The sequence below is a fragment of the Peromyscus leucopus genome, chromosome 7, assembly GCF_004664715.2.
Source record: "Peromyscus leucopus breed LL Stock chromosome 7, UCI_PerLeu_2.1, whole genome shotgun sequence".
Lineage (NCBI taxonomy): Eukaryota > Metazoa > Chordata > Mammalia > Rodentia > Cricetidae > Peromyscus > Peromyscus leucopus.
Genome location: NC_051069.1, coordinates 34487251 through 34559339, shown reverse-complemented (window position 1 = coordinate 34559339; position 72089 = coordinate 34487251). Strand labels below are relative to the sequence as shown.

General features: G+C 36.6%; 5 protein-coding genes across 5 annotated transcripts; 3 read left to right on the top strand and 2 right to left on the bottom strand.

Moving 5' to 3' along the window:
* Positions 1–1549: 1549 nt before the first annotated feature.
* Positions 1550–2128, bottom strand: LOC114688071 (olfactory receptor 145-like). Its single transcript, XM_037208215.1, has one exon. The coding sequence runs from the start codon at positions 2126–2128 to the stop codon at positions 1550–1552; it is 579 nt and encodes a 192-aa protein (XP_037064110.1).
* A 20476-nt stretch (positions 2129–22604) lies between these two features.
* Positions 22605–23537, bottom strand: LOC114688075 (olfactory receptor 145-like). Its single transcript, XM_028862682.1, has one exon. The coding sequence runs from the start codon at positions 23535–23537 to the stop codon at positions 22605–22607; it is 933 nt and encodes a 310-aa protein (XP_028718515.1).
* A 17016-nt stretch (positions 23538–40553) lies between these two features.
* Positions 40554–41501, top strand: LOC114688069 (olfactory receptor 8B3-like). Its single transcript, XM_028862676.2, has one exon. The coding sequence runs from the start codon at positions 40566–40568 to the stop codon at positions 41499–41501; it is 936 nt and encodes a 311-aa protein (XP_028718509.1). The 5' UTR covers positions 40554–40565.
* Positions 41502–51125: 9624 nt separating this feature from the next.
* On the top strand, positions 51126–52315 carry LOC114688070 (olfactory receptor 145-like). The gene is made up of 2 exons (XM_028862677.1): positions 51126–51139; positions 51379–52315. Exons 1-2 carry the CDS (start codon positions 51126–51128, stop codon positions 52313–52315), a joined length of 951 nt encoding a protein of 316 aa, XP_028718510.1.
* A 14381-nt stretch (positions 52316–66696) lies between these two features.
* Positions 66697–67638, top strand: LOC114688072 (olfactory receptor 145-like). The gene has a single exon (XM_028862679.1). The coding sequence runs from the start codon at positions 66706–66708 to the stop codon at positions 67636–67638; it is 933 nt and encodes a 310-aa protein (XP_028718512.1). The 5' UTR covers positions 66697–66705.
* The last annotated feature ends 4451 nt before the right edge of the window (positions 67639–72089 follow it).

Genomic DNA, 72089 nt, shown 5'->3' with positions numbered 1-72089 from the left:
TCTGATCAACATGCTATTTACTTTTTATTTAACATTTTGCACACAGGGATTTCCTATGTCTTGAATTTTTGACCTTTTATCTTTAACTTCTAGTATTTCCCAGGACCTTAACAAAATGCCTCTTAAAACATTTTGAGCTTTTTTCCAAAGTAAGTCAGACCTCAGCTTGAATCAATCATCTCTAACTTCACCAGCAAGACACGCCTAATATGTTTTAAACAAGGAAAAAGCCAGCAAACAGTTTTACTGAATAAATATGGCTGCCTCAAAAAAGTGATGATTTGATTTTATAGCTCATAAGCAAAGAAAAATAATACTACATTAGAAATGTCATCATATTTCATTTTAGGTGGAAGGTATATTAAACAGGGTAATAGGCTTGAAATCAAGAGTCCAAAGGTTCACGAACTTTCTTTAAGAATCCTGTATCATTATGTAAACTATTATTCTCATGAGCTTCAATATTATGCTTGCAATAGTGTATTTTAGCAAAAAAATTGCTTGTTTATATTTACAAGGTAAACATCAAACATGTAGTGAAACAATGTTCTGTGCAACCACAAGTACACTTGCAGTAGGTCATAAACAATGGCCAATGAAGAAATATGTATTAAATACCTATTTGACTATTAATTAAATAGATACATATTTAATTAAACATCTACTTAATACCTATTAAATAAATACTGGCATTAGAAGGTAAAAACATTCTTGTCCAGTAGAGGATCGAAAGACAAGAACATACAAAGAGGATTTCATATTTCAATTCGAATGGCAAATATGACCAGTTATCCACATAGGCATGCAGACAACTTTATTTTATTTAATATGAGAAAACTTTTCAATATCTCCAATGATAATGTCTATAATAACAAACAACAAAAGAGAAGAACTACTTAATACTATTCTAAAAGAAGTACAATAATAAAAGTATCAACTTTACACACAATGAGAAAACAAAATATATATAAAAGAAAATGATGAAAACCAGATAATTTCCAATTTCAATGAATACGAAAAGTGTAGGAGCTCTAACCTGTCAAAGGGTTCTTGGGGGGAGCAGAGAGGAATGAGGAAGTATTAGATAGAAATATAGGCATAGATGGAGAGAAAGACAGAGACACAGGATAGCTTTGGGAGGCCCTGGGTCAATACCCAGTTGCCTTGAGATTTATTCTAATGGACTTTTATACACTACTAAGGGGAGAGGCAAAAGACCTTGCTCTTTCATGATCAAAGCACAAAATACAGCCAAGTGTAGACCCTTCAAAACACCTGGTAAACATGCTCCTGGCCAAATCATCCTATTATGCAAGCCCTGTTGGGTAAAGCAAGGTCAGACTTCTGACCTTGAGTAAGACCTAATTAGGGAGCCTCTGTGGGCCCCCACAGAAAATAAAAAAAAAAAACTGATGTTAATATATTTTAAACAAAACATACTAAATGTAATATACTATGATAAAATATATTAAGTACAAAAATATATCAAAAATAGCAAACATACTTTCCCCATGGTTTACCTACAGGCTCAGAGAGATTCAGTGTCTGATCAATACATTCTCCTGCTCAAGGTTTTTCTCACAGCCACTTTAACATCTTTGTTCCTCAAGCTGTAGATTAAAGGGTTCATCATGGGAACCACAATGGTATAAAAAATAGAAGAGAATTTTCCCTCATCCGTAGATACAGCTGAGGTAGGTTTGAGATACATGAATGCACCTGATCCAAAGAATAGACAAGCAGCAAGTATATAGGAACTGCAGGTGCTGAAGGCTTTGGACCTGCTTTCAGTTGATCTTATTTTGAGGATGTTGGAGAGGATGAAGCTGTAAGAGGTAAAGATATTAACTGTGGGCACAATGATGTCTTTTCCTGCTACAATGAACATCTCTATCTCATTGGCATAGGTGCTGGTGCAGGAGAGCTGCAGCAAAGGGAGGACATCACAGAAGTAGTGGTTGATGGTGTTCCCATAACAGGTCAGTCTCAGGATGAATCCAGTGTGGATCATGGCACCAGAAAACCCCATCAAATATGAACCAAGCATTAGATAGGAACACACCTTAGGAGACAAGGCAACATTATACATGAGTGGATTGTAGATAGCTACATAGCGATCATAGGCCATAGAAGTCAGAACACAACATTCAGAAATGGCCAAAAAAAAAAAAAAAGGAAGTAGATCTGGGTCATACATCCCATGTAAGAGACAACATTCCTTTTTGTTGTATAAAGTTCATCAGCATTTAGGGTGTAATCACAAAAGAAAAACAGCAATGAATGCAATACAAGTTAAACAGGAGAAAGTACATGGGTGTATGGAGGTGAGAATTCAACACAATCAGAATGATCAAGGTCAAATTCTCCAATGCAATGATCATGCATATTACCAGAAAACGGAGAAACAATGGTATTTTAAGGTCATGTTGGCCTGTTATCCCCAAAGAATGAATTTAGTTAGAAAAGAATCATTTTCAAAAGCCATTCTTCTTCCAGAGAATCTGTGGAGTTGGAAAAATAAGTGATATTTCAGGGGGAAAGAAAGGAATTTAAAAACACATCTTCCCCTTCAAATGTCAGTCTTGTTTGAATGTCAAAAAATAAACAGCTTCAAAGTCTTGAGCCCACCTTTCAAGCTACCAGAATAAGGAACAGCATTGTCTTCTTCAATTAACATCTCAGAGGTTGAATACAGTAAAGTGTTTCACTAGTGCACCTCAAAGCTTAGCCCAGTGACCTAAATATGCTAATTTGGCAACTTGAAAATAAAGGATAAAATGCAAACTGGATGCACAAGGACATAATTGTCCTTCTCTCTTCTAATCCCTTCTTCGCTTCACTCTGTTTCTTTTTCTTTTTGTTTTTTGTTTGTGTGTTTGTTTGTTTTGTTTTCTAAGACAGGGTTTCTTCTTGTAGTTTTGGTGCCTGTCCTGGATCTCACTCTATAGACCTGGCTGTCCTCAAACTCACAGAGATCCGCCTGGCTCTGCCTCCTGAGTGCTGGGATTAAAGGCTTACGCCACCACCGCTCTGTTCTTGATGTAGGGAAACATTTTAGTCATCTGATGGTAACCTATATCCAGACGGGACTTCAGTATACTTAGAGTCATAAGTGGTATTTCCAATATCAAGCAGAAGAAATTGAGTCTGTGACTGGTTATGATACAGTCAGTGTAACAAAAATTCATAAATCTAGACAAAGTGCCATATGTAATGGAAATGTGGCGTATTGAACAAGAATACTGCAACTTGCATGTCTACGGACTCTGACCATTCTCTATATATCCAGGATATTTTTCTCCAAATTTCTCTTGAAACTTAAAATTGTTTTTCATAGACAGAAAAATACATATTATTAATTGTTGGACTCATTTTGATATAAAGCCACTGTGAAAACATAAAAATAAAAATAACAACAACAGGAAAACCTCACTTTAGAAGAAAACCGCATCATCTCCTCTATTAACATATATATTCACATAAATGGACAAAGAATGTTGGTCGCTGGAGCTAGTGGGAAAGAAAAACACCCCAGGGGGAAAAAAGTTCAGTTTTGCAAAATAAAAAGTGTTTAGAAATCTAATGTTCAACATATTAACATCAGTTAAGGGTGATTTGGTAAGAAAACTCACCTTAAACTATCTTTTCATTAAAGGTATATTTACACAAACACACAAATGTGTATCAACATAGAGGATAGTAATATATGAATGAGCCTCAATGATGCACGATTTCATCTAGGATATGTGGTCAAAGTGAGTATTATACATCATAAACGCTTTTTATATAATATTTACTTCTCAGTAAATATGTTCAATACATTTGAGATTTTAGTATGGATAGATTTTTAAAACCCAATTTTAGAGAGAAATTTTATGGACCTCTTTCATTGGTATATGTCCCTGTTATTCTGGAAAGACCATATCAGGCTCCGAAGCACTAGTTCCTTTTATTCTAAAAGGATGGTGGATAAAATTAATTTCTTATATGCTCTGGACACATTTTTGAGTCCTTGATATATTTAATAATCATAGTCATAATTCACTAAAGGGAAATAAGAAAAAATAAACCACATTCATTTTATTCATCCTCAACTCCTAAAGAAATACCAGACATCTCATATAAGAGTAATTGCATAAAGAAATCAGTTATAAGCAAGATAGAGACTTTCTTAGCTTCTTCCTAGGAAACATTGCAGATATGAAAAGGAGATGAGGTGATGGCATTTAGATGCTTACCCATGATGGGCCTTTACTTCCCTGGGGACTCAATACACCATTCAGGTGTGTCCTTTTCTTTGGAGATTACACATCCTCCGGATTTGAGCCAAAATTGAACCCCCATCTTCCAACTACTGTCTCTTCAAGGAAAACTATTATTTTGGTTATTTCTCAGCTTTTTTCTTTAAAAAAAATGACTTCAATGTTAATATTTCATAGATTCTATCCCCAGAATTTCTTTTTTTTAATTTTTTATTTTTTTCCTTTTATTTTATTTTACAATACCATTCAGTTCTACATATCAGCCACAGATTCCCTTGTTCTCCCCCCTTCTGTCCCCCTCTTCTTCCCCCCAGCCCACCCCCCCCATTCCCACCTACTACAGGGCAAAACCTCCCCCAAGGACTGAGATCAACCTGGTAGACTCAGTCCAGGCAGGTCCAGTCCCCTCCTCCCAGATTGAGCCAAGCATCCCTGCATAAGCCCCAGGTTTCAAACAGCCAACTCATGCAATGAACACAGGACCTGGTACCACTGCCTAGATGCCTCCCAAACAGATCAAGCCAATCAACTGTCTCACCTATTCAGAGGGCCTGATCCAGTTGGGGTCCCCTCAGCCTTTGGTTCATCTTTAAGCCTAGTTGCAAAGATTTCCATAGTATGTCATAACATGCTTCAGGTTTTCTTACAAGAATTTTTTGCAAATATATTTTTAAATCTCTTTCTGCTTGTTTTTTGTTCATTTGTTTGTTATAGCCCTGTGATGTATGCAAGTAGGTTAGACTAATTCTGAACCACTGAGCTCCTTTCTCTAACCTTCCCTATATATTTAGCTTTCAGATGGGATAGATTAAGACACATGCTTCTAACATCTGGTGTGCATCAGAAAAACACCTAGGACACTGTCACTAAAGGTTAATGACTAAAAACCTCAGGTGGCTAGCACATCTCCAGACAGGAACATTGACTTAACTAATGACATCTGTGGGCTGGAAGGATCCAAGGAGCTTCCCTCCACAGATATCTATCATTTTGACAATGCTGGGGAAGTGTTCAACAGATGGAATCTTCCATCACAACCCCTTTCCACTGCATTAAACCATCCATGCCCAAGTGCCATGTGCCAGAAGTCACTACTCCCACAGAGAGTCTGCGGCCCCTAGGTTGCTCTTATTTAAGAAAAAATTCTTTTTCTGTATATGTTTGTTCTTTTATTTCCTATATGCTTCCAGGGATGCTGATTTAATAGTCACTGGAGATTTTCATTTTGATACTTTTGTTCTCAGTGCCTGTGCACCAAGATACTTCACTATCACATCATCTTAATATATTTTAGGGGTTGCATATGGTCACCCAGGTCCTCTCAACATTTCTGTGTGTTGGATAAAATATATTAAAGTTCCTTCATCAAATGGTGTTGGAATAACTGGATGTCAATATGTAAAAGACTACAAATAGATCCATATCTGTCACCATGCACAAAACTCAAGTCCAAGTGGATCAAAGACCTCAACATAAATCCAGTTACACTAAACTTAATAGAAGAGAAAGTAGGAAGTACTCTTGAATTCATTGGCACCAGAGACCACTTCCTAAATATAACACCAACAGCACAGACGCTGAGCACAACAATTAATAAATGGGACCTCTTGAAACTGAGAAGCTTTTGCAGGGCAAAAGACACGGTCAATAAGACAAAAAGACAGCCTACAGAATGGGGAAAGATCTTCATCAACCCCACATCTGACAGAGGATTGATCTCCACAGTATATAAAGAACTCAAGAAACTAGACATCAAAATACTAAACAATCCAATTAAAAAATGGGCTAAAGAGCTAAACAGAGAATTCACAAAACAAGAATCACAAATGGCTGAAAGACATTTAAAGAAATGCTCAACATCCTTAATGATCAGAGAAATGCAAATCAAAACGACTCTGAGATACCACCTTACACCTGTCAGAATGGCTATGATAAAACACTAATGACAGTCAATGTTGGAGAGGATGTGGAGCAAAGGGAACACTCCTCCACTCTTGGTGGGAATGTAAACTTGTACAACCACTATGGAAATCAGTATGGCGGTTTCTCAGAAAATTAGGAATTGAACTACTTCAAGACCCAACCATCCCACTCTTGGGCATATACCCAACGGACACTGATTCGAACACTGATTCATACCACAAAGATACATGCTTAACTATGTTCATAGCAGCACTATTTGTAATAGGCAGAACCTGGAAACAACCTGGAAGCCCATCAACTGAAGAATGGATTAAGAAAATGCGGTACATATACACAGTGGAGTACTACTCAGCAGAGAAAAACAATGAAAGAATGAAATTTGCAGGCAAATGGATGGAACTAGAAAAAATCATCCTGAGTGAGGTAACCCAAACCCAGAAGGACAAACACGGTATGTACTCACTCATAAGTGGATTCTAGATATAAAATAAAGAACAATCAGACTACAACCCACAGAACCATGGAGGCTATATATATGGCATGGGGGACCCTAGGACGACTGTGGTTTATAATAAGTTTTGGTTTTACTCAATTACTGAGCAAGCCTTAATGAGACTTTTCACTATTAAGATTAAAATACATACTGGATCAAGCTGGTAATAGGAAAATAAATAAATTAATTAATTTTAAAAAATAAAAGAAAAATTTTGAACTATTAAAAAACAAACAAGCAAACAAACATATTTTACTAAAGTAAAAAAGGGAGGAACTAGGGACTCATCATTCCTCTCCTCATTCAATTCTCTCCCTTGTTTTATATATTTTAAATTTTTTATCAGTGGATTCTTCTGGGGTATCCACTGCAGATAAGCACTGCAGGGTTCCTGTTGCAAATCACCCTCTGGCGCAATGGAAGAATCTTTCTACTGGCATATGGAGGAGACCCGATCTGGTGTTGGTGTGGGCCCAGGGTTCTGTTTATGTCTTTCCTCAGGACAATGAGGTTTCTCTTTGGATTCCTGAGTGCTGTGTGCACCCTGTGGCTGCTGCTGAAGCCCAACATGACAGAGACCTATCGGGCCTTCCTGAAAAACTCTCCCCTTCTGATGCCAATGGGGATTGAGAGCTCAATATGGCCAGCTTTGGCAAGCATTAATGTAAGCCTAGGAACTGTAGCCATGTGGTTGGATTCTCCAGAAGGTAATGTATGGTAACTGCTTTTTCAAGTATGTTTGAAAACATGTCACCGAGACACTTTGGAGATTAAAGATAACCCTGAAGGTCACTGACCTCCATTTGTTAACAGTAGCATGCCAGCTAAGCCTTTTCATTTTCACAATCCTCTTCAAGCTGATGTACTACCTACTTTTCAGAAGTGGCTCTGTTCAACATTTATTGGCCTCCTGAAATTCATTTAGCCCCCCTTTGAAGATACCTTAAAATTTATAAACCTGAATGTAGCCCATATAAGACCATTAGTTATGTTCCTTATGAGCTGCCTGTTTTTCTTTATGGTTCTTAGTTGTTATTTTGCAGAGCTGCCAGCTTAAGTCATGCTGGGATCAAGAAAAATGGGCCTTGGCGGTTTGTGTTCCTGGAGTTGTATCCATGCCAGTGGATGTCCACATGCTCCAGAAGAAAATTTGACATTGCTCCTGCCATTGTTGCTGTTATAGCAGTGGTAGCTACTGCTGCTAAAGTTTCTGGGATTACCATTTAATAATTGCTTACTACAGCTAGTATATTGGAGACCCTGGCAGCAAAAGTAGCTACCACAGCTAGTTAATCTTTCATTCTATTGGGCATGATAAAGTTAATTCAATAGTTATATACATTTCAATTGGCTTTGAAAATTATAAATTTATAAACTCAAGTTCCATTTGCTTTTAGGATACCATCTTAAAAGGACTCCAATTTGCAGTAAGGCTCATTAAGGAAGGGAATGGATCAGTTGCCTTTAGCCTACTGGCTATGGGTGGCTAGGACTTCTGTTGGTCTTTTCTGTGTCGAACACACAGATTGCAAGCCCAGTGCCCCTTTAGGATCTTTGGCAGCAGTTAACTCTGCAGCTTACACACGATTGAGCCTGTATGATAATGAGTATTCAGAGACGGGTAATTCCTGGGGGACACTCACCAACCTAAGACAGAGCACCTGTGTGGCCTGGGCAGCCGTCTCCATAACAGGTCACGCAACCTAAGTCTGAAGTTTAGGGACCTGTAGGGTCCTGGCCCCCATTTTGGGTAACTGTTGCCTTGCTTGCTGACCTTGACCTTGATATCCTCCCTATGCTAATTCCCTGCCAGGTCCCAACCTCCTAAATGCTTAAGGAAAGTTCCTTTTCTGTGTATCCTACATAATGGGCATTAACAGCTTAGATTCAAGATTGTAAAACATCTATGACAAACTTTCTTCCCTCCAGGGTTCTCCCATTGTGCTGTAAGCCTGTATTTAAGACCTCCTCCCACCTGCAATAAACAGCATCTGGCATTAAATAAATAAATAAATAAATAAATAAATAATAAAATAAAAAATAAAGTTCCATCAAGTGACATGATACTGTAACATTAATCTTCAAGAGGTTAGCGCTAGAAGACTGTGAGTTTCAGGTCAGCATGGCCTGTCCTGCCACTCCCAGGACAGCCTGGACTATACAATGAGAACATAATATAGTAACATCAAAACAGTATTTAAAAATAAAATAAATTAAAAATGGATTCAAATGATACTTACCATATCAAATTAAAATTTGTCAAAGTTCTATTTTTTTTGGCAAAGAATCCAGTTAATAAATATTTTGTACTTTGTGGACCAAACTTTCCATAGTCATAGAAGCTTTTATCAGTTGATCAGCTATGCAGACAGCTTATTTTGTGGGAGTTCTCCTTTAAGGAATGGCCCATCACCAATGGTCTTGAAGCTGCTTATGCCTGTCTAGCTACCTTAAAATCTCAAAAGCTAGCTTACAATTTCAAAATCAGATCTGTTGTGGAATATCTAACTATGTAAAGATGTGTTACATTTGTTTATGCTACAGAATATTAATATAACAGTGTAAAAATGTGTTACATTTGTTTCTGCTGACTTTGTTAACAATTTAATGTGTTACTTTTGTTTATGCTGCATTTGTTTAATTATGTAAAGATATGTTGCATTTGTTTCACCTTGTCTGCCTAAGGCACCTGATTGTTCTGATAAAAAGCTGAAGGTCAATAGCTAGGCAGGAAGAGGGATAAGAGGGGCTAGTAGGCAGAGAGAATATGTAGAAGAAGAGAGAAGGAAGAGATGAGGGAGAAATAGAGGGAGATGCCCCAGGGTCAGCCAGCCAGCCGACACAGTATGGCGTTTAGAGAAAAGGGTAAAAAGCCCCAAGGCAAAATTTACATAAGAGAAACATATTAAAATAAGAGTTAAGATAAGGCCTAGCATTCATAACTACTAAGTCTCCATGTCTTGAATTGAGAGCTGGTTAGTGGCCCAAGAGAAAAAGCCTGTTACACAGGTCTGTAGCTAGCTCAAGGGTCCATAGCTTACCTAACTAGAAAAATCAAGCATTTATGTATTCTGTACACTTTCTAACATGAGGGAGGGAGAGAGATTGCCATGCAAATTATGAATGAAAAATCAGGAGTGCAGAAGAGACTGAAGTATATTTTTATCAATAAGTGATAAAATTCTCATTAAATTTTATTTGTAGGCAGATAAGGACATACATCAGTGTTATCATGTTTTAGCAATAAAAGGTCCTGAGAAGAAGGTCCAGCAGAAAGTGAGAGGGCATAGAGAGGGGGGAGAAAGGGAGGAAAAAAGGAGAGAGAGGGAGAGAGAGAGAGAGAGAGAGACAGACAGACAGACAGACAGACTTTAGACTCAGACTCTGTAGGTCCCAGGTATTCATGTGATAATTCTTATATAAAGACCAAGGTCTAATGACTACAACATTCTTTTTATGCATACATCATTGTGAAACATATTCTCCTAGAAGGAAACTGTGGTTTCAAAGCTTGACTGAGGCCAGGCGGTGGTCGCACACGCCTTTAATCCCAGCACTCAGGAGGCAGAGGCAGGTGGATCTCTGTGAGTTCGAGGCCAGCTTGGTCTCCAAAGCGAGTTCCAGGAAAGGCACAAAGCTACACAGAGAAACCCTGTCTCGAAAAACCAAAAAAAAAAAAAAAAAAAAAAAAAAAAAAAAAAAAAAAAAAAAAAAAAAAACTTGACTGGGTAAAACTGCAATGACTGGTCAGCTTTGAAATTTGTAAGCCCAGATGTTAATTATCTTGAGCTAGCATTAGCCTCACCGTCCAATAGATATTTCTTGCCCAGCTCTGTGTCAGAATTAACATGGCTTGAATAATAGACCAAAACAATGGAGTTGATTCATTTACCAGACTACAAGCTTCCACCACCCTAAAAGCTAAGAATATCATCAGATAACTTCTTGGGCCTATAGCTCCTCCATCTTGATATAATTGCCTTTCTGATGTACCCACCAACTGTTTCACCTTGATGTATGACTTCATTGGTTCTATAAAACTATAAAACTTCAAGAAACTCTTTTCACACTGAAAAATGGGATTTGAGGTAACCTAAATCTGTTTTTTGCCAGACCATGTTCAATCAAAATGGCTCAAGAATGAACTTTTTTTTCCATTTTAGGTAAGAGCTGTGTTCTATTGCATCAACATTGTCTTTATCACATATTACTTTGAAATACTATATTTCAGTAGGCACTGCATCATACAGAACCATAGTGATCTCACATGCAATTTGGAAAAGTTCAATTTATAAAATGAAATCATTTTACTATCTTAGCATCTTCATCTCTTACCTAACAGTTGGATATCACAAGGATAAGACAACTCTAAAACATAAGTTTTTGTCTTATTAAGACATATTGGTAAGATATTTTCTTTGAGTTTTATAGTAATCATAAAATGCAAATCTATTGCAACTGTCAAAAAAAATGGAAAAGATTCAAATGGAATCATCCCTGAAAAGTAAAATATTACCAGAACATATCAATCCTCAAAAGAATATAGCAAGTTGAGAAAAAAAAAACTATCATAAGACTACATAATAAAGTAGTAAAATATTGTAAAGCTCTTCAACCATCAATGGTTGTGTAGGAAAAAAAAAACAACTAATTCTTTTATAAAAGACTTAGGGTGATTCAGTGAAGCAAAACAAGATGTGAACATATTCTGTCTATGTGAGACCCACTTTAATTTTAAGGAAACAGAATGAAAGTGAGGAGATAGAAAAAGAAATCCTGTGTAAACCTAATATGAATGAGAGTACGAATAACAAAGATGATATCTTTCAAAATGGATGTTAGGTCAGAAGATGTGAGTTGAAACAAAGAAAACATTGCATAGTGAAAATCTGGCAATTCATTAGGGTTTTACATTTTAAAATAGAAACTAATTTGAAAGGAAGATGGTGGTAGGTTGGGGGCATTTGTTCAGTGGCAGCTGTGGCAAGTAAAGGGAATGCATATTACCAAGATACATTCTATACATGTATAAATGTTTCAAAACATTTTATTTTAATGTTTAGAATTTCAGACATAAGTACTTTATTTAAATTATTTCCACCCATCTCCTTTCCTTTTTTTTTTATCTCTCAAGTTCATGACCTCTTACATACATACACAGGCATATACATACACACATATTTTAGTGAATTCAATTATGGTACTCTTATGTTAAGGTATTTGGGGATGGCCATGTAGGATAGACTATCAACTGCAATCTCTGTCCTTCTGTCTCTGTCTCTATCTCTCTCTGTTTCTCTCTGTCTCTGTTTCTCTGTCTTACTTTTTACTTGATCACTCTCATTTACCTCATGTAAGGCTATTTTAAATTTTATTTTATATATTTAAGTTCTATATGAATGGTTTTCATCAAGAAATCAAATATCAAATGCTATGGAGAATGCTTATCCAACAATTGTGTAGTAGAAAAGTAGTGTGGAATTTCCTCCCAAATACAACTACTCTGTGATCCCCAATACCATACTTTCATTGGCTTCTCTTTTAGGACACCTCTTCTACCCAGTCTTTGGGACCTCCATCAGAATAATTAAGATGAGTTGGACAGAGCTTATCATAGACACTTTCAAGCATAAACAAGAAAATTGATTCATGTGAAGGAGGATGCATAGAACAGAAGATTTTCTGGTTAATAAAATAAACCAGGCTCAGAAAAATAAACACAGGTATTCTGTTCTGTAGTACCAAAAAACACAAGAGGAAGAGGTCTAATGTGACCTAAAAGATGGGAAAAGAAAATGCAATAGGGATAAATGTTAGCAAATTACAGTGATCTCTTATTGTTTTGTAGGCTAAATAGAAAGGTCCCCAGAAATCCATAAAGATGCCTCCACAATAGACTGCTGGCAATGGTTGAGAGAAATCCCAAACTGACCTACTCTGGTGATAGGATGGCCAAACACCCTAACTGTCTTGCTAGAAATCTCAACCAATGACTGATGGAAGCAGATGCAGAGATCCACAGCCAGGCCCCAGGTGGAGCTCCAGGAGTCCAATTGGCAAAACAGAGGAGGGTTTGTATGAGCGAGAATTGTTGAGACCAAGGTTGGACAAAGCACAGGGACAAATAGCCAAACTAGTGTAAACACATGAACTATGAACCAATAGATGAGGAGCCCCCAACTGGTTCAGGCCCTCTGGATATGTGAGACAGCTGATTAGATTGAACTGTTTGGGAGGCACCCAGGCAGTGGGACCGGGACCTGTCCTTAGTGCATGAGCTGGCTATTTGGAACCTGGGGCCTATGGAGGGACACTTTGCGCAGCCTGGGAGGAGGGGACTGGACCTGCCTGGACTGAATCTACCAGGTTGAGCTGAATCCCTAGAGGAGTCTTTGCCCTGGAGGAGATGGGAATGGGGGGTGGTGAGGGGAGGGTGGAGGGGGCAGGAGTAGGGAGGACAGTGTTATCCTTGGCTGATATGTAATATTAAGTATTTAAATATATATATAAAAGAGACGCTAAGACTATTTGGAACCACTACAGTACAGTTCCAGGAAATATACTGATGATGTGTTCATCAATTGCTGTCTCCTCTCTCTACATCCTTTCTCCCATTTCCTTAATTTAGGATGAACTTGAATGGTTCTCTTGGAGAAAAAAATAAATAAATAAAATGAAATGTAAGTTATTATGAATAAATGTATAACTATGTAGTATGAAAACCTTTGAAACAGATTTATCCTCACTAAAAAAGTTATTTATAAGTAGTACATGTTAATGAGTCCATTTACTCTTGCTCTTGTTCACATATTTGGAGATGTACATGGACTATCATTTGCTATTTTTTATTATAATGTGTGTATGAATGTTTAAAAAATAGGTAATTCAAGTTGACTTGTGTGCGAGGAATTCAATTTTCAGTTAAATATCTAATATTAAAGGAAACCCCAGACATGGATAAGCTAATTGTACATTTTAACATGATTTCAGTTTTCAAAATGTCATCGAACAATAAATATCAACAAAAATATCATAGTTGTTGTGAAAGAGAAGCATTGTCTTGATTCTAAAGTCCTACAGAGTAATTTTAAGAAGAAGTTGTAGATCAACACACTTTGTACATGTAGATTTTTTTTTGAAATTTTAGCAAAACTTAGAAATGTAATAATCAGGAATATTACTTGAAATTTAAAAGAATAGCATCATTTTTGCTGGATCTTTTTTATTTTATTTTTTGCTTTTTCTTTTTTTAATTTTATTTTATAATTTAATTTAATTTTACATATCAGCCATGGATTCCCTTGTTCTCCCCCCTCCCGCACCTCCCTACTTTTATCCTAGCCCACCCAACCCCCATTCCCATCTCCTCCAGGGCAAAGACTCCCCTGAGGATTGAGTTCAAACTGGTAGATTCAGTCCAGGCAGGTCCAATCCCCTCCTCCCAGGCTGAGCCACGTGAACCTGTATAAGCCTCAGGTTCCAAACAGCCACCTAAGACCCTCATCCAGTTGGGGGCTCCTCATCTATTGGTTCATAGTTCATGTGTTTACACTAGTTTGGCTATTTGTCCCTGTGATTTTTCCAATCTTGGTCTCAACAATTCTCACTCATACAATCCCTCCTCTTTCTCGCCAACTGGACTCCTGGAGCTCCACCTGGGGCCTGGTCGTGGATCTTTGCTTCTGCTTCCCTTAGTCATTGATTGAGATTTCTAGCACAATTAGGGTGTTTGGCCATCCTATCACCAGAGTAGGTCAGTTCGGGGTTTCTCTCACCCATTGCCAGTAGTCTATTATGGAGGTATCTTTGTGGATTTCTGGGGACCTCTCTAGCACTTTGCTTCTTCCTATTCTCATGTGGTCTTCATTTATCATGGTCTCGTATTCCTTGTTCTCCCTCTCTGTTCTTGATCCAGCTGGGATCTCCCGCTCCCCTAAGCTCTCTTTCCCTCGAACCTTGCTCTTCATTACCTCCACTCACCTCCAGGTTGTTCATGTAGATCTAAGAATAGCATCTTGATTAGTGCTCTATGAAACTCCCAAAGGATAGCTAAGTGATTGATTTAAATTAAATGAATAAAAATTCAGGTTATTCATAGAATGATTGTGACAAGGGTACAAATCATTCAGACATCAGATTAATATCTCATTATTTTTACATTCTAACCATGTTAGTCAATATCTATAACCATGTACACATTTGAATATGCTTTATGTCTGCTCCTAATCTACAAAATCTGGATAGAAGTTACAAATCTATTGGGATTAAATATGGTTCCAGGGTTCTAATTGATCCTTCTTTGACAAGTTCATGTATTTATAAAATGTTCTTGTGATTTTCACCCTCACCACCCACTCTTATTCCACTTCCAGTTTCCCTGAAACCTTCTTGTTTCCAACAGGTCGCTATCCTGTTTTCATGCTATTTCTCCCCTAGACTTGAATTTTGTTTGAGACTCACTAAGTATGTTTACCTACAGTTGTTCTTATGAGCATGAGAAGCAGTTGTTTACTAGAACATGGAAAACTTACCAGTGGCTACACCACTGGAAGAAATGGCTCCTCTAGCAGCCAATAACTTCCAATAATTCTTCAGGAAGTGGTGGGTTCTCATGGACTGGTCTGGCCCCATTTGTGCCTTCTCTCCCACCCTAAGGGAGGGTTTTCACAGTCCCTTCAGACCTAGGATGCATAGGGTCCTAGGGTAGATGGGCATCTGGGGAGCAGCCTACCCTCCATATCTCTCCCAGGGAAATGGGGTGGGAGACCTTCACTTGACACTCTCTCTGCTGATCTCATACTGTGGTACTGCAGTGCGTGCATGAAAAGGTGGAGAGAGCAGGTGCTTCCTTTTTTTCTCCTACTCTCCTTTCCCTCTGAACCAGGGTCCACCAGTATTCTCTTCACTGGCCAGGCTCACACTTTTTCTTGTGGATGCCTTAGGTTTACCAGATGTTCCATCATGTGGAGGTAATCATAGTTACTGTAAGTTCATGAATGCAATGGTTATATCATATTCCAGTGACAACACTTCACATCACACCTCCTGTCCTTTGGTCTTATTGTTTTCTTGATTCTCTTCCATGATTATTTTCTGAGACATGGGGGTAATACAGATGCCCCATTTAGAGATGAATACTCAACTCTTAACCTATTCTCAGTGCTTTGACCAGCTTTATGGGTCTCTGCATTAACTTTGCTACTCTCTACTAAGCAAAACTTCTCTGCTGAAGGCTAAGATAATCTAATTTATGGGTAGAAGCATGCATTTAAAAATATCATTTAACATCATATTCATTAGCAAAACAAAATTAGCAGGTTCTTTGCCAAAGCTTATGGCCATCCTTTCTATGGTCTTCTAAGCAGGGTTACAAATACAGTACCATCCAGAATTCCCTCCTGTGGAGTGAACCTCAAATGTATAATGATTGGGTACTCCTAGAACAGTCATGCTGCTATTGAGCTAATGAGAACATCATGCCTGGCAGGAAGATATTACAGCTTCTAGGGTTCACATTTGGGTGAGTGTTGGAAACTTTTCTCTCCCAGCATTCTGTATGACATTTTATGCATTCACAAAACTAGCCAAAAGGGTAGATGCTTCCAGCTCAGTTCTAGTTTGATTTCTCTATGTCCTATCATTAAAGTGCATGATGTGCTGGGATGTCTTTCTGTATGCTGTGAATGTGTTGCTCTGATTGATTGATAAATACAATGCTGATTGGCCAGTAGCCAGGCAAGAAGTATAGCATAGGCAGAATAAACAGAGAGGAGAATTCTGGGTAGTGGAAAGTTGAGTCAGGAGAAGCAAGATATAAAGTTTCCCATAAGCCACAAACCACGTGGCAAGGTATAGACATAGAAATGGGTTAATTTAAGATGTAAGATCTAGCTAGCAAGATGCCTGAGACATTAGGCCATACAGTTTTAATTAATATAAGTTTCTGTGTGTTTACTTGGGTCTGAGCAGCTGTGGGCCCCAGTGGAACTGGAGAAAACCCCAGCTACAATGGTGCTTTCAGCAATAAGACGTAGTCTTAGTTGACCAGCAAGACCAACAGCAGTACCCTTTATTTTATATTTAACCAGGAGTTATAAGGAGGTATTGCGCAATTGGCAACACTATATACTTTTCTGGGAGTTGTGCTATCTACTCCTGCATGATGTCTTACCTAAATTTATATTGGTGTGGTAGAAAATCATGAGCAAAGGCCACCTGAGAAAGAAATGGTTATTTAAGTTTGCATCTCTATAGCACAGTTCATTATCAAAGGGAGCCAGGGCAAGAGCTCAAGGCAGAAACCTAGCCACAGGAACTGAAGCAGAGGCCATGGAGGAATATTGCTTACTGGCTTGTTTCCCATGGCTTGCTCATCCTATTTTTATTTATTCCCTAGCGAATACAAATCAGTGAGTGCAAATAAAATTACATTAAAACCTTAGAAATTCTCTCAAAAATTCCATCTGCTCCTAGCCAGTTTTTCTGTGTCCATAATTGGTTATGAATGATTGGTATTAAATGTTTGTCTCAATATTAGGAGTTGCTAGTCTCTTCCAATTAATTAATGTTACTTTCAAAAATTGCCTTTTTTGCCGGGCAGTGGTGGTACACACCTTTAATCCCAGCACTTGGGAGGCAGAGTCAGGGAGATCTCTGTCAGTTCAAGGCCAGCCTGTGCTACCAAGTGAGTTCTAGGAAAGGCACAAAGCTACACAGAGAAACTCTGTCTTGAAAAACCAAAAAAATGCCTTTCCCCCCCTTATCATTCTCATTGCAAGGGTGATGGGGCTTTTATAACCAGCTGGTAAGAAAGTTGATGTTCACAGGGCAGATCTTGGCAGAGGATTGCCTTATGCTAACCTTGAGCACACATGAAAATCATGTTTACTTATAGACAACTGAGACACCTCTCAAAGCCTGTGGATTCAGTGTGTCTTCAGTGGGATTTCCAAGTTTCCATTTCTAAATGGTTCATAGCTGCTGCCCCTAATGCTGCTATTTCTGTGAGGATCTCCTTTATGGATGCCCTCTCCTGATACCCTGAGAAATATCACAGACAATGGGAACAGACAGTATTTGAGTACTGACATTACTCCTACATCTTCCAGTGGATTGCATCCTACAGTTGGTTTGAAAATATTTTTCTCAGAGTATTTTACCTCCTACTGCTAAACTCACAGGATACTCACTTCAGTTTAAGCTGGTTTTATTATAAACTCCACCAAAACCAACCCTAGGATAGGGAATGTAAAAGAAGGACTGTGAGGATATTTTGTGTATGATCTAACAAAAAAAGCTTGCCTGAATATCAGAGGGTAAAGCCAGCCACTGGATAGCCACAGAGTTCAGGCAATGGTAGCATACACCTTTAATCCCAGCACTTGGGATCTCATGCCTTTGCTCCCAGTAATTTGGAGGCACACAGGCCTTTAATCCTAGCACTAGGGAGGTTGAGAAAGAAAGTGATATGGCTGGGCAGAGAAAGGAGCATAAGGCAGAGGAGGAAGGAACTCAGTCTTTTTCAGCTGAGGAGTTGGCGAGGTGAGAGGTGGCTGTGGCTTGTTCATTTATCTCTCTGATCTTTCAGCATTTACCCCAATATTTGGCTCTGGTTTTTATTAAGACCAACTAGGATTCATGCTGCAAAGAACCTTAACAAATGTTTATGAAAATGGAGCAGGTTTGACATTCCTTCACATGTTGTTCACAATCATGAGCAATAAAACAAAACAAAAAAAAACTTGGTTTAATAGTCCAGAATCACAGTTCCAAAAGGTAGAAACAGTTACTATGGGTGATACCAATTCTATCTCTAAATATATACTAAGTGGAAAGAAGTCCACATAATAAATCTGGGTATAGGTTTATATGTGTATTTATTAGGGCATTATTCATAAGTCACTAAAACGCTTGTTTTTATACTTTTATTAAAGTATTTTTTATGTATTTTATTTTCTTCATCATTTTGCCTCCCAACTCCTTCCAGATCTCCTAAACTCTTTATCCACTCAACTTTATGTTCCTTCTCAAAACAAAACAAAAACCAATAAAATAGTAAATGCCGAAACAAGACAAAATGAAACAAAAATCTCACAAGAAAGCATGGGGTTCATTTTGTATAAACTTAACTCTGCTATATGTTAACTACTGAATGGATAGACAAAATGTGCTATATCCCTTCTTCAGAACATTATTTAGCCATAAAAAGGAATGAAGCAGAGGTTCATTCTAAAATTTGGATAAATTTTGCAAACATATACACTAAGTGAAAGAAGACAATCAGAAAGGACAATATAGTATGCGATTTAACTTTATTAATTGCCCCAAAGAGAGAAATCCACAGAAATACATTAGGATTTCCATGTAAGATGGAGACATAAAAACCATGAGTAGATGATCTTAGTTAAATAAAGGAGAAGGTCTTGTGTCGCTTTTCTAAGCTGCTACCCAGATTCCTCCAAAGACTGACAAATCATCACTGTACGTGCCAATGGACTTCTCCCATGAGTGAACTTGAGGTGCCTCATGGGTCCCTTACTGCCACCACTGATATTGCTTCCAGGGCACAACTTGATGTGAACCTGAGACAGCAATGCAGTGAAAATAGCTGTTGCTGGATGCAAGCTGCACATAGGAAAGATCCATAGGAATTCAGAACATACTCTGCCAGTACACCATTACTAGCTGTGCAGTACTATCACACATCATCAGTTGCTGAGCCACAGAAAGCCCTGCTAATGTAATGTTCATTCCCTATTCACTGGGGAAAGACAAGTTGTAACTTGCTTGGAAGCAGGGAAATACTGACAAGAGAATTCTGGTTCAAAGTAGTCTTCTCTCACAGAAATCCTTCTCCTCATAAGGACTCAAGTGACCTAAAAGAGCAGTCCTCTCTCCTCTTGTGAACGCTGATACCAATGACAGTCCATGGGTGGAGCATACTTACTATTCTAGCATGAAGTATAGTATACTGACATAATGTTTTCTATCTCATGTTATTACTAAATTTTGTCACTTTCAAATTACACTTAGATTTTTTTTCTGTATTTGTCAATAAAGTTCCTAATAATTTTGTACTCTAATTAGGAAGCAGCTGTTTTAACTTTTATCTCAGAAGCAATGACTTTTGTTGATATCCTTCTACACCAAAATATTGTTTTCTATGTTTCTGCACCTACAATAATCACTTTACTACCTCTCATAACCTCAAACCATGTACTTTCTCCCTCATTCATAATACATGCTCTGCTCTCCCTTTCCTTATTATTCCTGATTTCACAACCTCATACCACCATTCATTTCATAGATAGAAATCATCCCTGATGACATTTGCCTTCAATCGATGTCTAAAGCCTCTGTACCTGAGTCTTACCAGAGACATAAGTGATGTGTGCAAGTGCCTCCTATTTCAATCCCACTCCATGACTGTAAGAAACACGTAACAGGATATGCAGCCATTTCCCCTTCTTCATTAAATAGCAGCAAAACCCAATTCCTAGTGAAGAAGAATGGATTTTCTGTAAGAAGAATCCCATAAAACATAACAAAATAAACAAAGTGGAAAATTCAAACGGAACACACATCCATCCCATTATATGAACACAACACAACAGCAACAAACCAAAACCATTGTTGGGTAGCAGTAAAGCACATTCAAAAAACAACAACAATAAATAAAAACTAAAAATCCTTTCTAGTCAAGAGAATAGAGTATCTGTCTTGATTGGCATATTGGTTAAGGTTCTCTAGAGTCAAAGAACTTATGTAATGAATCTCTCTCTCTCCATTTCTCCCTTTCTCCCTCTCTTTCTTTCGGTCTCTACACACACACACACACACACACACACACACACACACACACATATGTATGCATATATGTATGCATATATACAGAAATTTATTGGAATGACTTACAGGCTACAGTCCAACAATGGCTAGTTATCAATAGAAAGTCCAAGAATCTAGTAGCTGCTCAGTCCCATGAGGCTGCGTGTCCCAGCTTGTATTCTGTATATGCTGGAATCCTGAAGAAGCAGGCTCCAATGCCAGTGAAGAAATGGAATTGCTAACAGGGGAAGGGCAAGCAAGTGAAGAACAAAACTTTCCATATTTGATTGTTCTTATATAGGCTTCCAGCCAATTATAGATGTGCCTTCCAGACTCAAGGTCTGGATTAATCGCATGTGTCTTCCAGCCTCCAATTCTGTATTAAAAGTCTTTGTCTTCCTGACACAAGGTATGGATTGAAGACGTGTTGTTTCTTGACTCAAGATCTGATCACAAGTGTACCCTTAGTGTCTGGATTATGGTTCATCCCACATATAGTCTAACAGACAACCAAGAATAGCCATCACAGTTGCAGACCTTAGAGTTGGGCCAGGTGAGTCACCTGGACAGGAGACCAACACTAGGAAAGAGATCTACCTTAAGCTATGCTAAAGAATAGGTAGAATAATTAGTCCTTTAATGAGACAGTAGGCTAATCTTTCCCAGATTCTCACTCCTAGTGTAGTAGCATATTGGGTCATAGTCACACAGATTCCCAAATCTGTCAACTTTTCTAAATTATTTTAAAAATATTATATTCTTTCTGTCTCTTTTCAAAGCACACATTATCTAAAGCTTTGGTTTTCTCAACATTTTGAGCTTTTTCATTAGGCTTTCTTTGGAGTACCCCCCTGCCATGTGGCTGCTAGTCTGTTATGTGTCTGAACTTCATGCTGGCTTAAACAGTATGGCTTCTCCATTCTTCTCCCCCAGGCAGCTGCTGAGACTTACAGTTTGCCATATTTTTTCCCTTTTAAATCCTAATAAAAATGTCTCCAAATTTTTCTTTGAGTCTATTCTTAAATTAGTTTATGAGAATAAGAACCCTAAGTGTGAGTCTCAACTTCCCCTGCACCATCATGATACACTTACAACACTGCCAATAAGAGAAAATAAAGACATTCAGCAGCCAGGTCAGAAGGAATTCAAGAGTCTTACTTTACAAAAGGATCAGTGACCATATAGAGGACTCAACCAAGAAGATGTGTGAAGTAAGGAAATCTGTTTAAGACATAGAGAAGAAACTGAAAAGCATGGAGGAAAAGCTCAGCAAAGAAACCAAGACACTGAAAGATCCTAAGAGAGACTCTGAAAATGAAATAATCATTCAAGTAGAAATCACAGCAATAAGCACTGTCAGCAGATGGGTAAGATTCTGAAGGCATTTCAAAATCTTTGGAAAGAAATACCAGTTCCTAATTTCACCCAACCTTTTCTTTTTGCCAGATGTACTGGCAAAAAAAAAAATACATCCTCTTGCTCAAAAAGAGATATCAGCTCATTTTTCTAAACAAAGAGGGATATGAGAAAGAAAAGAAAATAAAGAAACAAATGCTGTGTGAATTAGTATTACATTCAGGATGAAATAAGAGCCAAATTCAAAAGGGTACTGTTATCCCATATTTTGTTTTACTAAAAAAAAGTATTTTAAGAATGCAGTAGATTTAAATGTTAAAAAGCACTAGACTCAAATCATGACTAATAGTTTACTCTGGACTTAATATTTAATAAGCTTTTTTAGGCCAAGGACTAATAATCTCATTAAACTCCAGAATTTGGCTCATCAAATACACACACACACGTGTGTGGAAAAATATATATGTGGAAAAAATACATCATCAAACTATGATGGTATATTCTTACAATATGCATATGACTAATGTTACAAAATAATGTTTTGAGAGTTGTATTTAATCAATGGAGAAAGTACTGAATATGCAATCGTCATTTTAAAGAGATATCATTGAACACCATTTTCCAACAGCATGTTGGCAAAGAAAAATATAAATTACCCCACTATAATGAAGAAATAAGATCATGAAGCAGGCACTATACCTCGAAAATCATGCATTTGTGACTGTAAGACAGTATGTTTGTCATCAAAACTTTTTTCTATTCAGAGTTTTTCTCAGGGCAACTTTAACATCTTTGTTCCTCAAGCTGTAGATTAAAGGGTTCATCATGGGGACCACAATATTATAGAAAACAGAAGATACTTTTCCCTCATTCAAAGATCCAATTGAGGAGGGTTTTAGGTACATAAATGCACATGATCCATAGAACATGGAAACGGCAATTATGTGGGAACTGCAGGTGCTAAAGGCTTTGGACTTTCCAGCAGTGGACCTTATTTGGAGGATACTAGAAAGGATGAAGCCATAAGATATAAAGACGACAATACTGGGTAGAGTAATATCCTTCCCCCCTACAATGAAAATCTCGATCTCATTGACATAGGTGCTGGTGCAGGAGAGTTTCATCAAAGGCAGGAGATCACAGAAGTAGTGGTTGATTGCGTTCCCATCACAGAAAGTCAGTCTCAGGATGCATCCGGTGTGGATCATGGCATCAAAAAACCCCATCAAATATGAACCAATCATAAGAAAGAAGCAGACCTTAGGGGACATGGCAACATTATACATGAGTGGGTTGCAGATAGCCACATAGCGATCATAGGCCATTGCTGTCAAGACATAACATTCAGAGATGACAAAAAAACAAAAGAAGTAGAGCTGGGTCATACATCCTGCAAAACCAATAACATTCTTCTTTACTAAGAAGTTCATCAGCATTTTGAGTGTAACAACAGAAGAATAGCAGAGGTCTATGAAAGACAAGTTAAAGAGGAAAAAGTACATAGGACTATGAAGGTGAGAGTTCAGTACAATTAGAATGATCAAAGTCAAATTTCCCAAGGCAGTGATCATATACATTACTAGAAAAACTAAGAACAGGGGTATTTGGAGGTCAGGGTTGTCCGTTAAACCCAAGAGAATGAATTCTGTTACCGAAGAACCATTTGTCAGAACCATTCTTCACTAAGAGAATCTGTGGAGATAGAAAAGAAGAGTGAAAGTAAAGTGCCACAGAGAATTTACAAGTGTTTGTTCTATCACACATGAGACACATACACTGGGAATGCCTGGAAATCACCCACATGTTTGCTACAGTCTACATGAGGCAAAGTGAAGAGATGCTAATCAAAGTGTAAAATGATTCAGTATAAAATACGATTAATTTCTGGATACCTAGTGTTCAGCATGTTAGGAATACTTAGCAATGCTTTGTCGTATACTTGAGTCTGAACTGATTATATCTTACAATTGTCTTCTCACTTTATCTATGTTATGTTCATATCAAACACATAAAAAAGCAAGTCTATATGGAGGGAGGCCTTAGCTTCAATTTTGGCATCTTACAATGAATAAATTGTTCAAAACAAGTTGTAAATCTTATATGATTTGTTTCATATTTCAGGATTATGTCTCAAGAAAGACCTCACATGAAAGTTTGACATTAACATGAATTTCAAAAGATGCATGCAAATAACATATAGACTGAGCTAATTGTGAATATATCTATGCATGTGTACATATACATATGTGCACCGATACCAATATATATGTATATATATATATACGTATATATTATATATATATTTAATTTAAAAAAAGAGGCCATGAACTTGAAAGAGCGCATAGTGGGTTATATGAGATAGTTTGAAGAGATGAAAAGTTTGTATCACAATCTCAAAAAGATGCAAAATATTAAATATTAATTTACCATGCTTTGGAGAGAAAATAGTGCTGTCTCTTTATTACCTGCCCTTGTTATCTCAAAGGACTGTATCAAGATACAAGACTCAGTGTTTCTTGGATTCCAAGAATATGAGGACAAAAATTAATTTCTCATATTTCTTGAAAATCTTTCTGAAATGCTTCTCATAAAGTTTAATGTAAATCTTTCAGCCTCTGAAGCCCTAGATAAAAAGTAAGCCACTTTTCTTGTGTTCATTCTGGCCATTGGATGATACACAGGAAGATTTTACTTATTTTATGTACTTTACTATACTTGCCTGAGAACCCAAAGTAAAATCTTCCTCAATCTCATCCCAGAGCACAGATGCCAGTTGTAAAAATGAAATGAGGTGGTTTCTTTTGCATGCTAGGCCATGATATATCTTCATGTCCTAAGGGAGTAAGGTATGACCTTCTCTTAGGGATTGGAACATCCTCTGTACTTATGCCATTATGAACTCCCATCTCCCACTGACCTTCATCTCATAAGGGAAATCTTTTGTATTGGTTACTTTTTGTTTTGTTTGTGAATCTTTAGGAGTAATATTCCACAGAGTCCCATTAAAACTTTCTTATACATTTTTCAAAGTTTTCAAAAATGTGGAAAAATATTTAGTGTATCATCTCTCCTCATATTTTCCCATACCTCTTTTTAGAAATTGTGTTTTTTACTGCATTTATTTTCAATGTACTGAATCAAACCCACAAAGTCAAATCTGCCCCTGAGTAAGTACTCTGCCATTGATCAGCACTCAAGCCCTCCAGAATCACTTTTACCATGTTTCACCCTCTCTTAGTTAGTGTTCCTACTGCTGTGATGAACAACCATGACTGTGGTGATACTGTATTCCCCAATACATTGTGCACCTTAATAAACTTACTTAGGGTCAGAGAACAGAACAGCCACTAGATATAGAGGCCAGAAAATGGTGGCACACACACCTTTAATCCTAGCATTCTGGAGGCAGAGATCCATCTGGATCTCTGAGTTCAAAGCCACACTGGAAACAGCCAGGCATGGTGGTAACATATGCCATTAATCCCAGGAAGTGATGGCAGCAAGCAGAAAGATATATAGAGCATGAAACCAGGAACTAGAGCCTTTTTAAGCTTTTAGGCTTTTGAGCAGCAGTTCAGCTGAGATCCATTCAGATGAGGACACAGAGGCTTCCAGTTTGTGGAAACAAGAACAGCTGAGGAATTGGCGAGGTGAGGTTAGCTATGGCTGGTTCTGTTTCTCTGATCTTTCAGCGTTCACCCCAAAACCTGGCTCCAGATTTTTTATTAATAAGACCGTCTAACAATTTGTGCTGCCCATGACCACGGTATTTTTTAATGGAAGGCATTTATTTATTGGTGGCTTGTTACAGTTTCAGAACCCCCAGTTAGTCTATGAACAACATAGCAGGGGGCCCTTGGGTGGTGGGCATGGGGCAGTATCAATGTTTAGGGATCACATCTAATCCACAAGTTGCAGACAAGACAGGGCCTGGATTGGGTTTTTGAAAACTCAAAGCCCACACTTAGTAACACACCTTCTCCACTAAGACAACAGTTATTCTATCAAGACCATACCTCCTGATTCCTCCCAAACAGTTCTACTAAATGGGTACCAAGCATTCAAACTTATGATCCTATGAGGGCCATTCTTATTCTAACCACTACACACTCCAGCCAAATATTTATAATAAATATTTAAATATTCAAAGCAAGTGCACTACTCAGTCCTTAAATATAACAGTATATCAATGATGCCAAGGATTTTTACACTCATTATAATAAGAATAGAGAATATGTAGCTAGACAGATGAGTTACCAAACACCCCTGTTTTCCATGTTCATTTCTGTAAAATAGGAATGGTTAAACTGTTGTAGGATGCTTTGATTGCATTCTGACACTTCTGAAACTGCCAATAAAGTTTGCTTTGAGTCAGAGGGTGGAGCTAACTACAAGCTTACCAAAATTAGCCCTAGAGTCTTTAGAGGTCCAGGGGCATAGAGATCTGGAAGACCAGGGACAGAGAGAGAGAGACCCAAGAAGTAGTAGGGCAGGGCTTGTAGAGAGTCTTGGCCCTTTTGGATCAAGGACAAGAGAAAGAGGAGGTCACTGGTCACTTTTCTTCCTCTTCTCTAATCATTCAGGTTCTTACTCTGATATCTGACTCCCAACTTTTTATTGCTAAAGAATAATTAGATGAACACTTCATTAAACTATCATTTATTTTTTCTTACAATTTTTATAATTAAATGAAAAAGATAATAATTTTTGTTCTTTTTTTTGCCAGCTGTCACTCAGGCCCAGAAGAGGGCTATGAGTTAGCCCACCCCAATATCCACCTCATCTATGAACTGCTAGAGTATGTGAGGGGTCTGGATCTGTAGCAGGAAGGCAGCAAGATCTCCATGACACAGGACAGCAATAGGGCCTCTCAGAGGAGACCCATTAAGGGCCCAGTATTGATAGAGCAGAAGAAACCAGAGGTCTTGAGCCAGATCAACAATCCATTGCAAAGAGCACTTACAAGTAAAGATATATGGATTAAAGGGTATACTGTATGACTCACTGGACCACACTATAGCTTCCATGCCAAGACCTTTTGCTTGTTTGTTTTGTTTTGTTTTTTGGCTATACTTTTATATTTTGCTGCTTTTGAAAGGGTTCACAATGACAAATGGCAGAGGTGAAGGGACAGGGAGATAAGTGGAATTGGGATACATGATGTGAAATACACAAAGAATCAATAAAAAGTTAATTTTTTTTAAAAAAAAGAACATTATTGTATTTGAGGAATTAGTAAAATGTTAGCCACAATCACTAGTGCTCTTGAATTTAAGAAGGAATTATGTCCAGATTAAGATATCATTGGTTGGAAACATCACAAGTGTAATATGTATGTAAATTAAAGCAAAGAATGGATATTTTTGTCGTATACAGTTCTGATTTCAGGATATGTTGTATGATATTGGGGAAATTACAGATGCATATTGTCCATTTCTACAAATATCAAGTATCATATATGGGGATTGTTCTGGAATTGGTTTTTCACGTGAGATTTCTATTTGAAATCTTCCAAGAGCTGTATAAGAAAAAATAAGATTGTGTGCTAACAATCTTACATTCTCACTTTGATTTATATTTGTTCCCAAAGCATGTATGATTAAAAATTGGGTGTTTAAGTTATCTGGTCATCGCTAAGGGGCTGCTAATGAAGATACAAATGTTCCATCAATATTTCAGTTTATTTTGTTCAATTTATTTAAATCATATCTAGTCCTTTGTGATCACACATAACTATAGTCACAGCAGTAAGAAGGCTGAGGTAGAAGGATTTAAGGTTTTGTGAAATGTAAAGACCCTGATGTTACAATCTAAAATATAGTTTAGACAATAGGTAAATGATTGTGAATCAATTCCTTTAAATTTTATTGTTTATTCTCAAGGGCTAAGGATACAGCTCAGTGGTATAGTTCTTGAGCATCCCATATGATGCTCTGGGCTTCTTGGATATCAATGAGTAAAAAAGTGTCAATGGTCAGTACAAGGCTTCTGGCAATAATATGCTAAATCTGAACTGAAACTAAGGTGAAGCTAATGCACTATGTCTTTATTTAACATGGTGTGGAAGTGTGACAGCATCCTTTGTAGAACTAACATTTTAGTTATTCACACTACTTAAAGTCACAATCACATCACATAATAGGTAAAATTTTTATTTGTAAAGTAAGCTTATCTATTGAATTTCTCTTTTAATTTATGTTATGCAATTCAACTGTCTTAGCTGAAATTATGACTGTATTAGTGTTTATTGCTGTGAAGGGACATGATGACCACAACAATTTTTATGAAGGAAAATCTTTTATTGGGGGTGGCTTACAGTTCAGAAGTTTAGTCTATTATCACTATGGTGGGAAGCATGATAACATGCACGAAGACATAATGCTGGAGAGGTATCTGAGAGTTCTACATCTGGATCTACAGCAGCAGGAAGAGAGTGAGCCACTGGGCCTGGTTTGAGCTTTTGAAACCTCAAAGCCCACCCCAGTGACACATTACCTTCAATAATTCCACACCTACTGTAACCAGACCACATCTCCTAATAGTGCCACTCCCTAAGAGCCTATGGGGTCCATTTTCATTCAAATCACAATGACTAATGTTTTTTTGCATGTTTGAATAATATACATTATCATGGTATTAAATGTTTTCTTTCAAGCTATGTATAGACTTATAACCTTTAGTCTTTCTGTATTCTTCACGATTGTGAACAAAACGTTAATCTAATTTCAAGTTATATGTAAGAAAATAGCAAAAAAACCATAAGTTCAAATTACTAAGAATTTATTTTTTTAATAAACTTGGTTTAGTTCAATGTGACATTTTTTAACCTTTGTAGTGGCACAAATACATTGCATACTCTCTAGGTAAAGATTAATACATAAAACTGAATTACAAGAAAATAAAATCAGCACCAAATTATATGACTTAGCTGCAATGTCCTGGAAAAAATTTCCATAGTCATTGAATCAAATTCCTTTCATATTGCTTGCTTCCAATGCTAGAGTTATCCACATTTAAATGAGAGAAGTATATCCCTACTTCTCATCTTGCACTAAAATTAATATGAAATTTATGAAAGATCTTAATGAAACACTTAAAAGTTTGAAGATAATGTGTATACATACTGGAAACACTCTAAGACAGCCAAGACACTCAATGAATTTCGGAAAAGGTATTTTTAAAAAAATCATTACTTTTTTGAGATTATATGAGATCTTGTTTTTTTAATGTGTCTCCTAAAATTTTTGTATCTATGTTTTTCTTTTCATTGCAGTTGTCTTCTGTTCACTGTATGAGTTTATCCCAAAGTATCGACTTTTTTGAGATTATTATATAGTTGCATTATTGCCCTTTCCTTTTCTTCCTCTAAATCCTTTCAAATATTGCTACTTGCTTTCTTGCCAAACAATGGACTCTTATTTTTCATTAATAGTACATTGATGATTAGTTAATGGCAGAAACAATGATGACTAAAATTGCATAAAAATGTTTCTCCACAAGAGGAGAAACATAATTAAGGAATAGAGGGTGTGTTTTCCAGCTCTTCCTTCAACGGGAGATTAGGAAGTAGAATGTATACAGAACTCAAACATTTTAATTACCAAAAGACCAAATTTGGTCTTTAAATGCACTAAATAACTGAATACTTATCAATAATAAGTGTAACACACACACACACACACACACACACACACACATACACACACACACACACACACACTTCAACACCTATAGCCATCAAAATGGAAATCCAAACTATATTAATCTATGACCTCATCTAACTCACAATGGGTATAATTAGGAAAAATAAATAACCAATATCATAGCTGTGATTTAACATAATCCATCTGTCCTGCAGCAGAAAATGTAACCATGGAAATAAATAGGGAGATTACTCAAAAAAGAAAAATGTACTACCACATAATTGTTGTTGGATACCTAAAGAATCAATCTTAACACACAATGTAGTTAGAGATACACCCATGATTATTACTATTCACAATAATAACTTTTAGAGTTAGCACAGGAACCTCTCAATTGAATTTCTACTAGAATTCATTACATTAGTTCCTGGAGTTGTTCTCCCTCTCCTCCCAAAATAAAAATGGGTTCACATTTTCAATCATTCTTCAATCTGCTGCTAGGCTATATTATTCAAGGATATAATTTTGGCCAAAGCTTTATGAAGAGTAGAGAGTAAGTATAATCCCTAAAGCTCTATACTGTACATATGTAATACTTATATTCCTCATCTGCTGGCTAATATTTGTGAAATAAATATAACACTACAAATTGACAAAAGAGGGTCAAGTGCATATTATTTACAGCTGCAATGTGGGTTGTATTAATAGCCAATCAATAAAAACACCTAGATCATGAAGGCACTGACATTTCCAAAGGACACATTGTTGCCCAAGAAAGAACAAAAGACAATCTGGAGAAAACAAGGCAGGCTGCCCCAAATTCTTCTCTGTTCTCTCTGTTCTTCCCACCCAATCCCCAGGCTCCTCCCTAGCACTGAACAGAACACAAGCTTCAGCCTCCCTTCCTTCCTGTTCACATCTCCTGTGGAATGCACAGACCATCCTCTCTTAGCCTCCCCTACCATCATTCTATATCAGCCCCTAATTCAGGCAGATGTCCCCTGCTCAACCACAGGCCATCCCTGCCAGAAGACCAGATAGGTTGGCTTCAGACATTTTCCACACTCTCTGTTCCCCCAGACCCAATCCCTCAGGCTCCTCCTTAGCCCTGAAACAGATCACCACCTGCTGCCTCTCTGCCATGTCTGCTATTGATTCTACAGATTATCCTGTCATAATCCTCCTCCCACACCTCAGCTCTCTATCCCAGACCCCAACTCAAGCACTCTTCCTCTGTTGAAATGCATGGTACACCTGCCAGAAAGTCTGATGAGCTGCTTCTAGACGCTCTCTACTCTCCGCTCCCCTAGAGACAATCCTTCAGTCTCCTCCATAGAACTACAACAGATTACCAACTGCTGCTTCCCGTCTTCTCTTCCCATGTCTCCTGTGAGTCCCACAGACCACCCTCCTCACTGAAGTCCCTCTTTAACTTGTCACTGCATCTCAGCTTCTAACATCATCAGGCATTTCCTGTGAACAGAAAAGCAGAGCAAGTCAGTAAAACAAACAACACACAACCATGACACTCTGAAAACTCCAGAGTGAAAAAATAAATCAAAAAACAAACCACTCACTCAACCAAGACAAAGCCAGAAACTAGCACATAGGACTTTAATTGCCATAAACCCAGATGCCTAGATGTCAGCATAAATACACAATCAATACCAGGCAGGGCAATATGTCTTCACTAGAGTCCCAATATCCCAGCACAGCAGGCCCTGAGTATTCCAATATAGCTGAAGCAAAAACAAGACCAAACAACAACAAACAAACCCCCTTAAAACCAACTATATGAAGTTGATAGACATCGTTAAAGAAGAAATCAATGAATCCCTTTAGGAAAAAAATTGGGTGAAATGAATAAATCCCTTTAAAAAGGCAAGAAACAAACAAACAAACAGTTGAAGGAAGTGAAACAAAATGTTCTGTGGGGGCCCACAGAGGCTCCCCAGTAAGTCATTACTTAAGGTCAGAAAGTCTGAGCTTGCTTTACCCAGCAGGACTGCATAATGGGATGATTTGCCTGAGGGCATGGTTACCAGGTGTTTTGAAGGGTCTACACTTGTTGATACTTTATACCTTGACCATCAAAGGGACAGATATTTTGCTCCTCCCCTTGCTGACGTATAAAAATTCCATCATGATTAAACTCTGGGTGATTGGCTACTGACCCAGGGTCCTCCCAAAGCAATCCTGTGTCTCTGCCTTTCTCATTGTCTACATCTGTATTTCTGTCTAATACTTCCTCATTCCTCTCTCCTCCCCTCAAGAACCATCGACAGGTCAGAGCTGGACTCTTATATTGTTCAAGATCTGAAAGTGTAAACAGAAGCAATAAAGAAAACACAAACTAGCTGGGTGGTGGTGGTGCATGCCTTTAATCCCAGCACTTGGAAGGCAGAGCCAGGTGGATTTCTGTGAGTTTGAGGCCAACCTGGGCTACAGAGTGAGTTCCAGGAAAGGCACAAAGCTACACAGAGAAACTCTGTCTTGAAACCGCCCCCCCACAAAAAAATAAAGAAAAGAAAAGTTAGCTCATGCAGACCCACTATAATGCCATATGGCCAAGGAACAACAGAATGCCAGGATTAGACATATAGACAAATTCTATAAAGATATAAATTTGAAAATTATATTATGCCAGAATTTGAATAATAACTGCAGCAGCTTTAGACTGGGGATTTTTCCTGAGCACTCTGACCACTAAGTGTTAATGATACACTGCTTGGGACATGACAAAATGCCCATGGTGGCTTGAAGATTTTGTTTTGGTCTAGTGTCCTTGAATCAACCAAAGCTACCAGCCTGAGAGAAGGCTATCATATACTTCTAGATTCTCAAAAATTAAGTTATGGGATTAATGAGTAAGAGTGATAACTCTGTTTATTAATGGTGTCAAAACTTGAAGAAAATGATTGGAAATGAAACTCTCTTCTGTCATAATTTAATGATGACTAAAAATGAGCAAAAGGAAGTGGAACACATGTCCAAAACAAAAAATGATATTATCTATGTTTTGAAACATCATGAATGTATCCTTGCTTACTAAATTCTGTATAAATAAAGAAACACTGGATGTTAGTCAGCCAGGCTGCAAGATTCTCCAAACCACCATGGCCTGGCTCACTTCCTTCTCCTGCCAACTCCTTACATCTTCTTCTGTGACCTATCCACCACTAGGAATGACTCCTGTCTACTTCCTCTCTGTCCATCTCTCCTAAAGTGAAACTAAGAAGTATCTATCCCATATATGATTCCTCCATCGCTGCTCTTACTTCAACCCATCTTCAGGCCCTGCCCTCATCCAGAGCTGGAGTCCAGCACTGGAGAAGCTATTTTAATATCTAACAAAATAGACTTCAAACCAAAAGAGATTATTCAAAAGAGATAGGGAAGGATCCTACATACTCATCAAAGAAAAGTCCACCAAATGACATTTGAATTCTTAACATCTATGCCCAAACACAAGGGCATCAATCTTTGTAAAAGAAGCACTACCACAGCTGAAATCACACATTGACCCTCACACATTGATAGTGAGAGTCTTCAATAACCCACTTTCACCTATTGACAGGTCATCCATCCAAACATTAAGCAGAGAAATGCTAAATCTAACAGATGCTCTAATCCAAATGAATGTAACAGATTACAGAACATTCCACACATACCAAAAAAGAATATATCTTTTTCTCAGAATCTCATGGAACTTTTCCAAAATTGACTCTATTCTCAGACACATAGAAAGTCTCATCGGATCTAAGAAAATTAAAATAATTCCCTGCATGTCATCAGAGCACCACAGAATGAAGCTGAATTTAAACAACAGAAAGTTACAAATTCCTAGAAACTGAACAACTCTCCACTGAATGAAAAATGGGTCAAGATAGCAATAAATAAATTAAAGACTTTCTATAATTCAATGAAAATGAATACACAGCATATCCAAACATATGGGACACAATGCAAGTGATGCCAAGAGTAAAGTTCACAGCCCTAAGTGCATATCTAAAAATAAATGGTGAGGTCTCATACCAACAACTTTACAGCACACCAGAACCTCTACAACAAAAAGAAGTAAGCACACACAAGAGGAGTAGATGGTAGGAAATAATCAAACTAAGAGCTAAAATCAGTAAAATAGGAAGAGAACAATACAAAAAGTCTTTGAGAAAATCAGCAGTATAGACAAACCCTTTCCAAACTAACTTAAGATAGAGAATAAGGGGTTGGAGCAACAGACACTGATGAAATCCAAGATAATCATTAGTGCAATTTAAAAAACCTGTACTAAAAGAATATTTAAAAGTCTCAAAAAATGGATAATTTTCTCAATAGGGATTCTTTATCAAAGTTAAATAAAGATAAGGTAAACAATTTAAATAGATCTATAATGCCTAGTGAAATAGAAGCAGTCAATAAGTCAGTTTCCCAACCAATAAAAAAACCCAGGGCCACACAATTTTAGCATATAATTCTAGTAGACTATCATAAAAGAGTTAACACCAATACTCCTTAAACAGATGGAAACCAAAAAACAGATGGAAAATTTCACAATTCATTTTATGAGGCCGTAATTACTGATATCCAAATCACATAAAAACTCAATGAAGAAGGAAAATTGTAGACCAATTTCCTTTATGAACATAGATGCAAAAATAATCATTAAAATACTTGCAAGCTGAAGCCAAGTACACATCGAAAAGATCATCCACCATAATCAGGGAGGATTCAGCACACATATACAAGGATGGTTCAACATACAAAAATCAACAATGTAATTCATTATATAAATAAACTGAAAGGGAAAAATAACACATGATCATCTCATTAGACACAAAAATGTCCTTTGACAAAAGCTAATCACTCTTCAAGATAAAAGTAGTGGAGAGATTAGGGATATACCTAAACATAATAAAGACACTTTACAGTAAGTCTAAAGCCAACAGCAAATTAAAGAGAGAAATTCAAAGCAATTCCACTAAAATCAGGAACAAGACAAGGTTGTTTATCCTTTCCCTATCTATTCAGTATAACACTTAAAGTTTTAGCTAGAGTAATAAGACAATTGAAGACAATCAAAGAATACAAATTGGAATAGATGAAGTCAAAGTATTGTTATTTGCAGATGATATGATAGTATATATAACTGACCTTAAAATTCCACCAGGGAACTCCTGCAGTTGATAAACACTTACAGTAAAGTGGGTGGATAAAAGATCAACTTTAAAAAATCAGTGGCCCTTCTTATACAAGTGACAAATGGACAGAGAAAGAAATCAGAAACAACACTTTTCACAGTAGCCAATAATATAAAATATCATGGGTAATTCTAACCAAGCAAATAAAAGATTTGTATGATGCAAGCTCCAAGAATTTGAAAAAAGGAAATTGAATAAGATATCAGAAGATAGGAAGATCTCCCAGGATCAAGGATCAGTGGGATTAACAGTAAAAATGGCCCTTCTACCTAGTACAATCTACAGATTCATTGCAATTCCCATCAAAATCCCAACACAATTCTTTACAGACATTGAAAGAACAATTCTCAAGTTTATATGAAAAAAACAACAACAATGAGGACAGCTAAAACAATTCTGACCAATAAGAGAACTGCTGGAAGTATCACTATGCCTGATTTCAAGATGTACCACAGTGCTATAGTAATAAAAACTATATGGTTTCGGCATAAAAACAGATACATTGGCCAATAGAATCTAATTGGAGCCCTAGACATAAACCCACACACCTATGTACACCTAATTTTTTGTAAAGAAGCCATAAATACACATTGGATTAAAGACAGCATCTTCAAAGAATGGTGCTGGTCAAACTGGCTAGAATTCAAATAGGTCCATGTTCCTTACCCTGAATAAAACTCCAGTGGATTGAAGACCTCAATATAAAGCCAGATACACTAAAACTGATAGAAGAGAATGTGAAGGATAGTCTTGAACTCCTTGGCATAGGAATTGACTTTCTGAACAGAACACTAATGAGTACAGGCACTAAAATCAACAATCAATGAACAGGACTTCATTAAACTTAAAATCTTTTATAGGGCAAAGAGCATTGTCAACAGGACAAAATGAAAGCCTGCAGAATGGGAAAATGTTTTCATCAACTCCACATACAATAGAGAACTAATATCCAAAATATATAAAGAACTCAAGAAACTAGATATCAAAGAACAAATAATCCATTTTTAAAATGGGGAACAGATCTAAACAGAATTCTCAATAGAGGAATTTCAAATGTCTGTGAAACACTTAAAGAAATGTTCAATATCCTCAGCCAGCCACCACTGAAATGAAAATCAAAACTGCTTTGATATTCCATCTTATACATGTCAGAATTGGTAAGATCAATAATACAATGACAGCTCATGCAGATGAGGATATGGACCAAGGGGAACAGTTCTCCACTGATGGTGGGAGTGAAAACTTGTACAGCCACCAAGGAAATCAATATGGCTATCCATCAGAATATTGAGAATTGATCTACCCTAAGTCCCAGCCATAGCACTCTTGGGCATATATAATAACCACTCCTTCCTACCACAAAGTCAGTTGCTTAGCTGTGTTCATTGTGGCTTTATTCATAATAGCCAATAACTGGAGACAACTTAGAAGCCCCTCAACCAAAGACTGGATGAAGAAAACGTGGTACATTTACACAGTGGAGTATTATTCAGCTGTTTAAAAAATGGCAAATGGCATCATGAAATTTGTAGGCAAATGAATGGAACTAGAAAAAAATCCTGAGTGAGGTAACCCTGACCCAGAAACAGTTCAAACGAATTATAGAATTATAATAAATAAGAAGATTAAAACAATAACAAAAGACCTGTCTAGAAAATATCTCAGGCCTAGATAGATCCATAGCAAAATTCTGTCAGACTTACAACTAATACTTTTAAAAATTATCCAAAAATAATAAATATAAGAAACCTTCCAAAATCCTTCTACAAGCCAATATTGTCCTAATATTCATAACAGATAAAGACACAACAAAAAAGAAAACTACAAACTAATATTTCTGATTAACATAGATGAAAAATCCTCAGTGAAATATTCACAAATTAAATACAAGCATATAAAACAAAAACCAACAAATAACCCCCCCCCAAAAAAAAAACAACAAAAATACATCATAATCAATTTGGCTTTGTACTCTATATACAATGATGATTCAACATATGTAAGTCAATATATGTAATAAGTCATCTTTAAAAGATTATAAGATCATCCTAGAAAAACCTCTGTGAAAATAAATGATAAATGTCTTAGGGAAAGTAGGACTAGAGGAAACATACCTACACATAAGAAAGGCTATATACGATAAACCCACAGTCACCATCATCCAAAATGGAGAAAAACTTGGAGCAGTCTCATTAAAATCAGGAGTGAGCTGGGAATATCCAGTGTCTTCCCTCCTTTTAAGTACAGTGCTTGAGGCACTAGCTACAGCAATAAGATCAGAAGAGGAAACTAAACAGATACAAATAGGAAGGAAGGAAGTCAAATTATCTCTAATTGAAGATAGTGTTATTATACATAGGAAATTCCAAAAATTGTAATAGAAAACCTATAGAAATGATCAAAATATTTTTTTAACAAAGTGCCAGAATACAAAATCAACTTATAAAAATAAGTACCTTTCCATACACCAATAGCAATCTTCCTCAAAAGATTATGGACTCATTCTCATTCACATAGCTTAATGATATCCAATGTCAGGAAGTAGAGTGTGGATGGGAAATGGGGCCTGTACATAAAACCTCAAGAACTCCCTCCAGAGATCCTTATCACCTGTCACTGTTCTATTTCCCAAAGGTTTTACAGCTTTCCCAAACAGCACTACCAGCTGGGGGGTACCTAAGTTCATAACCTTCATTTAATTCAAATGTTTCTTTGTTTAATTTTTGTTAGGATGACTTTTCTATTGATGAATATAGGGTATTAAAATTACCCACTATAATTGTTTGGGAGTTATCCTATGTCTTTATATCTAGTGATATTTGTTTTATCAAATTGAGTAGATTCACAGTGTGTGTGTGTGTGTGTGTGTGTGCACGTGTGTGTTTAAATTAAAATGTTATCTTGATTGATTTTTCTCGTATTTAATATACTGACAAGCAAAGTGCATTTCTTGGGGGTAACAAATAGACTGGCCCCCTTTTCACCCATTTTGCTAGTCAATATATTTTGATTGGAAAATTGAGACCATTAGTAAAAGATGTGTACTGATGCCTGTCTTTCAGTTGATTCATATTGTTTGCTGTTTTGCTCTTTCTCATTTGACTAACTAATGTCCTAATGTGGCCTGTTGTTTCCTGTATCCTTACAAATTTTTTATCTTTGCTTTCATTTGAAATAGATACCTTCATTTATATTCTGTAGAGATGACTTAGTGACCATAGATTCCTTTAGCCTGTTTCCATCATTTGAATATTTATTTTGTCCTCAATTATGACAAAAGATTTTCTAGGTAGAGTAATAAGTATTTGCAATTGTCTTTAGATCTCAAAACATTTCACTTCAAGACTTCCTGATGATGGGTAAAGACTACACTTATGTGAGGTATCAAAATCTATAGCAGTCCCACCAAAATGACCTCTCAAATGTGAGCAGATCAAAAATGACCAATGAATGTTCCATAATGAATGGGGAAAAGCCCATGAGACCTCAGCCCTACAGAAATAACTACTGCCAAATGATTTAAGATGGGAGGGGGAAATATGATCCTCCCAGGTAAAAGAACCCCAATTGGTTGTCCAGTGTCAAATGATCAGTCCTAAAAAATATATACAAGTAACATCGTATGTGCTCAACAGGATAGTATAGTCATTTCCACATGCCATTCACATACTAACATCACATATTTCTCAGCATGTAGGTGTGCAGATTCATAAGAATTCAGATGGAGAAAAAGGGGAGAGGCTCATGACAAGGAGAAAGCAGAGGTAAGTCAGAAAATATAGGAGGTCTTTGGCCAGTCACAAATTATGTGACTCATTTATGAAATGCACCTGCTCTGGCAGAAGAGTCTTCTCAGCATGAAATGAGTACCTGAATTCTCTTCTAAACCTATTTTTTCAGGCCCAAGAAACACCCTTAAACAGTTTTGCGTTATTGCACCAGTACGGACATCTTGCCTTGCAGGTTGGTATTGCTGTATGTAGGCTCTATCAGTGGGTAATATATCTTTTTAGACCTATCACCCTGCATAGTGCTTCCAAGAACCCTGAAAGCTAGGAGAGAGAGAGAGAGAGAGAGAGAGAGAGAGAGAGAGAGAGAGAGAGAGAGAGAGAGAGAGAGAGAGAGAGAGATTGATTCTTGTTCTCTTCAAGACTGATTTCTATATGTCCTTCAGTCAAGATGTGTACTTCAGAAATAGTCTTTCCATCTGGTTATGGTTGGAAGCCAAGAGCAATATATTGTGTTTAGGTATTTGCCATGTGCCATCATATTATCACAAATTAACTTACAGTATTTTTTAGCTTTCATAACAACCAGACAAAATATGTGCTCTCAGTCACTGTCACTATTTAATAAATTGTGAACACAAACCAAAGCAAAGGAAATTTAACTGATAGAATTAATTAGATTAAATTCTCAGAAGGACCCCAGAAATCATTTTACAATGACGTCTAATCATTGTAAAAGTAAAAACTTTTGAAAGGGGAAATTTTATAAAGTGAAATATTCAATGAGAGACCATTGAACTGAGCTATTGCAATTATTGAAATATTTCTGATAAAGAAACTAGGAAATATAGAATAGGAATATGTAGAAACATTCCTATTTAGGATGTGGAAAGTAATGAGATAATGCAACATATTTCCCTTCAGATATGAATATAATATGGAGATGGTATCTTGTTTTGGGGTTTGTCTTGGGAGTTGTACAAGCCCAAGGGTGAATTAAAAATTTCTGTAAAATTGTAAGTCCCTTAAGTATTAAAGAGAAATCTTGGTCCAGAGTGTAAATAAAATCCTTCTATGCCCTTCTTATACCAAGATGCTATTCTCCAGGGAAGAGAACTAACAAGTTTCTTTCCATTTAAAGCCTGACATATTACATTAATATCATTACACTTACATTGAAACTCCTCCATATTGTAAAGTGACAAGTAGACCAATATGAAGACTTTTACTGTTAAGAATAAGTAGTGAAAGATCATAATCAGCAAATGTAAGTTACAATCCATAAATATTTCCAAGGCACTTTGTAAATTGTTAGTAAAAACAACAAGAGCCTCATAATGCACAAATGCTGAAATTTTCATTTCAAGTAGCAATAAGAAAACACCAATCTTTTCTGGCTCAACAATGGTGAGTTTATAAACTCTATGTACCTTAATGTCTTTGTTTATGATAGTAGTTCAGGGATATATGACAGGTCCAATTTTCCCATTTTTTTAAACCCTGCTATATAAGTAAAGCTGACATGAGCATGTTTCAGATAGAAAGTAGAGATATTTTTAAAAAATAGATTAAATACATTCCTTCTCCAAGTACAGAACTTTGAAATGTAAACTTTGAAATTTGATTCTGTGACACACAGTAGTTTCTAACCTTGCCTCTATTCAGAGTCTTTACTTGTGCATGGATAATGTTTTGATTTTTCATTTTACATCTAACTAATACGAACAAATATAAATATTAATTGTTAAATTTTCTATTGCTATTTTTTCTAGAAAGCAATTTAATCAAGTAAAAGAAGAAATAATAAGATGAGATAAAGGTGTTTCTGTCCAGTCATACTTTCCTTATACCTTGGTTTGTAAACAGTCATGTTTACATGAAATGACTCTGCCTTCATTCAGAATTTCAGAAGCAGAGATACATTGACATGTTTAGCTTGGAAAGACTGTAATAAGGGAAACTCTATGGCACTCACTGCCATGAGAAAGGCAGATTCTACAGTTTGAGACTGGGGTACACTTGAAAATTTCCTGTGAATATACATTGGTGGAAAGAAATATAATGTGGAAAGAGAGATTTTGCCTTACAGTGTAATGCATTGACCAATGCCTGCAGATTCCAATAGGAAAATAATGGCTGTTGGAAATAGGTCTTTTGTGACTGAATTTATCCTGATGGGCTTAACAGACCAGCCCAGTCTCCAACTCCCTCTGTTCTTCCTATTTCTTCTAATGTATTTGGTGACTATGATGGGGAATTTGGGTTTGATAATTCTAATTGGACTTAATTCACATCTTCATACACCCATGTACTTTTTTCTCTTTAACTTGTCTTTGATAGACTTCTGTTACTCTTCAGTGTTTACACCCAAAATGCTGTTGAACTTCATATTAGATAAGAATATTATCTCTTATATAGGTTGTATGACCCAACTCTATTTTTATTCATTTTTTGTTATTTCTGAGTGTTATGTGTTAATGTCGATGGCCTATGATCGCTATGTGGCCATCTGTAACCCGCTCTTATATAATATTGCTATGTCCCCTAAAATATGTTCCTACCTAATGCTTGGTTCATATTTGATGGCATTTTCTGGTGCCATGGCTCACACAGGATGCATGCTGAGACTGACCTTCTGTGATGCAAACACCATCAATCACTACTTCTGTGACATCCTCCCTGTGATGCAGCTCTCCTGCACCAGCACCTATATCAATGAATTGGAGGTTTTCATTGTGGTGGGCATCAACATCATTGTGCCCAGCATCACCATCTTTATTTCTTATGGTTTCATTGTCTCCAGTATCTGCCATATAAACTCTGCTGAGGGCAGGTCCAAGGCCTTCAGCACCTGCAGTTCCCACATAATTGCTGTTTCTCTGTTCTTTGGATCAGGTGCATTTATGTATCTTAAACCCTCCTCAGCTGGGTCTATGAATAAAGGAAAAATCTCTTCTGTCTTTTATACCAATGTGGTTCCCATGCTGAATCCATTAATTTACAGCTTGAGGAACAAAGATGTTAAAGTTGCCCTTAGGAAAACCCTGAGCAGGTATAAATTATGTTAGAAACAGCATCTCTATTTTCCTATAGTTTTGTGGAGGTTTATCTTTTTATTAAAATATTAGATGAAATATGTTTTCCTATTTTATCATGTAATTATTAGGCATATTCTCAATTTGTTTTCAGGTTTTGTTAATAATAGCTATTCCTTTATCCTCATCATTTAGTACATATGTTTTATCATGTTAAAAAATCTAATTCATTGCATTTTATTTTTATTATTGATTTTTTTTCTTTTAGGGAAGATAAAATATTCATTAAACTATCAAGCAAATGCTAAGATGATATTTTGCTAATGAATGGGATGTGTGATTCTTTTATTATATTTCACTGAACATACAAATGAGACTATTTCTGTCATCAAACTTCAAAAATGAATATCTCAGGTATATGCAAGTTTCACAAAGACCATTTAAATACAACCCGTCTTGCTGTTGTAAACATTGAGCCTTCTTGTTATAGTTCTTTAATATTTATCATTGTACCCAAACTCACACTAGATTTATATATATAAATATATATATAGACATATATATTTATGACATGGATTGTATACTAATGTGCAACAAGGTTGATAATTAAAGTATTACAGTTATTCTAATAAAAAGTCTCAAGTACTTTTCAATGTACTTAATATTTTTGTGTCAGTAAATGTGAAAGAAAAAACAATTCCGTTTTGAAAGCTTACTGCCTCTGTTTTTAGATGATTAACACATTTCTCATGTTAAATGTTGATTAACTTTCCATTAGAAGATAACTTAGTGGCACTCTTTGTTGTGATTTTAAGTAGTTTAGAGGTGATTGGCTCAAAAAGCCAGATTTTGTACAAAAATAATAAAAATATGAATTTGAAATGTTTTCATGTGTTTGATATTTAAGAAGATGAGAATAGGAAAGAAAAGAGCCTAACAACATTCCGCCATGCTCTCCAAGACGCAAATCCAGATTATGACTTCCCTCTCTAACAGGGTTTAGAAGATACATTTCCATGTAAATTTATATCTCTGTGAGACACTGTATTGTCTTCCATTTTCAAAATTTTGAGAAAAGCTACAGTCCGCAACAGGCATATGCCAATGATGTTGGGCTGTGGAAAGGGAATGGCTACATTTGGGTGGAATCAAAAAATAACATAGTGGTCAGATGAGATAGTTGATTAGGCAAAGGCACCTGCTCCTCAGGCTGATGCCCTATGTTCAGTTCCTAGCACCCACATAACAGAAGGAAAAAAAAAACCTGATTCCCAGTGTTGTCCTCTGACTTCCCCACATGAACTGTGGTATGTACACACCACACATAAGCAAATTAATTAATTAGTTGATTGATTGATTAAGAATAAAGAAGAAATGATAATTGAAGCTCAAGTTAGGAATTTGGAAATAATGTGAAATTTAAAGCACCCCACTATTCAAATCTCCAAATTAAAATTTCTAGATTTCCCTAAGTAGGATAGGTTTAAGTTATTTATCATAAAGAAATATTAATTCCTGAACAATTATTTCTAATTGTCCTAGAATATATGGGGACAATTAAAGCTTTCTGATCTCTGGACATTTATTTGCGGATTCTTTATAGTTCTGTAGTTAGTAAAACCTCCCGTTTCAGCTGGGAAAATTTAAACATCCAAATGTTAAACCAATGAATAAATCAAGCAATTGAAAGAAATTTTGTGGTCAAACTCAAATTATTATACTTCTGGCCAAGAATTGGAGATTGCATTCTTTTTTTTTCCTCTTTGGGCAAATAGACCAAAGACATTTGTGTTGAAGAACATTAATCTAAGAACAACAGAGCCGGGCAGTGGTAGTGCACGCCTTTAATCCCAGCACTCGGGAGGCAGAGGCAGGCGGATCTCTGTGAGTTCTAGGCCAGCCTGGTCTCCAAAGCGAGTTCCAGGAAAGGCACAAAGCTACACAGAGAAACCCTGATTCGAAAAACCAAAAAAAAAAAAAAAAAAAAAAAAAAACAACAGAAAGGTTTGTGCTACAGAAGTATTCACAATTTTAGTGTTTTTATCATAACTTTGTATTTAAGCATTGTGAAATTTAGTGTAAGTGGTTGTTGATTTGTGTATTATGATTATTTGGTGGCCATTGGCATCACCGGTTTTCACTCCAAAGTTTATATTGGCAGAGTACAGTGACCACTGCATTCTGCCAAGACAGAGTAAGATGGTCTTTCAGAATTCCTGCTTCTAAAAATGGTCTGTCAGATACTCTAGGCCTGTAGCCAATTTAAATGCACCAACAATGCTAAAAAATCATTAGGTGATTGTCCAGGCTGCTAGCTGTCTTGGTCTACTCTTGCAAGATTCCTGAAAGTTGCTTGCATCCATCTACCATTTCTCAGGTACCATTATGTTCCTTCTCAGGGCTTTGATGTGGTTAAAGACTCGATAGTTGTAATTTCCTCAGTTATGATAAAAGATAAGTTAGATATAAAACCTTAAACTCACAAATATAAGATAGATAGGACATCTTCTTTAATATTGTAACTGTAATTCTTGCTTGATAACTGTTTTGTTATATGTAATTTTACTATGTTAAAGTTAAAACCTTCCTTTTATAAAAAAGAAGAAAAGGGGAAGTGCTGTGGATATCACTCTATATAAATAAAACACTGATGGCCAGTGACCAGGCAGGAAGTATAGGTGGGACAAGAGAGAGGAGAATTGGGGAAACAGGAAGAAGGAGAGACACTGCAGCCACCGCCAGGACAAGCAGCATGTAAAGACGCCGGTAAGCCACCAGCCACGTGGCAAGGTATAGATTTATAAAAATGGGTTAATTTAAGATATAAGAACAGTTAGCAAGAAGCCTGCCACTGCCATACAGTTTATAAGTAATATAAGTGTCTGAGTGATTATTTTATAAGTGGATTGTAGGACTGCGGGGCTTGGGGAACCTGGAGAGAAGCCCTCCAGCAACAAAAACAGCTGAGCTTTCAGATTTTCTTTCATTTGTAATTTTCTTACTTTGAGATAAAAGGCTTTTCTTATAGATTGGACAATCTTCATAAATATTCAAAATAACATTTCCATTGTTTCTAATTCTCCAGAGACTGGGTGTGTTTACACTGTTATAACTTTTACTACTAATTGGAGTATCCATATTAAAATATCTCACGAAGTTTTCATCCAACAAATCTCAAAATATAAATAAAACTTGTTACAACATTAGAAGATACATTTGTTTTGATATGAGTTCTCATCATTTAAGGAAATTTGAAGAAAAATAATATTTAAATAATAATTTTTAATATTTAAGACTACTACAATTATTATAGATGATATAGTTGATAACTTTTTGATTGACTTTAAGATGTACTTATTTGATTTTCTTTTCAAAGAGGGAAAGCACTAAGAAGAATTATATTGTTATTAAAGTACTCAGAGCTGAGGATGGAGAGATATTTCATTTAGTATAAGTATTTGCTGAACAAGCATAAGGTCTAAGTGTGGAGCTCAGCATCCATAATAAAATAAATCCAGTGTTTTCGATGAGTACGCTTATAACACGAAAGCTGTACCCTGGAGACAGGAAGAATAATGGATGATGCTGGGCAGACACTACCTCCAGATTTAGTAAGGTACTGTCTCAAAGGACCTAGGATGCGGGTGATAAAGCAGGACACTTGACACTCTTCTGTGGTACACCTGTGCAGACATCACATATTTAAACAATACTCAAAAAATACTCAAATGCAGAGAGAGAGAGAGAGAGAGAGAGAGAGAGAGAGAGAGAGAGAGAGAGAGAGAGAGAGAGAGAAGTGTAATTGTCATATTAAGAATTAGGACTAGAAGCAAAGCATGGGGCTCACTTTTTCCTACTGTTTTTTTTTTCCTTTTATTTTATTTTACAATATCATTCAGTTCTACGTATCAGCCACAGATTCCCTTGTTCTTCCCCCTCCTGACCCCCTCCCCCTCCTCTAGCCCATCCCCCCTTCCCACCTCCTCCAGGGCAAAGCCTCCCCGAGGACTGAAACTTTTTCCTACTGTTAATAAGGAATGCATTTGCAACACAATGCGAAAACTTGGACATCCAGAATGACATAGAAAACTAGTTTCCTTCTTCATAAACACAGGGGAGATTTGGTAGCTTTACCTTGAATTCACTTCATATAAACTTCTAACAAGTAAACTGCTAGCACAGTTTGAAATGAATATGATCAGGGTAAATTCCAGTTAAGAGCTTACAAAAGCACAAATGGAGTTTTGAGTTGCAGTCTTCCCCCCACCCCATCTATTCTTTTTGAGACATCACTTTGCATTTCTATATAATATTTCTTTCTATATTATATATTTACTATATAATTCCACAACAAAACATTCTGTACTAGCTATGTAACTAGGGACTGATAGGCAATGTCCCTTACAAAGCCAACATAACTTAAGTTCAGTAAAAGCAAAGCAGAAAGGCAGACATCCATAATGTATCATACTGCTGCATCTAATGCACAGAAAGACAGGAATACAAAGCAAAGTAATTCATGGCCATGAAACTGAGAGGTACCTAAAGAAATCCTGCATACTGGTGAGAAAGATAAACACATATATAAGACTATGAAAAGAATAAACTGTACTACAACAGCAAATAGACAAGTGAGAATTAGGAAAATGTCAAACATTATAAAACAAGAATATGACAGCAATTAAAATATGACTTTCAGTTCCAGGACAGCCAGAGCTGTTACATAGAGAACCCTTGTCTCGAAAAACAAAACAGAATAAAAATATGACTTTCAAAATTAATTACTAATGTGGTAGTCTCAATTAAAGACACATGTTAGAAGACTTGGATAAATGTGCATATCTTGCATCTAAGAAATGTACATCAATGGAAAAGACCAAAAAAAAAAAAAGCCTTGAGTGATGGCCTAGAAATATGAATTCCAAACAAATGCAACTAGAAAGAAAGCTAGTTTACTAGTACCAATACCTTAAAAATGGACTTCAATGCAAGATTATTCAGAGGGATAAAGAAGATCAAATCATACTGATGAAGAAAATCACTTATCTAGGGGACATTACATTTCTAAATATAAATTCATCTAGCATTATCACATCCAAATACATGGAACAACTAAACTCAAAACAATAGTACTGGATAATTTCAAAACCCCATTTTTAATCAAATGTGAGGTGTCCAGGCAAAAATAAATATCAGAATTAAATGACATATGGATCAAAAAATTTAGTAGACATCAAAGGAATATCTATGTAAAAACTAAAAAAAAAAGCACTCTTTTCAGCATCTCGTGGAACTTTTCTAAAATAAACCATATTTTAGAACATAACACCAGTTTCAGTAAAAACAAACAAAAAATGTGAAGTGACTTCTTGTTGTCTATATGGTTACAGTGGATAAATCTGAAACTAAGAATAGAGGAATATATTAAGTCAGAGACTGAACAATACATGCTTCTTAATGATAAATAATTCTATCAAATATATCTGGAAGAACATAAAATATCTCTAGAACAGGATGAAATGAAAAGCTTCACATATTGGAACTTGTGGATACAAGGAAAATGATTCTAAAATTACAGAAGCTAACAGCTGAAATATATTTTGAAAAAAGAGAAAATTTGAAAATATAACTTAATAGTATATCTTAAGGTGTTAGAAAAGTAAAAATGAATTAAACTCCAAATAAGTAGTTTGAAAAAATAATAACAATTAAAGCAGAAAAAAATGGAAATGAAAATAGAAATAAAAAAATGAAACAAGGTTATTTCAAAGATAGCTCAGACTGTCTATTCCTTATCCATCTTAACCAAAATAAAGAGAAGACTCAAATTCATAACATGAAAGATAAAAAGGATACATTGCAATAGACTGATGAAATTCAGAGTATCTTTATGGCATATTATAAAATCCTGTATTACAGTAAATTAGAAAATCTAAAAGAGTATTCTAATTCTAAAATTTGATAAAACAAATAAATAAGAAATAAAAGTATGGATCCATTTTGCTAATAAAATGGAATGAAACATTTTAATTAAAATATTGGTATATCAAAATTACAACTCATCCCCAAAAGCATTCACAATAACAAGTTGTGCTTCATTCCAGGGATGCAAGGATAGTCTATTATAAGTAATTCAACAATGTATTCAAAAGATCATTAACCATGACCAAATATCTATATAAGAATATTAAACAAATTAAGAAAGGGTTTGTCAATGAAATTCAGTAGAATAATATTATGCATTAAGAGACTCGAGGATAAGAATTACATGATTATCTCCTCATCCATTAATTCTTCATTCACATCCAGGCCTATTCCATATTTTAGCTATTGTGAATAGAGCTGTGATCAATATATATGAGCACATATAATTGAAGCAGGATATATAGTTCTTTGGCCATGTGTTCAGAGATAGTGTAGTTCAGTCATGGTAGATTTGCTTCTAAATTTTTGAAGAACACCACACTGATTTCTATAGTGATTGCACCAGTTTATATACCACCATAGTGAATAAGAGTTCATTTTTCTCCATATCCTCACCAGCATTTCTTGTCATTTGATTACCTGATGCTAGTCATTCTGACTGGGGCGAGATGGAATATCAAACTGGTTTTAATTTGCATTTTTGCTGGCTAACCATGTTGAACATTTTTTAATGTATTATTTTGATGATCATTTATGCCATTTATTCCACCTTGATTTTTTAGCAATCTGTTAGGCTATAGCAATATAAAAAATGTTGAAACTATAAAAAGAAAACAAACACAAACTAAAGAAGATATCAAATTCTTGCATGAAATTAAATTTTCATTAGTATGTAGATATTTCATTTATATATTACATTTAATTATTATTGTTTATTCTTTTTTATTGGATAACTACAAATCAACAATGTTTTATTGGAAAAATGTTCATCTCATTAATAAATTGTTAATGACCAAGCAGGGCACCCACTGGGAAATTTTCAGTAATTGTTAAAAAATATTAACTTGAGTTGCAACACCCTAAATGTGATTTGGCTTTAGTTTTTTTAATTCATTGTTTTGTTTTTTGAGGAAATGTCTTATTATGTAGCCTACACTGTCCTGCATTTCAGTATGTGGAACCAGTTTAGCCTTGAACACACAGAGATCTGCCTGTTTCTACCTCATTAGTGATGGAATTGAAAGAGTGCACCAATACACACAGAACAGTAACAGTGAACTTGGAGGTCTGGTGATATTGCTCAGTGGCCTTCATCTCTAGCATGGGTGAATTCCTGAATTTGATACAGATCTTTAAAAACAAAACATGACGTTGAGAAAAATAATTTCCAAAATGTGACTTCCTTAAAAAAAAAAAAAAAAAACTTAAAAAAAAATAATGAGGTAGTAGATGACAATGGAAGTAGATCCCATGCAACATTACCATGAAAGAATGTGGGAACTAAGAGAAAAATATCAAAAGCAGCAGATTTCCCTTAAGAGATGAAAGATGACTGGCAGATGGGAGTTCATTATTGGTTCAATCAAGGAAGAAGTACAATCCCTAAAGAAGAAGGTGTACCTAAGTAGAGACCTGGTCCCCAAAGATCTAGACATACACCATTGCCTAGCACATAAATGCAGTAACTCCATTTCCTCTTTATATCTGGGCTCTGTGACCAGTGCCAGAAAAGAGACAGAGAGAGTCCCTTCATTACCCATAGCCAAGTGTGGAATAGTGATAAATTGTGTAAAATATTCTGGTGTCTCACCCAGTGGTCAGTGTGATAAAAGGAAAAGCTGTATGCTTCCCTGTGATTCTTCAATGTTAGTGAGTAGCTTTATGAATTATGATCAGTAGCTCAGAAAGATTTCAGAAGAGTATGGGATATTAATTTTGTGGTTCATCGTCTTGGAATCAAGGAAATTTAAGTCCTCTTCAGGAATTCAGGGTAAATTAAATTGGTAAGTAAGGACGTTTTCTCACCGAAAGTGGGTAAGTTTTGAATTCTATGCTGATTTGTAATTGACACCTTCCCTGAGATATGTTTAAACTCTAAAACAATAATGTGAGATAAGAAATTTGTTTTGACCCATGTGTTACTTGTGAAATGCCCAACAATGAAGCTAATTCAAATATAGCTTTCTTGCATGTAGACCTACTTTTATTTGGTTTTAATGTTTATGCATGTAGTGAGAAGATGACCTTAAGATATATCCTCTTACCAAATTCAAGTTGACAAGGGGGCATTATTTCTGTTAACATGTTGAACAGTAGTTTTCTAGGTCTAGGCATCTTTCCCAATCGAATGGATTTCTTTTTGGCATAGAGTCCCTGTATGTTTAAAACCAACATCTTGGATTTGTAACATTTCTTTTTCTTTTCAGCAGTTTATCCAGTGAACTTTGAGATTACTCTACCCATTAAAAAACCTTCTTTTTTCACTCCATTTGCTCTAGTAAACAACATACTATTTCCTGATTGTGTGGATAAAGCTATTTTAGATTACACATGTCATAGAGGTCATAGTTTTCCATTTTAAGCTTTGATCATATTATGTTTGTGAATGGCTTTGTGTTGAGCTAAAATCAAGCATCCAAGATCTTCCTTTTCCAAATTTGTGCAGTCGTAAAATTTAACCAAAAAAAAAAAAAATGTCCTGCAAACTGGGCAGAAAATGTTTCTGGACAAAAACTGGAACTGCTTGTGGTGTCTTAAGTAACAAGTTCTATTTCAACAGATTTATCTCACTTCTGAATTTATGGATTTTGTTGTGACAGGCTCGTATGTAAACCAGAGAGGGAGCCATAAATAAGAGATGACAAAATGAAGGTAGTCCCTTCTAGGGAAGGTTTTTACAAGAAAGGTCTAGGAATCCCAAACACTTAACATCAGGTTTGCTGCAGCTGACTTCAAGGAACTTCAGCCTAACCCCAGTCCCTGACCCCAAGATCATGAGGGTCCTTGTTTGGATGGCCCTTATTAGCACGGTCCCTACTTGCATGACAGAGATAATCCAGCTGGAGATTACTACTAGAAATGTCATTCATGACATTTCATTTTGGTCTGTTCCCTTTATTTTGCTATGAATCAGATGCTTGGAAAATACATTCATGCACATGGGCACAAACACACACACATACACACTCACACACACACACACAGAGACAGACAGACAGACAGAGACAGAGACAGAGAGGCAGAGACAGAGACAGAGAGACAGAGAGAAAAAAAAGGAGAGAGAGACTCAGCTATACCATAAAAGCACTTTACAATATGAAAAAGCTTTTCACATTTAACTAGAGAATAGGCAATTCTCTAGTTATTGGCTGGTTGAGGCTTGCTATATTTTGAAGTGTAATTGATAAACCATTGGTTTCCCTCTAAGAAGTTAAGCCATCAACACCTGATTGTTCCCTTTAAACTACAAGAATGGATGCAGTGTTCACTACATTAGCTCCTCCTGAACCTAAGAAATGAGGCTCTTTTGTTTATGTTTCCAATTCTACAAGGGTCAATTTAGATGAAGTTCAGTACCATGTTGCTATAACCTCTTCTAGCCTAAGGCAGAGGCTGAGTCAGGGAAACAATAGTAAAAAAAAAAAAAAAAAAAAAAAAAAAAGGGCAATTTGTTCTCACACATCTTGCTTCTCTCTCTCTTTTCTGTTAGTTTTTCTAATAGTAATATTGGGTATGACAGTACTACAGTCAACTTGTATACACTGTTGTCGCTTTATAACTCATTTAGTGTTTAAAGACTGATATGGGCAAGATGATGACACTGAATAATATGGTACCATCCAAGGTGGCTCTTTGGTTTCAGAATGATCAATTTCAGTCAGTTCTACTAGACACCTCACTTATGTAGGAGAAATATTGATGGTGTGTTCTTTTATGTTACCTGAATTCATCTTTGTTTTTTGTGTTCCTACAGATTTCCTTACAGAAGAATGGCTTTAGAAAATGCTTCCTTGGTTACTGAATTCATCTTGGTGGGGTTAACAGACCAGCCTGACCTTCAAATACCCATGTTCCTCCTCTTTCTTGTGATGTACATGATAACAACCTTGGGAAATTTGGCTTTGATCATGCTAATTGTGTTGAATTCTCACCTTCACACCCCCATGTACTTTTTCCTATTTAATTTGTCCTGCATTGACCTTTGCTATTGTTCAGTTATAACACCCAAAATGCTAATGAATTTCACACTAAAGAAGAATGTTATTTCTTATGAGGGATGTATGACCCAATTCTATTTCTTTTGTTTTTTTGTCATTTCTGAGTGTTATGTATTGACAGCAATGGCCTATGATCGCTACGTGGCCATTTGTAATCCACTCTTATATAACATTGCTATGTCTCCAAAGGTATGTTCCTATCTAATGCTTGGTTCATATTTGATGGGGTTTTCTGGTGCCATGATCCACACTGGTTGTGTCCTGAGACTGACCTTCTGTGATGGAAACACCATCAACCACTACTTCTGTGACCTCCTCCCTTTACTGCAGCTCTCCTGCACCAGCACTTACATCAATGAGATAGAGTTGTTCATTGTAGCAGGAAAAGACATCATTGTGCCCACAGTCATCATCTTTACCTCTTATGGCTTCATCCTTTCCAACATTCTCAAAATAAATTCTACTGAAGGCAGGTCCAAAGCCTTCAGCACTTGTAGCTCCCACATAATTGCTGTTTCTCTGTTCTTTGGATCATGTGCATTTATGTACTTAAAACCCTCCTCAGCTGGGTCTATGGATCAGGGAAAAATATCTTCTGTCTTTTATAACATTGTAGTCCCCATGATGAACCCATTAATCTACAGCCTTAGGAACAAGGATGTTAAAATTGCTATGAAAAAGACTCTAACCAAAAGAAAGTTTTAGTCAGAACTTGATATCTTTTTGCCATAGGAATACCACCAAGAGTTAGTGTGTATTGGTCAATTTATTTTCCTACATTCCTCATTGTATTGTTTTGTTTTTTCCTACCATGGAGAGGAGAATTTGTAAATTGTTTTATTTTCCGTAGGTTTTCTTTGTTCTCCACCATTGGGAAACTATTTTCCTTCAGCATTTTAGCAATTTGAGAATAGCAGTAAGTAAATAACTTTTCCCCGTTCATTGCTACATTCTTAAAAGCACTGATGGTTCTAACAAGCCCTAAAGGAGATTACATAAGTAACAAATGCCTGCATATATCATCTAGCAGTGCAGTTCTTATTTGTCTTTTTTTTTAGTTGTGAGTCAAATAGTCTGTCTCTGCTCCTGTTTTCCTTTCTTAGATGACCACATGTCATTTTGATACGACAGTCCTTCATGATCACATTCTTTCACCATTGGCTATTAAATATAACCCACATCACAGCTATGATACAATGCACTTAAATTTCTTTTTTGACAGTAATTATGCATTTGTTTTATAAAGACAAAAAAAATGTTTAGCTGTTTTTCTTTTAGTTGTTTTAGTTTTGTGTGTGTGTGTGTGTGTGTGTGTGTGTGTGTGTGTGTGAGTGTGTGTGTGTGTGTGTCTGTGTGTGTGTGTGTTGTGTGTGTGTCTGTGTGTGTTCAAATGAGACTATTAATGACCTGGAAAGAACCCTTGAAATGACTCAGTCACTAAAGTGGAAGGTATTACCGTTTTCTTAAAAAAAAAAAAAAAGGACATTTTAAACATAAAACTTCAAATTACTTCCAGTCACAAAAAGCCAAGATGGGAGGTCGATAGAACCTTCACAGTGAATTTTAAGGTACTAACAATTTCCTTCCTTTTTGCTCTTCTAAATATCTCTAATATTCAGAATTCAAAATCCATGTTCTCCATACACTAGAAGTATGCTGCAAATGTCCTGTTGCTCAGTCATTTTAAACTGAAGATGAGGTTGGAAAGGGAGTGCCATTGGCAGGGGGCTTGTACGCCTGAGAACCTGACTGAACCCCCTCCCCTGAGAAAAGCTAAGTGTGATGGAAGACATTTCTAATGCCAGGACTGGATGGTTAGAGATGGGCAGATCCTTAAGCTCACTAGAGTTCAACATCAGGTTTACGTCCTTTGGCACCATTTAGCTTGCTGTTGCAGATACTATATCTCTTTGACCAGGAACTCAATGATTAGACTAAAGGCGCACACGCACACACTTGTACACACATGCAAATAACAAAAAAGATATACAAATAAATTAATAAGCTTTAAATATGATGTCATGAATCAATTTTGAATAGACAACAAAAGCTCTGACAATACCTTTTTGAGATATTCCTGAGGATTGGGTTTTGGGTGCTGTTATATGATAACGGCTTTTAAAAGTTTTAATTTTCAAGTATTCCTTGATGGTAAAAGCAAATAACACTGGCTTCACTGTGTTTAAGTCTCTCCCTTCAAAGATGTTTCCAAATGTAATCGCCAATGTAAAGTACTATGTGAGTGCCTTTAAGAGAAGGTCAGTTCAGGGCAGCTGTTGTCCTGATGACACTGGCGGGCTCGTGCAGAACTGGATTCATTTGCATGGACATGGAATCCTTACAAAAGACTACTTTTATCCCTCTACTGCTCATTCTCCTCCTTGTGTCGTGACTCTTGCTCTCAGCCCCTATGTCTTCTTCTGACATAAGATGCTGCTTCAGGAAGGCCCAGACCACGTTCAGACAACTCGACTGTGGACTGTGTGACACTGAGAACTGTGAGCTGCTGCCTTCTTGATTATTTCATCTATGGAATGCTGATGGAGCAACAGAAAGTCCAGAAATTCTATGTTTTTAAAACATTTTCAATGCTGTATTTTGTAGTGCTGTGGGATGGTCTGTATGTCAAATGTGTTGCTCTGATTGGTCAATAAATAAAACACTGATTGGCCAGTGGCCAGGCAGGAAGTATAGGCAGGACTAACAGAGAGGAGAACTGAGAGAACAGGAAAGTGGAGAGAGACACTATCAGCCACTGCGATGACAAGCAGCATGTGAAGATGCCGGTAAGCCATGAGCCATGTGGCAAGGTATAGATTTATAGAAATGGATTAATTTAAGATGTAAGAACTAGATAGCTAGAAGCCTGAGCCATTAGGCCAAACAGTTTAAATAATATAAGCATCTGTATGTTTATTTTATAAGTGGGCTGTTGGACTGCTGGGGCTTGGTGGGACCCGGAGAGAAAACTCCAGCTACAAATAGCACCCAATGTGTTGGCAAGACTTTCCACCTAAAATCTGAGTAAAGAGATTCTAAAACAGAGAAAAAAACAGTTCCTAGTTGTCTCTTTCAAGTTAGCGGCATCCTGCGTGTTTGAGCTACTATCTACTATGGCGAGTTCCTGGTGTGCATGCTGCTTTGATAGAAGCATAGACCCACTATTTCTGAAAGCTGATGGCTCCCAGAGCTGGCAGAAAATGTACCACTGCCATCTTGGGAAGCTGAAGTGGGCAGAGCCAGCAGTCATAGCGAAGTTTCAGTCTTAGAATGCTGCAGTTTAAAGCAATAGGCTCGAGGTAATATAAAAAAATAAGCCACGGAAAGATGGCTACCACACAGAGAATTTGGATTATGTTCTCTTTGATATTTGTAACTGAAGAAAAACATTTGATTGTAAAAGCTGTTGAGTTATGCCAAAATATATATTTTAAAAGTACGTTGACTTCAAAATTTGGATGTAAGAATAAGTTGCTTTGGAAAGGAGACTCTGCTTTTGTTTCCACAGAAAGCCAGAGGCTATGGATTTTTTCTTGATTAAGATACATCAGGTTTGACCAGCCAAGACCACCTGAAAGGTCTCCGATGACACCAAGTCCCAGATGATCCAACATCCAGAACCATTTCAAGGCAACTGGTTCAGATGATACACCCTCATGGACTACTCCATAATCCTAAAATTTTCTTCGTGTCCCCATAAGATACAGAGCCCCACTCCAGCAGGAAGTATTAACAGAAGCTATGCCCAAATTCCAAAATATAACAAGCTGGCTTTGAGATGTGTAAAAGTTAAAACTTTCCTTTAAAAAAAAAAAAGAAAGAAAAGGGGAAGTGCTGTGGGCTGGTCTGTATGTCAAAAGTGTTGCTCTGATTGGTCAATAAATAAAACACTGATTGGCCAGTGGCCAGGCAGGAAATATAGGTGGGACTAACAGAGAGGAGAACTGAGAGAACAGGAAAGTGGAGAGAGACACTGCCAGTTGCCGCCATGACAAGCAGCATGTGAAGATTCTGGTAACCCATGAGCCACGTGGCAAGCTATAGATTTATAGAAATGGATGAATTTAAGATGTAAGAACTAGTTATCTAGAAGCCTGAGCCATTAGGCCAAACAGTTTAAATAATATAAGCATCTCTGTGTTTATTTTATAAGTGGGCTGTTGGACTGCTGGGGCTTGGTGGGACCCGGAGAGAAAACTCCAGCTGCACTGCAGGTCTTTGAAGTGTTTGAAGATTATCAATCTAATTGAAATATAGCTATGTATACTTAGAAAACTTAACATGACTATAAGTTTGATTATCATAGATGACTTATTATTAATCTGTATTTCTCAACAATACATTACAATTTTAAATGAGCTGCTAAAACAAAATATTTTAAACAAGAGTAGAAATATACATACAGTATAACAAAATTAACTTTAAATTTGTATCAATAAACTAAAATCTATACCAATGTAAAACATTTATATTATATTTTTATATCACATCCCCCTTTCTTCATTTAGAAAGAGATTGACTATGACCAATAACAATTTGTAACCAATAACCAAAACAAAATCAAACATCCATAATCTATTTTTGGGGAATGTGGGTAGAGTTTTCTAGGCTACTTCCTGCTGATAGAGGGCACTGGTAATCTTATGGGGACATTAAGAAAATTTTAGGATTATGGTCAAGTCCTGACTGTAGTAGTTTGTGAGGTTGTATTCTCTGAGCCATTTGCCTTGAAGCTGATTTTGGATGTAGGATGATTTGGGCCATGGTGTCATTGAAGACCTTTCAGGGGTTCTTGGCTGGTCAAACCATATTAGCTTGAAAACAATCCACAGGTTCTCATCTTCTGTGGAAACAAAAGCAGAACCACTTTTCCAAAGCAACATATCTTTAGATATAGATTTGGAATTCAAGATTATATATATAATTTTTTTATATTTTTTAAAAAATTAAATATATTTCTCAATTGGACTGTTGGTCGTTTTGATGTCTAATTTCTTGAGTTCCTTATAAATTCTGGATATCAGTCCTCTGTCACATGTGGGGTTGGTGAAGATCTTTTCCCATTCTGTAGGCTGTCGCTTTGCCTTGTTGACCGTATCCTTGCCTTGTTGACCGTATCCTTTGCTCTACAAAAGCTTCTCAGTTTCAAGAGGTCCCATTGATTGATTGTTGGTCTCAGTGTCTACGCTACTGGTGTTATATTTAGGAAGTGATCTCCTATGCCAATGCGTTCAAGACTATTTCCTACTTTCTCTTCTAGCGGGTTCAGAGTAGCTGGATTTATGTTGAGGTCTTTGATCTACTTGGACTTAAGTTTTGTGCATGGTGACAGATATGGATCTATTTGCAGCCTTCTACACTTTGATATCCAGTTATGCCAGCACCATTTGTTGAAGATGCTTTCTTTTTTCCATTGTATACTTTTGGCTTCTTTGTCAAAAATTATATGTCCATAGGTGTGTGAGTTAATGTCAGGGTCTTCAATTCGATTCCTTTGGTCCACATGTCGGTTTTTATGCCAATACCAAGCTGTTTTTATTACTGTAGCTCTATAGTAGAGCTTTAAGTCAGGGATTGTGATGCCTCCAGAAGTTTTTTTTTTTTTTTTTTTTTTTTTTTTTTTTTGGTTTTTCGAGACAGGGTTTCTCTGTGTAGCTTTGCGCCTTTCCTGGAGCTCACTTGGTAGCCCAGGCTGGCCTCGAACTCATAGAGATCTGCCTGCCTCTGCCTCCCGAGTGCTGGGATTAAAGGCGTGCGCCACCACCGCCCGGCTCCAGAAGTTGTTTTATTGTACAGGTTTCTTTTAGCTATCCTGGGTTTTTTGTTTTTCCATATGAAGTTGAGTATTATTCTTTCCAGGTCTGTGAAGAATTGTGTTGGTATTTTGATGGGGATTGCATTGAATCTGTAAATTGCTTTTGGTAAGATTGCCATTTTTACTATGTTAACCCTGCCTATCCATGAGCATGGGAGATCTTTCCATTTTCTGATATCTTCTTCAATTTCTTTTTTCAGAGACTTAAAGTTCTTGTCATATAGGTCCTTCACTTGCTTGGTTAGTGTTACCCCAAGGTATTTTATGTCATTTTTGGCTATTGTAAAAGGTGCTGTATCTCTAATTGCCTTCTCAGCTTCTTTGTCCATTGTATATAGGAGGGCTACTGATTTTTTTGAGTTGATCTTGTATCCTGCTATGTTGCTGAAGGTGTTTATGAGCTTTATCAATTCCTAGGTGGAATCTTTGTGGTCACTCAAGTATACTATCATGTCATCTGCAAATAGGGAAAGCATGACTTCTTCCTTTCCAATTTGAATCCCCTTAATCTCCTTATGTTGTCTTATTGCTCTGGCTAGAACTTCAAGTACTATATTGAATAAGTATGGCGAGAGTGGACAGCCTTGTCTCATTCCTGATTTTAGTGGAATTGCTTTGAGTTTCTCTCCATTTAATTTGATGTTGGCTGTTGACTTGCTGTAAATTGCCTTTATTATGTTTAGGTATGTTCCCTGTATTCCTGATCGCTCCAAGACTTTTATCATGAAGGGGTGTTGGATTTTGTCAAATGCCTTTTCTGCATCTAGTGAGATGATGATGTGGGTTTTTTTTCTTTGAGTTTGTTTATATGGTGTATTACGTTGATGGACTTTCGTATGTTGAACCACTCTTGCATCACTGGGATGAAGCCTACTTGATCATGGTGGATAATTGTTCTGATGTGTTCTTGGAGTCTGTTTGCCAGTATTTTATTGAGTATTTTTGCATCAATGTTCATGAGGGAGATCGGTCTGTAGCCTCATAGAAGGAGTTTGGTAATGTTCCTTCTGTTTCTACTATGTGGAACAATTTAGAGAGTATTGGTATTAACTCTTCTTTGAAGATCTGGTAGAATTCTGCGCTGAAACCATCTGGTCCTGGGCTTTTTTTGGTTGGGAGACCTTTAATGACTGTTTCTATTTCCAATTAAGAAATGGGCTTTAGAATTAAACAGAGAATTCTCAACAGAGGAAACTCAAATGGCTGAAAGACATTTAAGGAATTGCTCAACATCCCTAATCATCAGGGAAATGCAAATCAAAACATATGAGATACCACCTTATACCTGTCAGAGTGGCTAAGATCAAAAACACTGAAGACACTTTATGCTGGAGAGGATGTGGAACTAGGGGAACTCTCCTCCACTGCTGGTGGGAATGCAAGCTTGTACAACCACTTTGGAAATCAATATGGCACTTTCTTAGAAAATTGGGAATCAATCTCCCCCAAGATCCAGCTATACAACTCCTGGGCATATACCCAAGAAATGCTCAATCATACCACAACAGCACTTGCTCAGCTATGTTCATATCAGCATTGTTTGTAATAGCCAAAACCTGGAAACAACCTAGATGCCCTTCAACTGAAGAATGGATAAATAAATTGTGGCACATATACACAATGGAATACTACTCAGCAGATAAAAACAATGATTTCATGAGGTTTGCAGGCAAATGGATGGATCTAGAAAAAATCATCCTGAGTGAGGTAACCCAGACTCAGAAAGACAAATATGGTATGTACTCACTCATAGGAAGATGCTAGATGTGGAACAAGGATGACTGGACTGCTACTCACATCACCAGTGAGGCTACCTGGAAAACGGGACCCCCAAAAAAGACACGAAGAAATGGACGAGATCTACATGAAGAGCCTGGTCATGAGTGGGAACAATGAAGGGCGATGGTCGAGGGAAAGAGAGTGGGAGATCCCAGCTGGATCAAGAAAAGAGAGGGAGAACAAGGAATAGGAGGCCATGGTAAATGAAGACCACCTGACAAGGTGAGAATGGGAGGAAGCAGAGAGCTAGGGAGGCCCACGGAGATCCACAAAGATACCCCCTCAAAAGACTGCTGGCAATGGTCGCGAGATGGCAGGAACTGACCTACTCTGGTGATGGGATGGCCAGACACCCTGATAGTTGTGCCATAAACCCCATCCAAGGACTGAGGAATCTGAATGCAGACATCCACGGCTGGGCCCCTGGTGGAGCACTGGGAGTCTAATTAGTGAGAAAGAAGAGGGTTCATATGAGCAAGAATTGTTGAAGCCAAGGTTGGATAAAGCACCGGGACAAATAACCAAATGAATGGAAGCACAGGATCTATGAACCAAAGGCTGAGGGGCCCCCAACTGGATCAGCCCCCTGAATTCGTGAGACAGTCATTTGGCTTTATCTGTTTGGGAGGCAGCTGTGCATTGGTGCCGGGTCCTGGGTTTGTTGCATGAGTTGGCTGTTTGAATCCTGGGACTTATGCAGGGACACTTGGCTAGGTCTGGGAGGGGGGGAATGGACCTGCCTGGACTGAGTCTACCAGGTCGACCCAGGTCCTCGGGAGAGAACTTGATCTGAAGGATGTGGGAATGGGGGGTGGGCTGGGGGAGGGGGGCGAGAGGGGGAGAACAGGGGAATCTGTGGCTATTATGTTGAACTGAATTGTGTTGTAAAATAAAAAAAAGATATTGAACAGAATTATATAAAACTAAAAAAAATTGTTTTGATGTGTTTTTGCATAATGTCTGAAAGTAAGAAAATAAGGCAGATGTAGCCAGGGGCAAAGACAGAATTATTAAGTGACATAATTGTCTGTTATCAGTAGAGAAATCCCTTGTATACCTTAATGGAGTGTAAGAAATGATTTATTTCTTATTAAAGTATATTATAGACATAAAAAATTAAATATATATATATATATATATATATATATATATATATATCAGCAGCTTTTACAATCAAATGTCTCTCTGCAGTTAAAAATCCCAAAGACAATATAATTCAGACTCTCTGTGTAATATCCAACTTTACATGGCTTATTTTTTATATTACCCTTACTGACTCTTTAAAGACTTTATTTTTTAAAACTCTTTTTTATATAGTTGTCTACATTTATTTTTTCTCTTTTTCAAGCCTACATGCATGTTTACATACATTGTAAACCATTTAAAGTCATATTCCACTGGATCTTTCTTATTGTGAATGTATTGTTTTAAATGCAGTTGCTAGTACTGAAGCAGCAGCCTTGGCTGCTGACCCTACCCATCTCAGCTTTTTAACATGGTAGAGATAACTCAGCATTAGCTCTGTGAGCCATGCTGTCTGCTCACTCTGGGAGGCAGTGGGTCTATGCTTCCATCTAGCAGTGTGTAGCCCAGAAGCTTCTTCTTCTTCTTTTTTTTTTTTTTTACTTTTTTTTCAGTAGTAGTAAAAGCTATATCTACCTTGCACCATGTTGCATGGCTTGCAGAAACCTCTGTGTAACTCAGCAATAACTGCCATGCTATAGCTCTATCCTGCATTCCGTGAACCTGCCACATCCAGGGGACACATAATTGTACCTAGGCTCACCATGAGCGACATGAACTAAGAAGTTGCTCTTAGCTACATTTATAATCTCTTCTTAAGCTCTCTCAGTTTTTAGGTGGACACTCTTGCCCCATGTTGGATGCTATCTATAGCTGTAAGTTTTCCTGTGTCCCACCCAGTCTGCATCCACTCACACCAAGTAAACACACAGAGGCTTGTATTAATCAAAACTGATCAGCCATTACCTCAGGCTTACAACTGACTAGCTCTTACACTTAAATTCAGCCCATTTCTGTTAATCTATATTTTGCCACGTATTCCATGGCTTTACCTGTGTGCCATTGCATTTTGCTCCCTCAATGGCAGACTGGCATCTTCTGAATCAGTGTTCTTCTTCCCACAGTTTTCCTCATCCTCTTACCCCACCTATACTTCCTGCTTGGCTACTGATTTTATTAAATCAGTTTATAAGAGCAATATCCCACAGCACTATCTTTTTAGGTTTTTCATTGGATATTTAGAGTCTTTCATGTTTCAATACTACTTTTAGGAATTTTCTATTTCTGTGAAAATATTATTGAGATTTTATAATACTTATAATGAATCTGCATATCTTTATTGGTAATATAGCCATTTGGATGATATTAATTCTTCTAATCCATGAGCATTAGTCTTCCCATCCTCTAGTATTTTATCAATAAATTTAAAGTCCCAATTATAGGGTCCTCATGTCCACACTTAAGTTTATTTCTAGGCAATTCTGAAGTTGATATGAATGGGGAATGTAGAGTCCTCTGTTCTTCACTTGGGTTTATTTTTAGGCATTTCTGAAGTTGATATGAATGGCAAATTTTTCTAATTTCTGTATTGTTAATTAAGTTTCTTATTTGTATATAGAAAAGAATATTACTTTGGGATAAGTTTTTATGCAGTTACTTCCTTGAAAGGAGTTATCAGTTCTACAAGTTTTACAGAGATGTTTGTAAGTTCTTTTATATAGGATGGCATGATCTGAGATAATTTGATTTTTTAGAATAAAGATTTAAACATTATTTATATATGTGTATTTGTATATGGTTGTGCACCTCAACTGAGGAGAGAAAACCCCTGAAACTGGAGTTTAAAATAGCTGTGTTTTTTTTTTTAAAAAAAGTATTTATCTTTGACTCATGATTACTATGAGGCTTAAAGAAAATATTTTACAGAAATCTATTTCACCAGAAGAATTTATCATGACTTAAACTTTCAATGCCAATTAAAATTACATGGGCATTGCATGTGTGTATGTATAGTGTAGGTGCATGTGATTGCACATGTACACATGTACATTTGTATGTGGAAGCTTGCATTAATGTCTGGTATCTTCATTGCTGTGATCTTACTTTGCTTTTTTTATTGAGTCAAGGTTGTTCAACTGAACTCAGAGCTCATTGGTTGGCTCATCTATCTAGGATCTTGCTCTGAGGATAGCCTGTTTCTGAAACCAGTCTCATTTGACAGACTTTTCATGATCTTTATTCAGTTAAAATCTGCAAAAGCCACACTTGACCACAAAGTAGATGCCATCAAAATGGTATAGTAACTTTTTCTGTAAATTCCAAAAGTAAGAAAAGTCTATAATATACTTGTTTCTCAAAGCAGATACCTTAGTCACATCTTTCATACAATGGCTTCTTGTTAAAGCAGGCTTTCATATTGAGAAAGGCAGAGTACTTCTTCTCAAGTAGTAGCTTGAAATACAGCTCCCAAATCAGTTAAGTTCAGTCAGCATTTTTATTTTGCATGTTTCCCTGTCCATTTTCCCTAGTGACACCAACCACATTTTCCCTTTTTAATAACCCTCCCCTCCACCTCACTGCCAGGAAAACTTGGGGTCAGTGATAATGTACTCTTTCACACCCTCTGTTCTAATGACCAGAATCAAAGGCTTTCTAAGTCTCTGGTTATTTTTTAAAATTAATTTATTTATTTTACTTCCCAAACACTGTCTCCCCTCTCTTCTCTCCTTCCACCCTCTCCACCATCTCCCCTCCATCCTTCTTCTGTGTTCAGTCAGAAAGGGACAGTACTCCTGTGGGCATCAGCAAAATTTGACCTTTCAAGCTGTCATAAGTCCAAGCACCTCCCCTTCTATTCAGGCTTGCAAGGCAATCCAGCATGAGAAATAGGTTCTCAAGAACCACCAAGAAGACCCGGGACAGCCATGCTTCCATTGCCAGGAGTCACACAAATAGAGCAAGCTACACAACTGTCATATATATGCAAAAGCTCAGTGCCATGCAGGCTCCCTGGTTGTTGGTTCAGACTCTGAATTCCCATGAATCAGGCTAGACTAGCCATTTCTTACAAAACAGAGGCTTTGGCTAACTGCTACACCAAGTCTCTGGTTTTTCAAAACTTCAAACCTAAGTTTCTAAGACTCTGTTTTTTTGTTTTTTTTTTTTTTTTTTTTTTTTAAAAAAAAAAAAAAAAAAAAAAAAAAAAAAACACTTAGATACCTGCCTCACTAGGAAGCCATAATTCCAGGATGCTTAGGCTAAAAAGGGTTGTGTGATTCTAATCTGCTATCTGGTTTCTCTTAATCTTTTGGATTGTTGTGTTATTTTATTTGTTTGTTTCAATTTGTCTGTCAAACTCATTTTGTTCATGATACTTTCCAAATTTCATTTACATTTTGAACATAAATTCTTATAGTTCATTGGCCTTCATGAACAGGATTTATGTCGTCTGTTATTGTAGATATGTCAATGGCTTTGAGCTTGGCCCTATATAAAATGTTATTTTTTTTAAAAAAATTGAATGTTATATGTATGTTCTACTTTAGAAAAAGATGATTTACCTTATTAAAGTCACCTTGATTTTGCATAGGGACTACATCAGCACCTGTGAGTTTCAAATAGGTGGCCATCCTTTTTTTATTGTCAGTGATGGATAAATACACAGAGTCTTGTGTATGCTAGCCAAGACCTGTACCATTGACCTGTACTTTTAGGCTCCACAAATAAATTTTTTTAGAATTTACTTAAAATTATTATTCTCTAAAAGAAATTTTAAAATAATAAAACACTTATCATTGTCCACAAAGCTTTATGTCTTATTTTTATAAAAACAAGGGCAAGTTGCAATTCTTAATTTAATTTAAACTCTTGGTTCAATTCCTGTTTTTGAATAGACACTATGTTTAATAAGTTTGACTCAGTATATTATACAATTGAGAAGACATGGAAGACCATAAACTGTTCTACTAGTACTGATATTTGACCACACTTGCTTTGGGAACAAAAATAAATAAATGAATAAATAAAGCAAAGTAGGAATGGAGAGTGACAGAATGAAACTGGACAATGTATTTGACAACTCACAGGTGCTAAAATGTGCATAACATATTCATTCCCTAATAACTAATCCCAGTTCGGTAAGTAGCTGTAGTCTAAGCTCCTTAAAATAAACCCTCCTATGACTAATAATCTCTGGGAAATGAATAAGCTAACTTTTGCTTTGAGATGAAAAATACATTTGACCTAGGATATTTTATACTAATGATAAATAAATTAAAAATGACCCCTTCATAAAGCCAATAAGATTTATATTCATAGCTAACATTTCACTATGATTTATTGTAACTAGTTTTATGAATTTTTTCTATTTAATCGCCACAATGATACAGTTGAAGACATGATCTTTTTATAATTCCATTTTATGAAAATGAATCCATTAGTTAAATAGCTTGTATCAGTAACTCCCTGCATTCCATACTTATTCTAAAATGTGTTTAAATATTGTTGAACTCACCTATAAAGTACTACAATGTAAGAACAAAACTGGAAAGTAAAGCAGAAATGTCATGTATGTATTGAAATGACTTAGCTATGATGTAATATTTAAACATGATTTGGGATGTTGCTCAATAGAAGAACTCGTGCTTGGTATCAAGGACTTCCTGAAATTGATCTTGGTCACTGAAGACAAAACACAGCAACAATAAATTATTTTTGTAAAGTGATTTGCGGAACTCTTAGGATAAATAATACCTTAGATATTTTAGTGTACTCCATGGTTAAAAAATAATAAGATAATGAGGAATACTGGGAATAGAATCTGTGGAAGCCACCATTAAGGATGGAGAAACAATGAGAAAGGGAAGCTGCACAATAGATTTCCCTAAAGATATGAAGGTTACTGGGAGGTGGGTTTCAAAGTTGGCTCAAGCACAGAAGTACAGTCCCTACAGAGAAGTGCCAAGTCTCTAAGGAACAAAAGACACATCCTGGTCTAGCGTGTGAACACCATCATCTCATGTCTTTTTTATATCTGTGTCTGTGCCCTGAGAGGAGAATGAGAAAGCCTCTACCTTGTTCATAACCAAGTATTTCATGCTAGTGAAGTATGCAAAATTTCTGGTGTTTCATCTGGTGGTAAGTGTGATGAAAAGAAGATACCACTTTAAATGATTAAGGGGTATTTGATAAATTAAGACAAATTAATGGAGATTTCATGGTATAAGAAAAATAACTTTGTGTTGTGTCCTGGTAGAAACAAAGGATTGAAACCCTCATAGATTTATAGAGCCCTGTCACAACGAAAGGGCAAAGGAATGAAATAAAACCATTTCTTACATGATGAGGTAAGTTGAAATTTCTTTATGCTGGTGTTTTGGTTTTTCTTTAACATGTTTAGATACAATATCTAAAATGACAAAGATTATTAACTATTTTGACCCATTTTTTAGTTATAAAGTTCTCCAAAATGGAGTTTATTCATGTCTTTGTCCTACATAGGAATGTATACACAGGTAGTGATAATTTAATTTTTTTTGTTAGAAAATCAAAGCACACATCATTCTTAACTTCAATAATTTGTTGAAATTAGATATCCAGACTTAACTATGATTCTCATTTGAATCATTTTGTGATTTAGCCAGCAGAACTTGATTTTTAATCCTATAGCCCCGGCCATGAATCCTCTACCCTCTGTTGATGAATGAAACTGTTTTATATTTCCCACATAGGAAAGGTAATGCACTGTTTCCCTTCAGTGTCTTGGGCATTTGCCTTGTGAAGTAGCTTCACATCAAAGTGCAAGAACCTCATGAAATTTCTTTCATATTATATTATGTAATTATAAGAATAAAAAGAATTCTCGGGGGAATATTCTGGAAAGGGCAGCATGGAGTGTTAAGAAATTCAGTAGAGGAAAGGGACACAGTGTTACATTCAGTAAGTTACATATTTATTGAAGGACGTCTCTCAAATCCTTCTAGATTAATGCTTTCCCATAGCAAGCACAGGTCTAACTATCTTAAACTCTGGAAATTCTAAAGTTTATATTTGAAATGATGTAGGTGGTCCTGATGCCACCACAGTTGTATTTAGATGGGGTAAATCCAGATTGCCACAGGTTCTCCGTATATCTGCCCAGGGCTGAAACAATGACAAGATGAATATGAGCGATGAGGAACCCATACTTGTCCTGCCACCTCTTATTTGGACATCTGAGCAGTCCTGCTTTCAAATGACAGCAGTGGTCATGGCATTTTAGACTGTGGGTCATTGACTTTATTCCATTTAGCTTTATGCACGAACCTAGGAAAATATCACTCTACATGTTGATAGCAAATTTCATTAACTCAAATAGGTAGATGTAAGGCATTTCCACCAGGTACTTCACAAGTGTGATAGAAGCTGTGGCAGAATTTTTTTTGTGGTCTTATAATGCCACAATATTTTTTTGTGTGTTTACAGATTATCTTAAAGAAGAATGGGTCTGAAAAACGGTTCTTTGGTGACTGAATTCATTCTACAGGGATTGACAAATGACCCTGATCTCCAGTTACCCCTGTTCTTACTCTTTCTGCTAATATATACAACCACAGCACTTGGGAATGCAGCTTTGATAACTTTAATTGTGCTGAATTCTCACCTTCATACCCCCATGTACTTTTTCCTTTTAAACTTGTCTTTCATTGATCTCTGTTATTCCTCTGTTATTACACCCAAAATGCTGATGAACTTCTTAGTAAGGAAGAATGTTATCTCCTACGTGGGATGTATGACCCAGCTATATTTCTTCTGTTTTTTTGCTGTCAGTGAATGCTGTGTTCTGACATCAATGGCCTATGACCGTTATGTGGCTATCTGTAACCCACTCTTGTATAACACTGCAATGTCTCCCAAGATGTGTTCCTATCTTATGCTTGGTTCATACATAATGGGATTTTCTGGTGCCATGATCCACACTGGATGGATGCTTAGATTGACCTTTTGTGACAGAAACACCATCAACCACTATTTCTGTGATCTGCTTCCTTTGTTGCAGCTCTCCTGCACCAACACTTTTGCCAATGAGATAGAGATTATTATTGTAGGTGGGATAGATATCATTGTGCCCAGTGTTATTATCTTTACCTCTTATGGATTCATCCTCTCTACCATTTTTCAAATGAGATCCACTGAGGGCAGATCTAAAGCCTTTAGCACCTGCAGCTCTCACATAATTGCTGTTTCTCTGTTCTTTGGTTCAGGTGCATTTATGTATCTTCAGCCCTCCTCAGTTGGGTCTATGGATCAGGGAAAAAGATCTTCCATTTTTTATACCATATTGGTTCCTATGATGAACCCATTAATCTATAGCTTGAGGAACAAAGATGTTAAAGTTGCCCTGAGAAAAACCTTTATCAGGAGGTTGTTTTGATCAAAAATTAATATGTTCATCCCTGTGTAGCAGGAATCTTAAAAGTTCTTATTAATAAAATCAAACCTGAGGAGAGTTATTGGGGTCCATGCTGGTGGATCAGAGAGACAGAACAAGCCACAGCTATCTCACCTCGCCGGATCCTCAGCTGGTCTTGTCTCCTCAGACTGGAGGCCTCCGAGTCCTCATCCGGAATGGGTCTCAGCTGAATTACTGCTCGAAATCCTGAAGCTTAACCAGCCAAAATCTTAACCAGCCAAATGCTTAACCAGCCAAAATCTTCTAGTTTCTGGTTCTCACGCTTTATATATCTTTCTACTTTCTACCACCACTCCCTGGGATTAAAGGCTGGCTTTCTGGGATTAAAGGCATGTCACCATGCTTGGCTGTTTCCAATGTGGCCTTGAACTCACAGAGATCCAGAGGGATTTCTATCTCTGGAATGCTAGGATTAAAGGTGTGAGTGCCACCATTTTCTAGCCTTTGTATCTAGTGGCTGTCTGTTCTCTGACCCCAGATAAATTTATTAGAATACACAATATTTTGGGGGACACAATACCCCCACATCCCTGTACCTATGTTATTAAGAATTTCTTCATCATTAAACAAAACACATTTTAGTCTATTTTTAATCTGATCATTGGTAGGATATTGGAATATTTTGTTTAATATAAATTTCCTTTGATTTTTATATAATTGGCAAACTCTTCTTTCAGCATTTTAGCTAAGGTAGTAGTAAGTGATTAAATCTCTTTATCATTATGGGACGTATCTTAAAAATAACAAATGATCTGTCAGTGGTCATATGAAGTAATATTGCATTGTCCATGTATTCTGTGACAAGATGGCTATCCTTTATCTATGTAATAAAATGTGAATCAGATTGTGTTTTACCCTTTTTTGCGCATCACTGTGTCCCTTGGAAATCTCAGTGCTTCATGATCCATGTGTTTTTATTAACTGGCTATTGAATACAACATACGTTGTAGCTGTAAGTAATATGAATTTGACTTTCTTGTGTTAGGTGTGTTATATTTACTTTTTGAAGATAAAACTGAAGAATTTATGAGGAATCTAAGTATTATATACATACAGCACAGAGCTTTAGTGAGTGTACTTTCCCTCCATACTTCATAAAGCTTTGGCAGAACTTCTAATCCCTGATGAATATAGTCTCCCAGCACATGGAGAATGACTGAAAATGTGGACTCATTTTTATGTGGGGAATAGAGCTGGTACAACCCCAGCAGTTAGAACAATGATTCATAGTTGAAACTCAAGGAAGGAAGAAATTTGCAAAGTAAAAGCATGGGCGAATGGTATGTCATCTTCTTTTCTCTTCTCTTTTATAGAGGGTCCTAGAAATATTTAGGAATATGGGAATTTTATGATTGCTATACTGACTAATACTATTTAATGTGAAGAATTTACAAAAAAGAGGAAAAATCTAATGACTGCTTTAATGGTCGTCCATCTTCTAGTTTTAATATTTTCTTTTAAGAATTTTTTTATTCATTTTTACATAGCAACCACAGATTCCCCTCTCTTCCCTCCTCCCACTTCTCCCCAGTCTCCCCCAACCTGCCCCTCTCCTAAATGTAAATCTAGCAAAATAGTCTTCAAGAATGGAGATAAAAGGTAATTTCAAATAAAAGAAGCTAGATAAAATTTCACCAGACCTAAATGAAATGCAAATTATGTTCACAAATAAATGAAATTATAAAGAAAAAATATACAGATCAGTACTGCTTATATACAACTAAATCATCCTTGTCTTTGATTGGTTTTATGTATTAGTGGTATTGAAAGGACCAAGCAGATGCCATAACAGGCTGCTCAGTCTTCTCTCAGAGATCAGGCCTCAATTTCAGTTTCCTGAGACTTGAGCAAGCAGTTTCTGGGAGGGCCATGAACAAAAGACATAGTCCTTGCAGTAGCTCCCTTTCTGCATGTACTCTGACTGCTCAAAGTTCAGCCAGATGTTTACTGTCTGGGACCCCTCACCTACTTAGAGTTATATGCATGAGTCAAGGACAGAGCCTAGACCACTGAGCCATTCCCCACAGTCAATATGTGCTAGGCCAGCCAGCTACCATGGCAGCTCAAAGACAGAGCCTGGACCACCGAGCCAGCCCCTACAGTCAGTATGTGGTAGGCCAGCCAACCCCCATGGCAGCTCAAGGACAAAGCCTGGGACTTGTCCTAGACTGCCCCCAAAATGATAATTGTAAGCCCCAATCAGTAAATTCAAAGGTTACATACCCTTACCCAATTAAAAGAGAACAGAGATCTTCAAAAATAAAAATAACTCAATCCAAGTTGCACCCATGCAAAATCCCCTACCCTCGTCCCCAATCTCCCTGAAGGGTTTGTGGTTTTTGCCTTTAAATAGCTAGCTTCACAAAGAAAGAGCAACTCCTCCTTGCCTCACTGTACTGGGTGTAGGAACAAGTTCCCTGTTTAGACTTGTGTCTATAGAATAAAACTTGCTGTTGCATTCTGGACATCCACGGTCTTCAGTGGTCTCTTTGGGGTCGTGATCTTGGCATAACAGTATGTGGAATTTAAGAAATTGGAAACTCCTGCCTAAGATGAGAGACAAGAATAATTTGAAAGTACTATTTAATACAAAATAAACTGTGACAAAATACTTTCTCTAGCAATGCAACAATAAATTTTTGTCTGAGAGAAATGGCCAAATATTTTACCAGAAAATTCATAATCTGATATCAAGTGACAATTTGCTTATGTTATATGATAACTTTAATGATATAAACAATTTTTATTTTAGTTTTTTTGTCTACAGCTCAATCAATTTTAAGTGTTTGGATGTTTGTTTAAAGTAAAATTTTTGCTTGTTTGTTTGATTTTAGATGTTTTGAATTTCCTCTTACTTGAAGTGACCATTTGACCTTCTGGTCCTTTTTTTCACGTGTATGAGAATTTTATTTGCATATAGGCATGTGTATCACGTTCCTGAAATGTCTTCAGAGGTCAGAGAGGATGTTAGATGCCCTGAAACTGGAGTTACTGATAGTGTGAATCATGATGTGGGTACTAGGAATGGAACCCTAATTCTCTGTGGGAGCATCAAGAGCTCTTAACTACTGAGGCATTTCTTCAGGGCACAGATTCTTGTGATTTTATTCAAAATGTTCTCTTCTCATAGAAGAGCTCAGTGTGCTTGGGAAAGTCTTTGGATTTTCCTCTACATATGGTTTCTTTGGCTAACATGGTTTCCTGAATTGACTAAGGTACTGCTTCCCTGAGAACACAGCAAGTGTATATGGGGCATGTTTTAAGCACTGCAGAGTGTTGTTGGTAAACTTTTTAGGGTGTTGCTATTCCATGTAAATTTATTTTTCTTTTAGTTACTATCAGTGAATTAGATAAGATAGAATTATTTTGTTTGAAGAGGCACAAAAGGCAACATAAACATATATATACACACACCCTACAGGTACTTTCCAGAGACAGTCATCTTCCTTGAAAATCTACTTTGCTATATTAAACCTTTTATTTTAGATGTTTAAGTGAACTAATAATCCTTAAATATTATCATTAATGTAGACTAATTATACAAGAAAATGTTTCATTGTAACATCTGAATGAACTCATGTTCAGTAGTTTGTTAACAGTACCTCCTTTAAATATCCTCATATCTTCCTCCTCATTATTTTCAGTACATCCCTGCCATCTTTGTATCGTGTTATTCCACATATGATACAAAACTTTCAGTATCTTTTCTTCTGTTTCTTGCTTATATCTGCTAACATGCATCTTTATACAAAGAGATTATGTCTTTATTCTTTTAGCTAAATAATCCCCCATCATTCATATATATTACATTTTAGCCCTTTACCCATTGATGAGATCCTATGCTAATTCCAGAATATATTATTGTGAATAGTGCTGTAACAATCATGGGTGTATCGCTATAAATGTTATATGTTAGGGCTGATTTCCTTAGTTATTTAATAGCCAGTAATGTGGTTGCTCTTTAAAAAAATATTTTTGAATAATCACTGTTCTAATTTCCATAGTTACCTTTCCTGCAGCAGTTTAGATGTGTTAGTTTGATAACAGTCTTGCTGTTGTTTGTTATTTATTTTTCTTGATGATATCCATTGGGAGTTAGATGAATTGGAAGATCGTGTAGATTGCATTTGGATTTCATCAAGAATATAGGTGTTGAAGTGTGTGTGTGTGTGTGTGTGTGTGTGTGTGTGTGTGTGTGTTTATGTTAACCATTTTCACTTCTTTTGGTGATTAACATAGTTGATTTCTTTTTTATTTTAAAAATGTTTAATTCATTTTACATATGAACCATCCCCTTTCATCCTTCCTTCCTCTCTCCTCCCTCTCCACACCCATCTATGCTCCATGCCCTCCTCCAAAAGGGTAAGCCTGGTACATTCAATTGAGGAAGGATCAAGTCCCCCCCTCTTCAT

Coding starts and splice junctions, on each gene's coding strand:
- LOC114688071 (XM_037208215.1), bottom strand. CDS start 2,128: ATGGCCTATGATCGCTATGTAGCTATCTACAATCCACTCATGTATAAT.
- LOC114688075 (XM_028862682.1), bottom strand. CDS start 23,537: ATGGTTCTGACAAATGGTTCTTCGGTAACAGAATTCATTCTCTTGGGT.
- LOC114688069 (XM_028862676.2), top strand. CDS start 40,566: ATGGCTGTTGGAAATAGGTCTTTTGTGACTGAATTTATCCTGATGGGC.
- LOC114688072 (XM_028862679.1), top strand. CDS start 66,706: ATGGGTCTGAAAAACGGTTCTTTGGTGACTGAATTCATTCTACAGGGA.